The following is a 69692-nucleotide window of genomic DNA, read 5'->3' as shown; positions in this document are numbered from 1 at the left end:
TGGTCATTCTATCACGGATATCTCCAAAAACAACTTTCAACCTCTCGAATTGTTGCTGCATGGCTTTCAAAGTAAAAGTAACATCTTGCTAGCCGGCATTACTTCCATCTCCAGTTGTAGATTCATTGCCTTTTCCTGCGAAGTTCATGTTTGCACTACCAAAAGAAAATTGGTGTTAGGACCTCACAACCACTCGCTCACGTGTTTGCCCTCAAAATTTCGTCACTTAACACTCGTGTTTTGCTCAGTTCAATGGCTTTTTCCCTCTGATACGCTCACCACTCTTGCCTCTTTCCACTCTAATTTCCTCCTCAAAGTTCTTTAAAGAACTCAGCAACTTACAAATCAAAGGCAACTAGCTCGTAATAATTCAAAACAACAATTAATATATTGGCCCTAACTTGGACACAAACTAACAGAAAAATAAATGGTCAAAGGAAAGTTAACAAAGGAAAGATTTTAAGAATGAAGAAAGGAATATATTAGAGTAATATATGGATAGAAAGATATGGAGGATGATATAGGGAAGAAAATATGGAAGATCAGGTATTAGGTAATTATGGGAGCAAAATCAACGTAGACCAACAACAAAGGTAAATAACAACTTTAGAATGATCCGATACAAAGAATTCGGATCAAATTGACACCGACAGCTTCTTTCTTTTCTTTCTATCTTTTTTTTTCAGCTCTAATTTTTTCGGCAGAATTCTTTTTTCTCTCTCTTTTTTTTAAAAGCTGGAACTTGGTTTTTCTTTTCTTTTTCTTTTCCTTTTTTTTGCTACTACTAATCCAAAACGAACAAGTTAAACGGAATGAAATTCAGCAAATTGAAACAAAAAGGATAGGATAAACCTGATTTGGAGCCTGATTCTCTGATACCAAAATGCACTTGTTGGGAGGGAGAATAACCTTTAATGCTCGATCTCCCGACTGAATTAGTCAGATCCTATTGGACTCCTGGATACCAGGGTACTCACCGAAAAAAAAAATACTAGATCATCATGAAGAATGACTATTCATTACCTATTACTTATTCTAAATCCAATCCATAATTAAAATTACGATTATGGACAAAAACAAACAACGTATTTGACACTGCATATGTAATTGATCCGTAATGAAATCCCCATCGTATCCAACGAAACATAACCTTTTTTTTTCTTATCGCCTACTTCATGTAATTTTTACTTGCTTCACCGTTTTTCCCTTGTTTGAGCTTTGGCTCCGATTTTGTTCACCGAAATATATATATATATATATATATATATATATACATATATATTGACTTCAGTGAAGTATATATAGTTAGAAAGCCCCTGTCCACATGTTAAATTTTTGGGATGACCAATACTAACAAGCAAAGAAACAAAAATTTACAGAGAAGGAAAAACTAATCGGTTATGGAGTTACCTTAGGCTGTCCTGGACATTACCATAAATATCTAAGAACTTTTACAATATTCCACAGCTAAATAAGCAAAGAAATGTAGAAATCAGAAATGTAAAAACTACTTATCCATACGGATCAAAGTTTTCAAATCCAGAGTGATCTCTATGGGATCTAGTGAGAATTAATTTTCAAAAGGTTTGAGTGCAAAAAAGGTTCAGTTCCCATCATACACCCTCACAATGTCTGTAGCAAACATCGCATTTTTTATTAGCGGAACCTCGCAGTCTTCACTACTCGAGTCACGCAATATTTTTCCATACCCTTCATCGCCCCACTTTGTTCCCCAAGAGCTCTTGAATCTGAAAAAAATTTTGTCATCATCGGGATTAGTACCGTATCCCGTCAAAACCATTGCATGGTACGAATACTTTCCTTCTATTGGAACAGCCGCTTTGCCGTCCCAAATTCCCTGTTCACACAATTAAATGAAAATTTAACATTTAAGTATACAAGAATCCAAGAACAATTATAAGTTATTCCTTTGTGCTCGAAAGGTTCTTCAATTGACATCATGGAGCACCGGTTAGCTAGCTAGCTTAATCCCTATTCTAAGGCTGGTCACGTGTAGATTGGGGCTGGTAATTTTGAGTTCGAGTGGGGGAAATGGATTTTGTTGGGTGGGAATTTTCCACGTTTTATAATATTCCAAGAACCATATAATAAAATTGAATAAGAGAACCAAATAACCAATCCATCGTAGGTTTTAACCTGCAATTTTTGCTTATTCCCACAAAAAAAAAATTAACAAAATCAAAGTATCTAACATAAAGGCCATCAAAGTCCTGAAAGGGCCTGCATTTTAACAAAAAGAATGACTCAAAGAGGATTAGCTAGGGGCGTAAAGAGACTTACTTATCAAATATGCTTTTATTACCAATATAAGTCAGATAACAAAAATTATGTCACCAAAATATATACATATATATATGTTAAATTAACAAACTCATACTTATAGAAAAAGAAAGGTTAATAAACTCATAGGCCGAGTAAAAATGATTTCAAGCTAAGAAACTCGAACAAGCAACATTATAGAGAGAACCTGCCTATACTATACTAGAATACCAAAAGCTCATGTAGTGAGTCAATTAGGGTATGCTCAAGTTGGTTGGGATTTTGTATGAATTACATTACAGTCTTCGAAGGAAAGAACTTCGAGCGTACCTTTCCAAGATCCTTGATAGATTGGTCAAATATGACACCGGCCGATATAGGACCCTGTGCAACTGCTTTCAGCAAGTCTTGCTCAGTTCTTTTAACGCGCTGATAGCCCCCTATTGTTACGCCTTTCCATCCCTAAAGAGAAGACAAATTAAAAAAAAATAAGTGAAATGGAAAAGTCTTAAATTAAAACGAATGAATCAATTGTAATTTCAAAACATTAAATGAGAGAAGAACTACTTTCTCCTTTGGGACACAATTTTCACGTTCCCCTGTCCAAGGATAACATTGTTCAGTCTGTAGCCCATTTCTTTTAACCCATTCATAACCTTTAACAAGAGGGGCCCGGTAACATCCAAAGACATCGGTTGGAGGTTTTGGATTTGGATTGACGCAATTAATGAGCTCTTGTACAGATAAGTCAATCGACTTCCTCGGATGATGACGTCGATATTGGGCTTCTATTCCATCCACGATGGAGTAGGCCCAACAACAATCTGTGAATAAAAAAAAAACTCATTCAGTTGTTATCTAACTCAAATTTCACATTTATGCAAGTCAAAGCAATTAAACAACCATAAAAACACATAATATTGTTATTTTTTAAATTATCTTGTATTGTTTTCACTGTACATTTATTAAGAACAAGTGGTTTTAATGCTAAACAATTCTCAAGAGAAGTTACTTACGTCGTTTTCCTTGGTCTTTTACTGGAGACATAATGCCCTTCGCCTGCCAATCTATATATGTGGGTAGACCTTCTGGTAATCCCTGCAAGTTATGAAAATCAATTAAGCCGAATACTTGATAGTAGGGGAGTATTAGTATATTCGTAAGAATTATAATGTAATCTGTTGAGTTTTCAAATTTCCCAAGGGCAGTAATTAACTTAAAACCACATTCAAGATTAAATGCAGTAACTTAAAATGACATGATATATATACTGTCAATAATTTCTATTTGGAACAAACAAGGCCTCCTTGATCAATTCCTCACTTCAGCTTCTTCCATTGGATCAACAATTATTATCAGTTTCAGGATTTACAATCGAAGAAAATAAAATTCATGAAGCAGTAAAACATACATATATTATTACTTATAATTTGCATATAGAACTTTTTGCTAGATTGAAAGGACTTACTTTTATCTTTCTCTTGCCACGGCGAGATCCTGAGTCTGATGCCATATCCTACACAGAAAAAAGAAAAAGTTTCTACTTATTATCAAGGAAAACATACAATAATAACACAAATAAACATATAATTATAACTTACTGTTCTGTTGCTGTAAAACAAATGCATGAAAAACATGCAGCTACTGCTCTAAATGAAATGCATTTACCGTGGTTAAGTGAGTTCTCTCAAGGGCTGAAATGAACAAACCTAAGAGTGATCGGTTGAATAAAATTTAATAAAACAAAGCCCTAGCTATCAAAAATAAAAATGCATTTACCGTGGTTAAGTGAGTTCTCTCAAGGGCTGAAATGAACAAACCTAAGAGTGATCGGTTGAATAAAATTTTATAAAATAAAGCCCTAGCTATCAAAAATAAAAGAATTTATGGGCTTCTCCAACTCAATCAAACTTTAAAAATGTAAAACAAAGACCTAGCTTGAATTTTTTCATATTTATTAATTATTATATATTACATACCCCCTCCCAAAATGAGAGAAGCATCTGACCGATCAGAGAGAGAGAGAGAGAGAGAGAGAGAGAGAGAGAGAGAGAGAGAGAGAGAGAGAGAGAGAGAGAGAGAGACTGGAGACATTGCAACAGCAAACAACAAAAGCAGAAGCAACGGAACAAGAAGGCAACAAATATCAAAAGAAGTAAATCCGTACACAAGGAAGAAAGAAAGTGAGAAAATGAAAATTGTCATCAAGTATTTCAATACGCAAGCAATAAATAACGAACTTGCATAAGTGAGAAAAAAATGCATTTGGAATATGTTAGGGATGGGATTGGGGATCAACGGGCAGTTGGAGTTTTTTTTTTTTTGGGGAAAAACCATATAAGTTTCTCTTCATTGGAATCTCAAGATCGATTAGAAATAGAGTCCATCCATTCACCTAACAGAAAAACGTAACAAGTTTCACATGAAAACTAAAGTAATGAAGTTGGACATGGTTTGACAGTGAGTGATTCTAATCGACCTTTTTGAAGAAACCACCTTGACCTGATAAAAAACATTTCTGTCGAAATTAATTATGGAATCACAAAAACCAATGTTCCGATTAGGCTAACCTAACCCACCCTTCATTTCTTCTGAGAATCCTAAGCTGTGCAAAGCGGCGAAAAAAAGTCATGAAAAAAATTACCTTTGTTTCCTTCTCCATGATATCTCTGAAGCCCAAGCTTTTCCTACGTTATCAGTCTGAAACTTCCCAGCAGCTGACTGGAGAAACTCCTCAAGATCCTTCCCTTGCTCAGTTGGGGATTTTCTATATATAAAGAAATTAAGTGTGAGAGTTTATATGCATACATATATATATATATATGTATAGCGAGGTTTCTAAGCTGCAAAGCAATCCTAAGCTGTGCCAAGCGGGGGAAAATTAGTAGGATGGTTTGACAGTGAGTGTCAGTGATTCTTCGACTCTCTTTAAGAAGCAACTTGATAATGAACATTTTAAAATTTTGGAATCACAAGAATCAATGTCCCGAGCAAAAAGGATGCTCTCGTGAACACAAACAACATCAACCAGCTGAGGTAGAGAGGGCTATCAAAGTCCCTCCCCTGTTCATCTAGTTGTTGCATGCCTGCTTGCCCTAATGTGTATCCCCTTATAGAATAGATGAAGAAACAATAAATAGCCACTGTACATATGTGGAAAGCAAAGGAAAAAAAATCAAATTTGCCAAACCGTTGCACTAATTTTATCCCAATATTATTATATTTAATTCGAAAATGATCAAACTTTTCGCATCATTTTACTTCGAGAGCAAAAAGGAGGGAAAAAAAAAAGAGATCTTTTTTTTCCAGTGAAAAAAAATCCTTTTACTTAGCAAAAGTAACAGTTATTTGATCTTGATTTGCCCATTTTGTCATATTCATTCCATAGTTGAGTGTATGCACAATTTGATACTTAAAGCAATAATAAGTACTTCGTTCAAGAGCAAATTCTAATATTTGATACTAGAGTGCATTGCCACATTTCGATATATATTCACGAGATTCATTAATCTGACTTAACAATGATGTTCTCACTTTGTTACACTTTAATTTTCTTTGGTTCGTTTAATAATTATCTTGGTTTAGGATGTAAATGGTTCTTTTTTTCCTCATCCAATCCCCCTTGAATAATAAGGATAGATATGAAGACTTCCCCTAGCAAGAAAGATGAAAAGAAGATGAAGTAAGCTGAGAGAACAAAAAGAACAAAATCAAAAGTGCATATATATAGAAAAAGAAAATGTCAAGAGTACATTTTTTGCTCGTTTCCTACATAAAAGATGAACGCCCTTGCGAAAAAACATACTACTTTAATTTGGTTCAGTGATAATATGATATAATAAGAGGTGCATTAATTAATTGATACGATTCGAGGGAACGGGAGGAAAACAATCTATGTGTGCAATGTTCCTTTGGGGCTTGATGGAAGAGGAAACCGACACTCGAGACATGAATGTAACACGAAATCCTTGGAATAATCAGAAAACAAATTAACCAGCCAAATAATCAGAAGAACGAGGTCATGCAAGAGGAGTAAAAAGAATTTACCCAAAAAAAAAGAGGAATAAAAAGAAAAAATGGGATAAGCAAAAACTAATTCACGGCAAGATGTAGGGACGACATGTACAAGTTCAAGAAGGAAAGATTCAAAAAAAAACAAAGAAAAAAAAGGGGGACGACATGTACATGGTTAGGGAAAACAAATAGTGTACGTGTGTAGCGTTTGGAAAGCTACCTTAGGAGCCTTGGAGCTCGAAGACGAGGCGAGTGAGTACACCGCAGGAAGAAGAAGAAGAGGAGGAGGAGGAGGAGGCGACTGAGTACACCGCAGGAAGAAGAAGACGGAGAAGGAGGAGGAGGGCAAATGAGGAAAAAGGCGACTGAGTACACCGCAGGAAGAAGACGACGGAGGAGGAGGAGGAGGGCAAACGAGGAAAAAGGCGACGGAGTACACCGTAGGAAGAAGAAGACGAAGGAGGAGGAGGTGGGCAAATGAGGAAAAAACAAAATTGGGATTTTTATGCCCCTCTTACCGGGACTGAAAGCTCATGCCATGATATATCATGCCAGATTACTACTTTATGGACTGAAACAATCATACATATCTTTATTTATTTTGCATGGGCTTAATTATCTTTTATATATATATATATATAGCTTCTTTTTTTCTGCTTTTACAATTTCGATTAATCTTGTGTCCTAACTAATCGTTATACATGCATACTTATATTCGACATATTCCCCACCAACATCCAATGTAATATTATACTTATACCTTAGTGTCCATGAAAAATGTAACCAACTAAAAAAATGCAGTACAAAAATATTATTATATAATGATATATATTGAAAAGATATGAAGCTTTTTATTCTCGTCGACATCTGTTCCCGATAACATTTGGAAGGCAAGAATCATTCCGTGCGAAAATTGGCCCATCAAACCTAATGAAATAGATAAAGAACACAATATATATATATATATATATACACACACACACACAGCCATTGATAAATGTGGAAAGCAAAGGACAAAAATCAAATATTATTATATTAAATTTGAAAATTATCAAACTTTTTTGCATAGTTTTACTTCGAGCGCAAAAAAGAGGAAAAAAGAAGAGATATTTTTTCAACTGAAAAAAAAAATCCTTTTACTTAGCAAAGTAACATTTATTTGATCTTTTCTCTTTTTATCAGTTGTTTCATATTCATTCCATAGTTGAGTGCATTTATTCGATAACTAAAGCAATGACTACGTACATAGTTCAAGAGCAAATTCTAATATATTTGATTAGCTGATTGTACATTGCCACATTTCGATATATATATATATATACATACATATACATGGAGTTGGTTAATCTGACTTAACAGTGATGCTCTCACTTTGTTACACTTTCTCTGTTGCCACGTTTGGTGCATATAGGACCAACTGTTTTTTTCCTCATCCAGTCCCTCATGAATGATATTGATATGAAGACTTCCGCCAAGGAAAAGAGATAAAAGGAAGATGGATGATTTCTATATTGCATTCACTTTGCCATTACAATACTTTTTTTCAGTTATGTCATTACAGTACTTTTGAAGTTATGTGTCTAAATTTCGAGTAAGATACTTGCAACACGAGCAAATTATATATTTATACAAAGACTTGACAAGCTCACCTGGATTTGGCGTTAATTATTCAAAACTTTAATAAATTATTGATAATAAACAATATTGAAGTTAAATTGCTTATTTTACGCAAAATATATATGGCACATCTGTGTATGTATTCCAAATATATATATATATGTATATATTGTGCTGTGTTGTGCGATTTCACACGTCTTTCCATATTGATGCACCAAAAGTTTTCAGGCTTTATCGAAGAAGAACCTACTCTACCTTTTCAAGACGTGAGTTCACCAAGCACCCCCATATATACATTTGACCACCCAAAGATATTGCAAACAGGTGGTCCATTCTGATTTGACCATTGGTAATTATATATATATATATATATATCTGTGTAGAATTCACGCAATATACACGATCTCAACTAATTTTCCAACTTGTAAGGATACCTATTATAGATTTTCAGACAACTACCTGGTTAATGCGGAAACGATCTATTATTATATTGATTAGAGATTAATATATATATATATATATATATAGGGTAATGTTATTACTTATTAGGATACGTTCCTCTTATGATGTGTTTTGACCACCAACAACTGATCTTATGTCTTCAAATTAAGAATTGGTGTGGTTTTGAAATATATATGCATGCATGCTTCCCATGCTATGGAGCTATATGTACATTAAAGAGAGAGAGAGAGAGAGAGAGAGAGAGAGAGAGAGAGAGAGAGAGAGAGATACGTACTGTGTTTCTCCTTGATTTTGGTCTGTTTTTTGCTATTCTGGTTACCTGAAATAACATTGCTGAGCCTGAGACTGAGACACAATTTTTTTCTTTTATATGCCACACCCAATTAATTAAACCCCCTTTTGAGGATTCCTCTATATAACTTGTCTGACTCCTTTTTCTTTTAGGTACATATATTCGAAATACTTCCCACCAATGTCCGACGTAATGCATATACGTATTTCTTTTTTTTTTATGAAGTATACGTACGTATACCTTGGTTTCCATGAAAAATGTAACTAATAAATAGATGCAGTATAAAAACATATATATTTGAAAATTAGCAAACTTTCGGCATCATTTTACTTCGAGAGCAAAAAAGAAGGCAAAAAGAAAGATTCCTTTTTGTTTCTCCAACGGAATTAAAAGATCCTTTTACTTAGCAAGAGTAACATGAGTTATCTAATATATTATATGTTTGTCTTGTGTTAAGAAGGTTATGTCGCACTTATTCATTTAATAGTTGAGTGCATTCATAATTCAGTAATTAAAGCAATAACTACTTCGTTCAAGAGCAAATTCTAATATATATTTGATAGTTGAGTGCATTATCACATTTCGATATATACTCAATAGGGTTCGATAATTTGACTTAACAATGATGCTTTTCACTTTGTTACTTCTTTCATTTCTTTGATTTGTTTAATAATCTTGGTGTAGTACGTAAATGTTTCTTCTATTCCTCTTTAGCAAAATTGATTGAAAATAGTCCCGAGATACTATTAAATGATAAAGTTATAGTTGTCTTGAGGGGCAACTATAAAAAAATAAAAATAATAAAGAAATTAAAGAAAAAAAAGTTGTCTTGAGGGGCAAGGGAAATTTCTGTCTGTCTTTCCTCAAAATAAAAAGAAAAAGAATTATACTTTCAAATTTGATAATTATATCTGAACAAAGGCGGACTTTGTCGGACATATGTCCGCATTAAAGTTGGAAGCCATAATGTATTGCTTCAAAATGGGGCCGGTCGACCTAAGCTCTCCCTATTAAAATTGCCCCAGTCATGCGTCCCTCACTGAAACAACTGAAGAACAATTAAATCCTCGAGGACTATTGCATAAAGCAATAAAAAATATTGTCTTTGTTGAGTAATCCCAGGTGACCTTGCCAAGCCTTAGTAATTTGTTTAAAAATCAACGTTATTTACTCGAAGTGTAATTAATTTTACTTAATTATATGTTTTTACTTTCATTTTTTTCCCTTTCACTCTTCTCCCGATTTCGTGGTGTTTATATTCTCATTCATCATACTACCAGAATGTGCCCCCGCACTATAGATGGCATAATACACATAACTATAATCGGCTTATATTGAATGATGAGAGCAAAATTTATGTAAGTACGATAACGTGTACATTAGAATTAGTGCTCATATAAATTATATAGATTCAAGCAAGCAAACTGGGGATTTTCGGTTGCACGGCCCTATATGCTATTGGAGAAACAATGTCTCGTGATATTCTGATCAGTCTATGATGATAATTGATTTCCAAAAAATAGGGGAAAGACCAAAAGAGGAGGAAAAAACATTGGGATTTAAACATTATCATTTTTTTTTGGGGATTTTAGGGTTTGCAGGAGGTCAGAAGGCGAGAAAGCATGCCGTCATTTTCCGTGTTTTCTAGGGGGGAAAAGTCTTGCTTATTATTATTATACATGGGAATTGGTATGGGATTTGGCATGAGGAAAAGCATATGATATAATTAAGTCAAAGGAACGCACCGTAAATAATTATTAGGAACTCTCACTTTTTTTTTGTGGGGGGGGGGAGAGAGGGGATAGATATTAGAAGTTAGAACTCCATCTTGAACGGAGTATTTATTGCGTTAATTTGATTAATAAAGATATATGATTTAAATAATATCTTTGTAATTACGAAGAGTGACACAGTAGGTCAGAGCTGCACACTATAACTGCATACATATGTAAGTTTAAGATTCATTGGATTTACTTGATAAACAATATGATAAACCGACGCTCGCGTGGAATTCCCGACAAATAGATCAATTGACTATACCCCCGAATCTCATATATAGGAGAACCTCGTTAATTAAATTTTATCAGTAGCTTCATATTGTAGTTTTAGGATTTCGAATCATGAATAATATGAGACAACAAATTAATTAAGGACAGATTATTTTTTTCTTTTTATTCTCTCTCAATTTCATCTTGTTAGATTATCGGAATGTGCACCACGAGCACCACAAGTCAAATGTGCCCGAGGGTCCTAGGCTATCTACAAAATCCTTTCCTAGCCCACTAGATTGACGCGGGCAACTTACCTAGTAACATGATATAATCGAAACAAACTATTTTAAACTCGAATTGGGACTTCCGGAATATAATTGGAACCGAAAATTATCGAGTCTTTGCATTCTATTAAGTGAAGAATTGGATGGAAAGAATCCGTGCCCTTTAATTGATGACCAACAGTAATTATATATTCATCCATAATTCGTAAATAAATGTTATCCGCAAGAAGTTTTTTTTTATTTCTTTTGAGATTCAATATCATCGCGATTGTAGTAATAACCACGTGTCTAATTTTTGAAAATGCTACTATTTTGTTTTGACTCCTTTGGTTCGATCTAGGTCAACATAATCCGAATGGATTCTTGCTATTCTTCCAAGGATCTATGGACATGGAAAACGATCAGATGGGGTAAATATAGGCCAATTTTTACTAAAACAGAACATGTATGACTCTTTGGAGGAGATGAACTACTTTCACTTTGCCCAAGACCCCAAAGACAAATATAAAAGATCAGTCCCCCGTTGACACCCCCAAAAATTCAATTCAAAACCAAATTATTTCGTTTCGAAGATGGAACGACAGTGACATCTCATTCCAAAATGGAACAAGCAAAACACCTCCTATTACTGAAACCTGTGATCTCAGTTTCCCCTTATGTGCATATATTTCTTATTTAATTAATTTCTCTCGAAAACACCCATAAAAATGGATTCAAGCTGCTCGGCATTTGTTCCTCTTAGATAATTTTGGATTCAAATATTGTGAATGGAGAAATTTTAAATTGATTAACCATTAATGAGCCGACTCGACTTGAACTATATTAATCGGAATTCATTGTTTCCGAATATCGGAGTACGTATACACCAAAAAAAAAACAAAAAGAAGCCCTCGTGAACACAAACAACATCAACGAGCTGAGCCAGAGGGGGCTATCAAAGTCCCTCCCCTGTTCATCTAGTTGTTGCATGCATGCATGCCCTAATGTGTATGTAAGCTTGGGGTGAGGTGGGTGGGGTGCATTGCAGTTGCATCAATATCAGTATATCTTTGACCTGTGAAATAATATCCGGAAAAGCAAAAATCTTTCTTCTTTTGTGTCAGGATTGAGGATTCGTTCCTAAGTGATACTCAGAGTATTGGCCATGGCACATGCGATGGAAAGAATTTAATGCTCTTGTTGCTGTTGATCCCTCTCAGGCTCTGCGTGATGTGAATTTCAAATCAGACAAAGACGGAGCAAAGCAAAGAGCATGCTAGGAATTGAAAAACATGCGCCGAGTTAGTGTTGTTGTACATGTCGAGAGAATCGGTTATCAATATCTTTTTTTTACCTGAACCGGTGATCTTGAGATAGGATTAATTAATTGCGTAAGATATACAGTATTTGCAGTCAGTATTAATCTAGTTCGAGGTTTGAATTATTACAAAAATAAGCTAATGGTGCGGCCTGTAATCTTTGCTTATAATATGGGTTTCTGTTGATTTTCTGTCAACTTTTATCGGTTCTCTCGGTAGGGACATAACGTTGTATGAATCTAAGTTGTCGAGTCGACTGCCACTGTCTAATTGGATCGATGGCAAGATTCCTACAGATTTTTTACCTCAATGGTGACCCTGAAAGAAGCCAAGGGTGCCAACTGTGAATCAAGCTAACGGAAGATTTGAATCCGACTACAAATTTGAGTCTTTTTACATGATCAAACCTATCGAAGATGGGCATAATATGGAGCAGAAAATTCGTCAGTGACCATTTAGCAAAGACAAAGTATGTAGAAGTTATTTAAACTTTTAAACATAAGACATAACATGAGCCCGATTTTTAATTTCCTCATCAACTCTAATTGATCGATCTTGATATTCATAGATAGCAGTGATATTAGTTCTTGCTGTACTTATCATAAATAAAAATTCAGAAATTAAAATCATAGCACACCATATATAGCATACGCTACAATTACATCCCAAAAAAAGACCTTTTTTTTAATCTTTTTTACTTATATATTTATCTACTGTGAATATACATATATTTGCTTTGGATTGTGAATACATATAGTTTGATAAAGAATGGTGGAGATACTGTAGTACCTTTCTGTAGGGTCTAATTGGGTGGGGGTTTGAAGATATTATATATGTGTCCGGGGGATACGCCAAATTGCCAACTCCCCTCTTCCCCCTTGGTCTGCTTCCTTTGCCTTTTTACTCATAAATCCACAGGCTATAACCCCATTCGCCTCCTTCTTCTTTTTATTTTTATTTTTAAAATTTACCTTTATTATATTTCTTTATTTATTTGCGGTGTTGCTATTTTTACTCCTCCGCTTCAACTAATCCACCCCTTTTATTAATTATAGGATTGAAAATTCGAAATGTCCCTAATAATATATTAATGACTCTAATTAATTTGCGTCAACCCTCGTATTACTCTATCAAGCTCATCTATTTTTTACTCAAAAAAAAAAAAGTTCATCTATCTTTTATCAACAACGATTCGAAATTCAAGTGGTTCGGCAGTTATCCCTTATCTTATAAGATCTTGGGTTCAAGTATTGTGAATAAAAAAAATTCTTAATCGGAAGAGTTTTATTTTTTAACGAGCCAACCATGCTCGAAATGGATTAGTTGGGAAATGTACTTTACTTATCTAGGCCTCTATTAATATTTTGTCAACTGTTAATTTTTTGTCAATGACATGGCTGCCATAAGTCCAGCGTCTTTGACACGTAGGAGTTAACGTATAATTACATTTTAAATCAGCCCCCGGATTTTCTATTTTGGCATATTTAATTACCACGCTCACCTCTTCATTGTTCATTCATTAAAGTCTTAACAAGTAACAAAGAAAACCTCCACTTCTTCGAATGAAGCTGGGATTTCTATAGTACTAGTAATTATCCGGCGCGTATTGCTGCGGATCAAAGAAATGAATGAGATCCACGACCTTCACAAGTCAAATGTGCCCAAAGAATCTTCAAGGGCATCTATAAAGGGAGGACCGGGAAATGTCCGTTCAGATGGGGTGCATATAGGCATCAATATATGATAAGTTTATCAACTGTAAACATGATTCTTTCCATTTAATTTTTTTTTTTTTAGATTACTAGTACGTACTTACTACTATTTATACTGTTTAATGGATTGCATAGGATTGGTCATTGACTGTCCAATGAAATCTTGGGAGTAGTATTAGATGGAATCTGGACTGGCATTTACATAATTTAATCGGTTGCATAGGACTTTGATGTTTAAGATGTACAAGAGACTAGTGGTGCATTGTAACTGGTAGCCAGATCGAGGGAATCACAAATAGTACTAAAGCAAGACTATGATGTTGATGGACTCAAATCACTGTGTTGCTTGCCATAAGAAAAGTTCTTCAACTATCTGCTTCTAATGCCTCGCATATTGGCTCCTGCCGCTCCTATCTAACGGTTCTGCAAGTTTCATCTCTTGGATGAATCATCTCGTCCGTCATGGAAACATCAAAGTCTTCTCGTTGACATTCAACTCTCTCCCTCTATTTTGCACAACTTCGTTACCATCATTCTCTTAATTAGAGAGTCCAATGCCTTTGTGGACAGTTCGGCTAAATCAGGAGTTAGTAGAGCTGCAGACTTTGTTGCGTGGCTGTGATGTTTCACCTCTGCTTACTAGCGTTTGTTTCTTCTTTCCCATTGTCCTCATGTTGTTTCCTTTCCATGGTGATGTTTTGTCCATTGGGATCTAATGATCTCTGCATTGTACCTTAAAAACTCTTCCTTAATGATATTTCTTATGAGTTATCCAAAAAAAAAAAAAGGTCAGGATCATATAACAAATTCTTTAGGAAGGAAATTTTAAGTTAGTTTTAAGTTGACTATAGTAGTTTTCTTATGAAACGTATAATTAAGCAAGTTAGTTATCTCCTTCCAAAGGTTGATATCAATTTTTGCCCCCCATGAAATTCAAGTTCCTTCAATTTTTGCCCCAGAAACTTTAACTACTTCAGATTTCGCCCATATAAAATTAGTACTTTGTCCCTGCTGAAAAAAATATTTATGTATTATCTATATCGATTCATATTTTTGCCCACGCTAGATGAAAATCTTGGCTCCGTCCCTGCTTGCTAGGGATCTTCAAAGTTGAGGGAAGCAAGAATGGAATCCAAGGCTCAATTGGGATTGATAATGATACGCATTTTGGTTGTTAGTAGGCCTTCATACTTGAAAGGATCGATGATCGTTATGGATTAGTACTTATTTAATTTTGTCCTGTTGGTAATTGGTACTGTTGATTTCCTACTCGAACTATTTGATATTTTGTTAAAGTTGCAAGAATTGATGAACTTTTTTTTATATTTTATCTGGACTCTCGAAAAAACTGTTTTGTAGATTCATAGGACTCAAATACCATGTTGAATTGTTCACCCAAAGAAAACATTTTTAATTAATGCAATGGTATGAGTTATGAATTAAATTTGAAGCTCAAGAGAGTTAGACCTACATATACATACTGGAAATAATCCTAGCCAATGTCCCAACGTGATTGATACCCTTGGTGTCCATGAAAAAAAAATAACTAAACTAAAGTGGTACAAAAATATAAAATAATATATTGAAAAATATATCTGAGTTATCTTCTGTCGAAGAATAACATTTCCCCCCCTCATTTTTTCGGTGGAAAAAAATCCTTCTACGTATCAAGAGTAACCGTTGTTTATGCTTTGCTTAGTTTGTCTGAAGTAGATGATATCGGTTGTCTCATATTCATTTGAAACCCTAAAATTACTGGGCGATTAAAATTTAATTAATGAGGTTCTGCGATGAAGTTCTGGCATATGATCTCGAGCTATTTTGTTAAGAATAATTTCCAATCGGGCATCTGTTCCCTTATGGTCAATTTCCCATCTCAATTCCCATGAATGATATATAAAGAAAAACTTTTTCACCCGAAAAACACAGAAAAAGACGTCAGGCTTTTTTGGCCACCTGAACTCCTCAATGTCTTTTTCTCTTTCTTTTGGTTTTTTTTTTTTTGGGAAAACCAATGCTCATCATAATTAAAGTAATCAGAATTATATATCTGGAGAGAGTATCTCCAATCGCATACTGCAACTGAAAGATCGCCAGTTTGCTTGATTTTAATTCGTGTGAGCACTAATCATAATGTATTCATTATCATACATGCTTACATGATGTATCCGTTATCATTCCTACTTACATAAATTTTATTCCCATAATTCGATAGTTGGTTTTATAGTTATCTATTTTATGCCATCCGTAGTGCGGGTTCACTTTCTGGTAGTGTACATATATATATATATATATGATGGTGGAGAATATATACAGCACGAAATTGGGAGAATGAAAAGAAAAAAAAAAGTAAAAAGGCAAAAAGAAATTGTCAAGAGTATGCTTTGCTCTGTCTAGACAAATGTACGCCGTTCTGAAAAGACAGAGATTTCGGTATAGTGATCTGATACCCATTAATTGATCTGATCGATTCCTGGTAATGGGAGGAGAATAAATGGATGCATGGATGTGAAATTTTGAGTGCTTCCTTCCCGGGGAATCCCTTAATTGATTTTTACTTGATTTTTACACAACAGGTGATTCTATGATACATTTTTTAAGGGCATTTCCTCTCTTTTTTCTTTCAAAATTAAAAGAAAAAACAATTGCAATTTCAAATTTGATAATTATATGCGACCAAAGAAGGACTTTGCCGGAAATACGTCCGCGTTAAAGTTGGCTAGCCAAAATGTAATATATAAAATGGGGCCAAAATTGCCCCCAATTATCTCTCACTGAAGGAACCGATCGAAGAGCAATCAAAACCCCGAGGACAATTGCGGAAAGCGATACAAAATTAATTTGGTCAGCCAACTGTATAATTTGATCCATCATTCGTTATAAAGAAACTATCGGGTTACGTGATAACATATTAGGGTCGGATTTAAAAATATTAAAAATAAAGGAGAAACTTTGGAATTTTTTTTTGAAAATTTAAAAGTAAAAAAGTATATATTTTTTTAAAAATAAGTGATACAACTATAACGATAGGATCATTTATTATTAAAAAAAAATCGATCGATTTACATGATATCGTATTTGGGTCGGATTTGAAAATATTAAAAAAATGAGAAATTAAAAAAAATGTTTTGAATTATTTATTTCTACAAAAACATATGTTTCCCACTCCCCTCTTTTTTCACTTTTCAATTTTCAATTTTTTTTAATTTCTCCTTTCTTTTTATATTTTTGAAATCCGATCTAAATATGATATCAGGTAAATCGATCGATTTCTTATGAAAAATGACCCGATTGTTATTGTTGGATAACTTATTTCTACAAAAGCATATGCTTTTTTTTTACTTTTAAATTTCCAATATTTCTAAAATTTCTCTCACTTTTCTATTTTTTAAAATCAGACTCAAATAAATTATCAGATAAGATGGTCGAACCGTTATGCCAAATGATTCGATCGTTATAGTGACCACTTATTTCCAAACATATATTTTCCTAATTTTTTTCGAAAAATTGATTGAAATTTCATATTAAAAGTACAATATATACATGCAATATTTTTTCCCAAATTTTAGGCAGCGAGTATGGAACATTTTTCCTCTGCTGGGTGTCTTTTTTGTTTTAATTTCCTTCTTTTGTTTAGTGTTTTAAATCCGGATCGGCAAGGTAACGATGTAATCCGGTTGATCAGTCAAGTCAAATGATCCGATCAATTATATTTAAAAGAAAAATTATGGAAGAAAACCTCTAGCATTTATAAGTAAAATATAACATCACGTTTTTCGCCTATATGGTGATAAGCTTTTCTCTTCTTCTTTTTTTGATCACTATAGGATTTTGCATCATGTGACCTGAATAAGTTATTAGGTTATTAGGTCGGCCTTTTAAGCTGAATAACCCGATCGTATAGTCAGACCACTTATTTCAGAAAAAATATCCCCCAACTTTTATTTAGAAAATTCAAAAGAAATTCCACATTAGAAATATTTGATATAAAAATTAAGATATATGCAATATATTTTTTCAAATTTTAGGATGCAAGTGGGGAACTATTTCTCCTTCCTAGATGTCTCCTCCTTTTTGTTTTAATTTCCTTTTTTATTCAATATTTTTTGACCCGGTCTAACAAGGTAGCAGTGTAACCCGATTAACCCATCAAGTCAAATGATTTGATCATTATGATAGAACTAGTTATTTCTAAAAAATTATTTTTTACCTTTTTTATCTAAATTTATCCCTATGACATGCAAGTTCTTGCCTTCATTTTTACGAGTACCATATATAAAAATAATGTCGCCTATGGAAGCGAATATTAGCGTTCACAAGTAAATATAACGTCACATTTTTCGCCCATGTGGTTATCAGCTTTTCTATTTTTTCGGCCATGTGGTTTCCAGCTTCTCTGAGGAGTTATAAGTATATCCTATATATTTTTTAACAAATTTTCATTCATGGACACAAACTTCTTTCTCTATATTGTATCTTTCATACAGAAGTATATACCTTGTGAATTACAAGTAATAGTTTTTTCCCTTTATCCATACGGGAAGAACCATATCTATTATTTTAAGATGTTATAATCATATATAAATAAACGGGTATAAAAATATTAATTTCTTGATATTATATCTATCTAACAAATTATTTTGAGAATTCTTGTACCCGCGGAGAAGCGCAAGTACATTCTCTAGTTTTAATTAAACTAGAACTGGAACGTCTGGAATAGGATTGGGACCAGAATTTATCAGCTCTTTAGTATACGATTAAGTGAGAATCGGATGGCAAGAATTCGTACCCTTTAATCATTTATTCATGACAAACACTATGTTCATCCACAATCGTAGATATTGTCCATACGACTGAAGTATTTCATTTGTTTTCTTTGGGATTCAAGATCATCACGATGTAATTTTGGTCATAGATATTGTAGATATTCTCCTTTGCTCCATCAATAATTTTGGTCTATCTTTTGCTATTTCGGTTACCTGATCGCAGACACAACATAACATTACTTACTTTTTTAAAAATATATATTTTATAGTGTGTCACGCCCACGTGAAGTCACAAACCACATCTTTTCGATTACAAATGAAGCAGAACGTCATAGACCACCTTTTTTTTTTTTAGGATCCCTTTATTTTTTTTGGCTCCTTTGACTCCCAAGTCAACATAATCAGATCAAAGAGAGTAACTATATTCTTCCAATGATGTTCGACTTGGAAGAACGAGGAGCTTAATTGTCCTTGCAGTTGATAAAAAAAACGAATGATGGATCGAGACCCATGACCTCCACAAATCAAATGTGCCCGACCGGTGAGCGTCCAAGGCTATCTAGCTAGCTACGATATACAATGAGAGGACCGGGAAAATGTCCTCGAATGGCCATGGCATCCATATGAACATCTGATTTCTTTCGTCTTTTAGATGATTATTAGTATAGTATTGCACAGGGTTCTTTATATCGGCTGTCCAATGAAAAACTTGGGAGTAGTGTCAGATCATGGGATTGAAACTGTACGTATATTATTATTATATAAATAAATATGTCTCTCTTTTTTTCTTTTTGCTGAATTAGTGTGTAGTATATTGTCGTTAGATATTTCGTACTTGTATAACTGATGTTTAAGACGTGCAAGATTAGTACCACTTCCTAACCAGTACCCGGACGAAGGGAATCACAGATGGTGTTAGAGCAAGACAATTAACGATGTCTGATGGAAATATTAAGGGACCATACAAATTTTGGTGCAAGGAAATTTAAGTTATCTTTTAAGTTTGCTATGATAGTTTTCTTCTGAAACGTAGGGTTATAGATTTATTTGAGTTCATGAAAGAGGACTTCTATTCTACAACTAATTATTAGTCTAATATCTCTTCCTTTTTCTTATGAATAAAATGAAACAAATAATTTGTTTAATTAATAGCTTCGTCTAAAGGTTGATATCTTGCTGGGGATCTCAAGAATTGATGAAACATGGAGATCAAGGCTCCTGATCGATAAAGAATACTCAATTTGGTTGTTAGTAGTCTTTCGTACTTGAAACATTGATGTTCATTTTGGATTAATACTTATTCGGGCTTGTTCGTACTTATAATTCGGACATTTATTTTGATTTCGTATTTGAACTATTTGATGTTTTATTTAAGTTGCATGTATGATGAACATTTGTAATGTTATATGTTTGGACTATGGACAAGAATGTTTTGTCGATTTTCAGGTCTCAAATATGTTAAATAAATAAAAATTGAATGTTGCATCACGTACGAGGTGTTTCAATCATTCTGCATAATGAAATGGGCCGTCTTGCTGGGTGAGATTGTTGCTGTAATGGGCCACAGGAAGAAGCCCAAACCGACTTAACAGAACCGAAACTGGTTATTTACTAAAAATTGGGATTCAGTCCTCTAACTTAAATGGGATGACATTTTCGTCCTCTAAATAACAAATTATGATAGTTCTGCGCGAATATATTGATTATATTGCAAATGGAGGGACAAAAGTATCGGACCATAAAACATCCTGAGAATACTGCTGTATAGGGATCATAATTCGAAAATGCTAGGCATATATGTATATGTATGCGTGAAAATTTGGTACATAGACAATCACCAAGAGTAATATTTCAATAATTATAACCCCTTCCAAGTTTAACAATCCCAAGTCATTCAAGAGACTCCTTGATTCCGTAAGTTCTGCTTCTGTATTGTAAAGATAGAGATTAAATTTGAGGTGAATTTACAAGATAAAGAAATATTTATATGTCTTATCGAAAAATAAGATAGGACTTTGAGCATGATCAGTGCATACAGAAGCCCTCTGTTGCACGTAAGATCGACTAAAAGTAATCCCGAGATATTCGAAACGGTAAAACCAAAATTGTAAATTTTTTGTCCGAGATTCCTGGATCTCCATTTCTTTTAAAGGAGGAAATTGTACTATCGAAGTGATAAAAACATATGCTGTCTGATCAAACGAAGAGTTTGGACATTTGCTCAAACCAACCAAAGTTGGCAGCCGAGAGGTCAGCATTGCTTGAAAATGGGGCATTGGACTTAAATTTGTGGCTAAGCAAATCCCTCAATTAGTTATATGCCAAAATTGCCCCGATAATCCCCTGTGGAAGAGCTTTTAAGGATACATTCATTCCCCAAGGGCAATTCCGTAAAGGACAATAAGTCTGGTCAACCAAGAAATAGAGCTGGGAACTACCCACACCCACCAATTCCATTCTATCATTGGAAGCCATCACTTCCCTCTTGTTGTCCTATGATTGGATAAAAAAACAAATATTGGGATTTACAAGTGCCAAATCTAAGTATTCAATTAAGTGCCGATATACGTGTAAGACTCCGCACATATTTTTTCCCCCTTATAAAATCACGATAAGTCCTTAACTTTTTAATTAATATTAATTTTTATACGTGATTTGGGCTTATCATAACCGCAAGAAAAATATCGAACTTTTCGTGATTAAAATGCGTGCCATTTAATCCATTATAAAGTACAATTATTAATTTAGATTTTTTTATTTTATTGATTTTAACAAATAAAATATATTTTCGATGACGGATTACATGATTTTGGGTTATTTAATTCTATCTTTTGTTTATTTTTCTTTGGATTCAGAAAAAAAATTCCAAATGAATAATTCCCCAAATTTTAAAGGGAAGATAAGGAGAGAGAAAAAAGAAAAATCACACGAAGCTTCAGATGAAAGTAATTATGGGAGAGGATCCATCCTACCGTAACTTTATGGTCGTCTTCCTCATTCATTCATTCATTCAACGACCCCTCTCGCTGCTACCTGTCACCTCTCAGCTGCTAAATCATTCTTCTTCTTCCTCCTCTTCTTCTGTGCGTTAATGGCGATCTTCTGATCTGCGCGAATCTTCTAGCTTTGCCTTCCATATCTGAAGATGGAGGATTGATTTACCTTCACTCCCCAGTAGTCCATCTTCTCTTCCTGTCTCTGCTCTGATTCGTGTGATGCTCAATTTGGCTCCAGATCGCTCGACCGTGCGATCTTCCGAGCTACTGAAGCTCAGTGGAGCTTCTGATTGGAAATCCATGCACGGAGATCCCCTCCCCTGCATCCGTCGGCAGGATTCAGATGGTACCACCTACTAGGTTGGCACTCTTGTTCGCCCAGTTGTTCCGTTTCAACTAATTTTCCGACATATCGGGGTATCAGTGAATTGATTTCCGGACTGCTGCTCTCACTGCCTGCTGTGGAGATGTTATATTACAGTGATAATTCAGATGTGGTTTTGATTGCTTAGGATACATTTCTCTAGTCTGATATGTTCCTGCTTGGATTACTGAGTATATGGCTGTATTGGAATGGAATGTATTGAGACAATCAACTGAATATGTGTTTTCAGAGGAACCCTTCCGGTCTGAAAGACTATAGCATGTTGCTTCGAGCAATCTCGTATCGATTTTCACTTGGATCTGTTCCAATCAGAATGCCCGAGATGTGTTTCTCTTGTTCTCCCTTTACTTTGGTTGGTCGACCATGCTTAAACTTTTCAGTCATAAAACTTAAAAAGAACTCCTTTGTGTATTATTGAGGGAACCTGGCATTTAACTTGAAGAAATATATAACCCTCTGCAATTTGGGCTCTTTGACCAATTATATGATTTAGGTGGAACCTCCTAGAAGAAGCCATCGACCATTGAACTTGCAATCAAGACGTTACTTCCTTACGAATTGTCTTGCTTGTTACGCTGATTCGTTATGAAGCTTTTTCATTGTTATTGGGTTTATCTCTTCAAGCAAAGAGTGCACTATTCAATCACTCATGTATAATTGAGTTCACTTTCTTCGTGCTTCGTAGAGCGCACTTCCTTAGTTGCCGCATTATCTTTAAGATAAAGAGGAGGAGAAAATGAGGGCGAGGAGCAAACACAGAAAGTCAACCACTTGGGGCTGCAATGCTTGGAGCAGAGTATCTATGTCTACTGTGGTGTGGAGCTTAATAGGTTGCCTGCTTATGCTTCACCTATACTCCATTGTTCGCCAACGAGATACAATAGGAGGGATCCGGTTGCACACGAGTCACCACATATTATTGCGTGAACTCGAGGCGGTTGAGGAGGAGGATATCCAAATTCCTCCTCCTAAGGGTAAGCGATCCCCACATGCTGCAAAGAGGAGACCTAAGCGGAAAACCACACTTATTGATGAATTTCTCGATGAGAATTCCCAACTGAGGAATGTCTTCTTCCCTGATGAAAAAACCGCTATAGACCCAATGAAGGATGTTGGGGATGACAGCTTTTACTACTTCCCTGCGAGAATTTGGCTGGACACTGAAGGCAATCCTATTCAAGCACATGGAGGCGGTATCCTATATGATGACAGATCGGACATGTATTATTGGTATGGAGAATACAAAGATGGCCCTACCTACCAGGCTCACAAAGATGGACCAGCACGAGTAAGTTTCTTAGACAAACTCGATCTTTTCATAAAGGTACTTTGAACTTCGACAAAAGAACCTAGATTTTGGGACATTACTTTAGTATGTCGGATTGACATTTTTCATGTAAGCCAGCCTTAACAGTTATACGTACTCATGCTTCGATTGTGAAAGAGTACTGATTATGATTTTCCTGGATTAAGCATGTTCCTTGTCATGTTGCTGGCCTGCAATCTGAAATGATAAAATTTGTTCAAAGAAACAGAGATAGCTTCTGAATGTAGAAACTACTGAACAATTTGATCCTCATGCTTGGATTTGAACTCTAAGCGAAACTGGTTGTCAACTTTGAGCGTAATTTTAATCTTTGGTCTGAGTTTTACTGTTTCTGTTACCTGTTATTCATTTGACATTTCTGAGCTGAGATATGATCTACTGTCGTTTTCTATGCCACAGTCAGTCGTAGACCACCTCATTTGAGAATCCTTTTATTGTGTTTGAATCCAGGTCGACATAATTGGAGTGGGCTGCTATTCTTCCAAGGACCTGTGGACATGGAAGAATGAGGGGCTTGTCCTTGCAGCTGAAGAAAAAAATGAGACCCACGACCTCCACAAGTCCAATGTGCTTGAGCGACCCAAGGTAATCTACAATGAGCGGACAGGGAAATACGTGATGTGGATGCACATAGATGATGCCAACTACACCAAAGCCTCAGTTGGGATTGCCATCAGTGACTATCCAACTGGCCCCTTCGACTACCTGTACAGTAAGCGGCCTCACGGGTTCGAGAGCAGGGACATGACAATCTTCAGGGACGATGATGGAGTGGCCTATCTCATTTATTCCTCAGAGGACAATAGCGAGCTTCACATAGGACCGCTCACAGATGATTATCTCGATGTTACAAATGTGATGAGACAGATTCTCATTAAACAGCACAGGGAAGCCCCAGCTCTGTTCAAGCACGAGGGAACTTACTACATGGTAACCTCGGGCTGCACAGGCTGGGCCCCCAATGAGGCCATGGTCCACGCCGCTGACTCGATAATGGGCCCATGGGAGACCATGGGGAACCCGTGCATAGGCGGGAATAAAATGTTTCGGCTGACAACTTTCTTCGCCCAGAGTACATTTGTTGTCCCTTTACCCGGGCTTCCGGGTTTTTTCATTTTTATGGCCGACAGGTGGAACCCTCCCGACCTGAGGGACTCACGGTATGTTTGGCTGCCTCTGGTGGTAGGAGGGGCCGCTGATCTGCCGTTCGAGTACAGTTTTGGGTTCCCACTGTGGTCAAGAGTGTCAATCTATTGGCATAGGAAGTGGAAACTTCCAGATGTCTGGAAGGGTTAGTAGAGTAACTAGCTACGGGATTCCTTTTGTACAATCTCATTTTCTATCATAATGGAGGAAGCCAGTTTGATAGTTTACATCATCTTCTGCTTGCTGGCTTTTATGATGTCTCGACACTTGGAACTGTAAGATCCCGGGCTCTGCATAATGCATACATCAGAAAATTGAGAAATGTCTGTGCCATAAGGTAAGGTCATGTCAGACTAGCTATTCGCAGTTTTTTGAAATTTTCAGTTAGATACTTAGCATGCGATGATCGGGATTGAGTTCCTAGACTTGTCTCTGGTCTGAGCTTAGTCTCTTGCTAGTTCAGAATGTCTGTGTTTCTGCAGCAAAATAGTTTTGAGTTGGATTTGTGACTCTTCCTATTTGCCCATTGTTAGCATTGAACACCCTGGTCGGCGGTATGATTTACTACCGCATTATGCCGTCGTTATAGAAACTTTTTGTGTTCGTGCCTTCATAAGAGGCCAAATAGAAAGAGCCTTCTCGACCACGTAAAGGGCGGTGAACAAAAAATTTAGCTGTGTTGGAAGAAAAGTCTGCTGGTGAGGGACGGGTATGATGGGACCTCGACCCATATGAAGATGGTCTACTGGCGGATGAGGGGAATGATGGGCCTCGGCCCAAATGAAGACTTGGGTTGGGCCTTCAAGTGACAGCTACTATGTTTCCACGAACCAATTGGTGTATTGGGCTTCGACCATTCAAGGAAAAAAAATCTATAAAGAAAATTTAACGGCATATATTCTGCAGTTTATCAAAAATATAATGCTCCGTTTAGTTTTGTAATTAGATTTTAAAATTTTAACTCTAACTTTAACTTTATTCACTACACAATAAAAATTAACTCTTCAAAGTAAAAAAGATGGGCCTTATATAAAAACTCACATACAACTCTATTATACTCAATTCAATTTTTAATACTAAATTCTCTCAATTATTCATTACTTTTTCACACTTTTTTTTATAATTCAACAATACAATCATTACAACCTAATTAAAATTAAAATTCAACTCAACTCAACTTTAAAACCAAACACACTATAATAGTCGATTACTCACTTTTTCAATAGACTCTGAGATTGTTTTAGCTCATATTAACACTCAGAAGTTCTCTTTGCTCTGATCAATGTAACCATGGTAGGAAAACATATATGTTAAGCTTTACTCGGTGAGGGTTCATCCAGATGACGTGTGGGGTCCCCTATTCTTTAAAACAGGGAAAAAAAAAACAGAACGTGTGGGGTCCTCTGAAGGATTCATAGACATTCTTAAGACCAGAAAAAGACAACTTACCGAAAAAAATAAAAATAAATAAATAAAAGACCAGAAGATGACATTCTTAATTAGTTCAATAAATTGATTAATTTAATCAATGTTTGAAGGCTACTATCATTGGGAATATTACCGAGGATATTTCTTGGGAACCGAATGATTCAAACTGCCGTTTCCCGACCAGTCCACGGAATGTTAGTGCTTCTTTTATCTGAAAGAATATAATTCCCTCAAAAATACAAATTCTCCCTAATATATATAAGCTTAATAATCTTTACGATACTCCTATATATATATATATACATTAAATAATTTTTAAATATTAATTATACATATTATTGTGAATGAAACTTATGATCCAAAAAGATAAGTGAATGAATAAATAAAGTTCTACTAATTTCTTTCCCTAGTCAATATGTTCCCGCTTCCATTTACCTTGGCTTGCTCTTGACCTGGACGTTGTCCACGTGGCCTGCATAATGACTTCTTATATATATAGATATGCAACTCTAGCAAGAAAACTAGAGCCAAATGAACAGTCATCGTGATTCCTATTATACTGCTACGTATAATCCCGATTTAATTTAACAGTTATGGCGCACTGCTGACATTCATAGCGCCCGCAGTATTTCGGAGGTTCACGCGTAAACTTTAAAGCATTACTTCGGCATCTCACCTTACTAATACAACGTACTATGTACATAAGAATCATCTCGAACCCATATTGACAAAGCGGATGAATAATAGGACCACACTTTATGAGCAAAGAATTGTTCAAGTGGGATGAGTGAGCAAGTTCTAAGATTTCAAATGTCAAGGTCACCAGCCTATATATACATATCTATGAAAGTGGGCGGCCCATTGCTCCATAGCTCGTATTGCCTTTTTGACTGATATTATTGGATGGCTAAAGTATATATAATAATAATTTACATATAAAATTATACAAGTCTGAAGTCTCTGTCTCTGCTACATACATATAATAGAGAGAGAGGGGGGGGAGAAAAGCAGGAACAGGATAAAGCAAGGCATGCATTGCTCCATAGGATTTTGGGAAAGGTTGTCCATTTTGGTATTAGAATACAAAGGTAGAGAAGACATATATACTTCTTTTTTGTTGGAATTCATGTACATAATATATGTATTAGGATATACATTTATATGTTTGTATTGTATTGTATTGTATTGATGTGGAGAGTTATATATATTAGTATGGGGAAAGGGGGTAAGAAAGCTTTTTTTTTTTTTTTGGGGGGGGGGGGGGGGGGGGGGGGTGGCAGAGCTTGGAGAGTATTTAGGGGGCAAAGGAATGTGCGAAAATTTGCACTTTTGATGGTGGGTTTGATAATGATGATGCACGCCGGCTCAGCTTTTTACTTCTCTCATATTCCCTCTCTCTCTTACATTTTACATCCAAAATTTTGCACGCCTGTTCCCACTCACGCCTTCCCCCCATAAATTCTTTCACTATTACTATTACCCGATCCATGACTGCGATCTATTGTATATAATTTATACGCGCTACATGAATAAAGTGTCCGATGCTACGTATGAAATCTCGGTCGTATTGTCAATTTGAATAAGTGTTGACGTGCCTTGTTTCTGTGTTCTTTTGATGATTCTAGCTATCTCTAGCTCATCATATCGTCGTACTTTCCAACGTCTTAATTGAGCTCCTCGTCATGGATTTGACGAGTTTGATGGTTCGTATTGTCTTGACACTCTCGATGAGATCTTTAGATAATTTATTGGGTCGATGGGTCACTAAGTGAACGATATTGTTAGCTACATAAATAGAAAACCGACATATATTTAGTGACATTGTGTTTTTTCTACGACGAGTCCTTTTAAGTTTGATAGATGTGTTTTATATATATGAGTAAATTCTTACGGTACATTTTGGTAGTCCTAGGAAACATAGGAGAACTATTGAATTAATGTTGTCGATTGTCATATCGGATTTTATCCATCAAATTGCAAGATGTCACGCATGGCTCCCATAAACACCACGAAATTCTATGTTATATGCATGTAAAACATACCCCATAGATGTGTAGTAGGGTCCATAAGCGGCACTCACCTTGTCTCTTGGGAAAAAAATCTAATGATACATTGTGAACGTATATTTTAGTATAGATGGAAATATATATATATATATATTGCAAAGGTGGGGACACATAATAATCTATTTCCTCTCACGTTACTTTTCTTTTTTTCATATAGCATATACATATGTATATGAATAATCTTTCTTTCTTTCCCTCTCACTTTCTCTACTTTAAAGTGAAAAGCTAATCCACCACCACCACCAAAGCCCATATGATGATCTCGACCTTGTCATCTTTTCCACCTTTTTGTCAGACAAAGAAATTCTATTTCTAATGGCATAGCCATCTCCATCTCCATCTCTCCCTTCCAAGAAATTAACCCCCCAAACAAGCCCTATTTTTTGCCCTACTTTTCATTTCTTTCAATTTCAATTTCATTCATCAATCTCTTCTTTTTCCAAATTTAAAAATTTGAAAACCAATCCAACCCAAAAGCATATTATGCTTAGAAAAGGAAACTCTCCCCCAATTCCCATCCTCCCTCTCAATCCCATATATTCTTTCCTCATCGATTCCACCAAAAAATTTCACCCTCTTTAGATTAGATTCCTCCCACTCCTCTCCCTAACGTACCCCTTTCTTTGAGCTTAAAGAGCTAAAATCCAACTCCAAGATCCCTTCTCTTTAATCCAATTCTTTTAATGCTCTCTCCATTTCCATTAACTACACCACAATAAGCCCACATCCATCCCACCTCTCCCCCTCTCTCTCCCACCCCCATTGAGGAGATATACTAATAGAGAGAAATTGAGGGAGTACACTTCATCAATGATAAGGTTTAGTTTATGTGTGGGTCACTTGCTATAGTATTTGTGGGTTAAATGGATACCTTGTTTAGATTGGTTAGCCTTCATCCCCAACAACACCACCAACACCAACAACAACAACAACAATCCAGCAATCAATCCTCCTTCAACTCCACCAGCAGAACCTCAAGCAGCTCAAGATCCTCCAAGCAGACCTATTCCCAACCTGGCCATAATTACTACAATAGTTACTATCCCTACAATAATATTCATCACCATCATCAAGAAGATCAAGAAGTAGAAGGAGGAGAAGAATGCTTCAATTTTTTCATGGATGAAGATGACTTCTCCTCCTCTTCCTCCAAGCACTACTTCCCTACTAATTACCCTCCCACCAACACTAGCACCCCGACTACGACCACCACCACAACCGCCGGCGGCCACCACTCCTACGACCCGGCCACGACCACGACTGCTGGCACCGGCGACTTCTCCAGCTTCTCTCCCGCTCGGGACCCGCTCAGCTTCGACCTCTCGGGCCACAGGTGGGCCTCCGAGATCCTCCTCGAGACGGCACGAGCCATCGCCGACAAGAACAGCGGCCGCGTCCAGCACCTCATGTGGATGCTCAATGAGCTTGGTTCGCCCTACGGGGACATCGACCAGAAGTTGGCGTCATACTTCCTGCAGGCCCTTTTCAGCCGGATGACCGACTCCGGAGAGCGGAGCCACCGGGCCCTCATGGCCGCGTCCGACAAGACGTGCTCGTTCGAGTCAACGAGGAAGATGGTGCTCAAGTTCCAGGAGGTGAGCCCTTGGACCACGTTTGGGCACGTCTCTTGCAATGGCGCCATCATGGAAGCCCTAGAAGGCGAGCCCAAGCTTCACATCATTGACATTAGCAATACCTTTTGCACCCAGTGGCCCACCTTGCTCGAGGCCCTTGCCACCCGCACCGACGAGACCCCTCACCTCCGCCTCACCACCGTGGTGGTGGCCGCCGCTTCCAGGGCCAACGGTGGCACTGCCGGTGTGCAGAAGGTGATGAAGGAGATCGGGAATCGGATGGAGAAGTTCGCGAGGCTCATGGGGGTGCCCTTCAAATTCAACGTCGTGCACCATGCGGGCGACCTTTCCGAGCTAAACCTATCGGAGCTCGACATAAGGGACGATGAGGCCTTGGCAATCAACTGTGTGGGATCGATGCACTCGATAACTCCCATGAGTAACCGCCGGGACCACGTGATCGCGTCCTTCCGGCAGCTGAACCCAAGGATCGTGACGGTGGTCGAGGAGGAGGCCGACCTCGACTTGGGGGTCGACGGGCCAGAGTTCGTGCGGGGGTTCGGGGAGTGCCTTAGGTGGTTTAGGGTTTACTTCGAGGCGCTGGAGGAAAGCTTCCCGAGTACGAGCAACGAGCGGCTGATGCTTGAGAGGGCAGGCGGGAGGGCTATCGTGGACCTTGTGGCGTGCCCGCTGGGGGTATCGGGTGAGAGGAGGGAGCTGGCGGGGCGGTGGTCAAGGAGGCTGAGGGCGGGAGGGTTTGGGCCGAGCTCGTATAGCGACGAGCTGTGCGACGACATGAGGGCGCTGCTGAGGAGGTACAAGGAAGGCTGGGCAATGGCACAGTGCCCTGACTCCGCCGGAATGTTTCTCACCTGGAAGGACCAGCCGGTGGTGTGGGCCAGTGCATGGAGGCCCACGGCCAACTGATCCATGATTAGGGACCAAAAAGAAAAAAACAAATGCAAATTAATATGATCAGATTATTAATTAATTAGAGATTAGTTGTTAATCAAAAAGGTTGATGTTCATGACAGGAGGGGGTTTGAAGTTTCGTTTCACACGTGTTTGCTTGATTTATGGCACGTGCGAGGGGGTGGTGTTGTTGGAATTTAAATGAACATTAGGGTTCTTTTGGTTTTTTTTCTTTTTTTCTTTTCCTTTTCATTTTCTCTTTTGGGTTGAGAGACAATTGATGTTAGATAGCGGAAGGAAATTTGGGTTTGATTTGAGTGAAAATGAAATGAAATGATTCAATTTTCGGTGCCCGGCGCTCATTATATTGATCTTTTTTACCCTTCTCTTCTAACATTTTCTTCCGTTTTTCTTGAAATATTGGAAATTAAGATATATATATGTTCGATAATATAATTTCTTTGAAATGTCTATACGGAAGTTCGTATATGTTTAAATTTCTTTGTTTTTTAAAGCCTCTTTTATAATAAAAAATTGTTAGGAACTCATTGCAATTCACAATCTATATTGTGTCTCATTAATTAATTAATATATCATTATTATTGTTCTTATTACATGCAATAAAATATAATATCCAGTCATAAGGCGAGTTTATAATTGATTTAATAAATTGCTCATTCTGCCTTTCTACAAATCGTGCTTAAATTGACTTTTAAAAATCAAGGCCCCAACCACCTCTAATTTTCTATTCTCTTTATTAATGCGTAGTTTAGAATAATTTTAATCGGCCATTGTTGATTAGACTTCTAGCTATATAATATTTTGTTCAAATAAATAATGCTATGAATTATATAATATATCCAAATGGAGTTGGTATATATTTGGTGCAATAAGATGATATCAGCTTCTTGGTATACAACTTGTTATAATAATTATCATTATTAATTATATTTATTAGTTTTAATTCTTAGTTAATGTCTTAGAATTGAATTGTTAATACAAAAGAGAGGGTCGTTATCAAGAGAGGGTTGGGGGGAAATACATATATTAGAATCTTAGGACGGCCAACAGAGCTGGGGAATCTCTTGGAAAGGTATTCAATTTAGTGGCCTGCACGCTTGGTCGTCTGATGTGGTCTTCTCTGCAAATTTTTTTTTTTTAAATAAGTCTCTCGCCATCTTCTCAGAAAATGCATATTAACCATCGAGAAATTTGTTATGTATGTATAAGTATAAAAACTATTGTTATGCATCTACTTGGAAAACAGTCGATTCCGAATTTATGAAAACGAACATTTTGTATGTCTAGAGTTTGATCAATATCCAAGGGATGACTTCTCCTGCTCATTGATTTACCGAAGAAAATAAACTGATAAAACCTTATGTTGAATATTATGAAATCCATTACATAAAACTTTTTTTTTAAAAAAATTACAACAAAGAGTCCTTTTTTTTTTGTGGGGGGGGGGGGGGGTTGATTTTTTAGAATCTTTTTAAGTTCCACTCATCCAGTAACACATTGCACAAAAGTTGCCCCCAGCATATGCTCTCAGGCTTTACGCTTTTGAATTGGGCCCCCTTTAATTTCATGTAAGGAGGCCGCAGGAGAATCTGATGGCAAAAAGCTTCCCAAAGCTTCGCACCATTTTAAATCTCGATTAGATAGTATAAAAAAATATCTCTTTAGATAAATTTGTCAAATAATTAATTATTTTACTTTCCATATATGTTCATCATGACATATCGGAGCTAATCACAATACGAGAGATTAACACGCACAGGTTCGAGCTTACGTACTCTACTTTTTAATTATAATATTTGAAATTAAAATGCTAATTTTCTTTATAGTGTGGATAATATTTGATTAAGTACAACTATTCTGTTAAACTATGATCTTCTTTTTCCTGGAGATATTGAAAGAGCCGTTTCCAATTTAGCCTCTCCCACCAACTCCATCAAAGACCCAAAGAAAGGAAGTCTTTCTTCCTTTTCGACATATGGGTCTCTACTTCCTGTAACAAAGGGCTTAATTGAAAGAGAAAGTCATGTTTGTGGGCACTCTTTGCCCCATGAAAAGGGCCAAATATATATATATATATATATATATACATATATCATGAGGTGTGATACGGTGAGTTTTGCTTTGCCAGCGAGAGGACTTTATCTCATGAATAAGGATTCGAATCTACGAGATGCATTTCAATGCTAAATCAAGTTAATGCCTGGGCAACAATTAGTCTCCTCTTATTAATTAAGGCTTGAGACCCATAATCAAATCAAAGAAATAAATTTGAAAAAAAATTAAAAAAGAAATAAACGAAAATAAAAGAAAAGAAAAGAAAAAAGGAAGTATATAATGTATAGTGGGAGCTTCTTTTTAGGGTTTACATTACATATCTTCATCTTTTGAATCTTGATGGACTTGCCTCCTCTCCCATTCCCCACGTTAACGCCCATTAACCAATCACACCTTTTTTTTCTTTTTTCTGTTCTTTTCTTGTTCTTTAACAGATTATACATATATATATATATATATACACACACACACTCACACACATACTTTTTGAGTGTATTTTTAATTCTTAACGTGTGGACTCATTTGATCTTTTTTAATGGTTTGTTGTTGGCCCAATGCCTCCTTCTTGCTTTGCGACCAATTGGTTTTTCTTTCTCGAAAGCGACTGCATGCCCCATGTTTCTTTTTATCACACTTACATATATATATATCGGATGACCCACGCAAAGAGCTCATATAATTTCTCGACACACTTCAAGAGCTTCCTTTTCACGGGAAGCTTTCAAAGAAAAGTCATAATACACGCTTCAACCCGATTATCATTTATATGTGTCTTTTTACGATTCTATTTAATTAGAATATTTTCGAATTTTAGGATGTCAAAGAAGCCGTTTTCTTTATTTGAAGATTGAATTAATGTCACTTCTATCATATATAATCATCTAAGAAACTGAAAGTCGAAGTGTGTGATGATCGAATATGTGATATGTGATGTGTGATATGTGATGCTTGTTAAGTGTATATATCATGCTGTGGAGAATTAGACATTGACCGACTTTTGCTCAGATATTTGTCATCATAAAAAGTGATTTTCAACATCAGTGTTTGAAAAGTAAATCAACTAAAACTCGTAATTATTAAATTATAAAAATATATGTTGTTGTCATCGATCATATTCTTATAGTTATAGTACTTACATGAGATACTGACAGGCACTCGCTAGAATATACAAGATGGCCGGGGCTCTATATATCTGATAAGGAAATAGATAAAATCGATCTCTACTCTCTCCAATCGATTAATTCACAACGAATCATCTGAAGAACTACGTTGAAGAAAAACAAGGATCTTATGTGTAAAGAACATGAATATATAGGTATATACGACATCACATAAAGTATCAAACTCTGGATGTATGTATATATATTCAACAAGAAGTACGGGATGTGAATTTCTACATCAGCTCGTGTGCAATAGAAGTGAAGGTGAGAAAATGATTTAAGTTGAGGGAAACAGGACTGTCTATAGGCTATAACATAGATGCATACATACACGTAATGCATGCAGTTTTTGTGTTTTAGAAGGAATTGCCATCCAGTATTCTTTTATAGTGGGCGTTCCTGAAATGTCCTGATGAGTGGGACCCGGGGGGACCAAATTTGGTAAGAAAAATTATCATAATACCCTAACATGGTATAGTATTGGTCCCAAAGCAATTGTTGGTGGATATATTACATATATATGATGTCATGTGCTTCCACCAGCATTTGTATGAAACTTATAGACCAAAAAAAGAAAGAAAGAAGAAAAGAAATTCACTGGCAAAAATTAGAAATTGAAAATGATTAGCTTGCTCAGCAATTGCTACAAGGCTATGCATGTAGTATGTACCCCAGTAATCGGACACCTTATCCGATGAACTATATGTGGAGCTAATACGAACTGGTTATTTCTAATGGCCACGAGATTTGGCACGTACAATCGGGGAAGCATTGACATGAAGGCCCACCCAACCGAGCATTCCCATCATGGGTCCTGGCCCATCAAACCACTCATCCACCACTATTCTCAAATATGGCTCCATGCAAGTATCCCTGAGAAGTGACTATCGTTTCTTGTCAGGACTGAGATGGCACGTATCTGTCCTAACTTGGGTCTTATGGAATTGTTCTCCCTTGGCTCTCCAGTGGCTCTGGAAGCTAGTGGATGGCAATGGCCCACTCGATCTTCAGGAACGGAGTTTCTGACGGGCTCGGGAAAAGCTTCTTGATCGGACTAATTTGACAAGGTGTTTTCCTGATGCTTGGATAATAAATCCAGCTCCGTGGAGAAACCACCCTTCCGCCGTAACACAGAAGAGGTAACAGTCAGGGGGAGACTCAGGCGGATTACGGGTGAAGCTTTGCGAAAGGAAACCCCGGTTTCGTGGAATAGGGTAGAGTATTTTGTGACGGCATTGGCCCGTCGTGTTGGGCATGGAAATGAAGGATGCAGAAGGGTTATTGGAGGTCGGCTTTCGGTCAATTTGTCGAGGCTCTGATGTAGGAGGATGTTTATTGGATGTCCCGTATAGCCAGGAAAAGTAGAAAACAAGCAAACGCGAAATAGGAGTTGCTCATCTTAAAAGAAGAGGAGACAGCCTGAACTTGGAACTGTCTCCATAGTGGTCAGAAACTGAAACCTCACATTGCATATTCAGCAACCTTTCTTTTACAAGACAAACTTCTCAGGTCTCACTTCGCTTTTGAAGTATCTTCTGCCTCCCCCGTATCACCTTTTTATAAAGCTTAGCTAAGATAGAATCTACAAAGCTGACCTCTCATTTCATCAATTTTTTTCTCGCCGACACGAAGGGCCCAACATGTCGAATTCATAGACCATTTGCATGTCATTTGACGAATAATATATATATAGACCGGTAAAAGAACAACCAATACGAGGGCAGGATGTTCCGAAAAAAAAAAAAAAGGTTTTACATCATTCTTTTTGTTCTTACATGTTAGTTACAGCACATTACTTGCTAGTCGGTTAAAAGAGCTTCATGGTACAAAAGATCGGGAAGCTCTCACCATGAAGAGAAGTTCCCGTAATCTCCTGTTGAGGCTCCTACTTTCCTTTTCTTTGTTACAGCTGAACCATTTTCAGCATCCGCACCGGAACCACCTTTAGCATTCCTTGCTTTAAGGTACTTCCCCACACCTCCACTCCCCACTGCTCCTGGTTCGGCTGTTCCTGCACCGGGGTTGCTAAACCACGACCCGACCTTATCCTGTATATGAGGTTAACAAGCCCATTGTAAATCAAAAGCTTACACCACCGACAGAAGGGTATTTAAGTTGAGCATGGGATAGGATACAAAATTCACCTTATCTTCATCGTCAACTGTCTTCTCAGTTTTGGCCTTCTCTTCTCCTTCCTCCTCATCCAGCTCAGAGTAAGGATTCACGAAGACTGTCACGTTAATTATCTTAATTTCTTCCTGCATCATTTCATAACATTCAGAAACAAACAGCTAAGAATATATGGTCACATAGATGACAACATCAGAAAATAGTTCCTCTCCTAAAATGAGACTCAGGTAAAACAGTTTATTCTAGCGGTCTTGGTGCATAGGAAAATATGCGATTTCATCAAATAGCTTTCTTTTACTGCATGAAACATGAACAGCCAGTAATCTCAAAGTTAGTTAGTGCAAAAAACAAATGGGGTTCCAAATTTAGCCATTGAAAATAAAGAGTTCGTCAAGAGTTACGAGAGACTAAATACTCATGTTAGGGAACTCACCAGAGGACGATCATTATCATCAACAGGAACCTTCTCCATCACTGATAACGTGGTCAATCCACCTACTACCCCTCCAAAAACTGTATGCTTGAAGTTCAAATGATTGGCGGACTTGTAAAGGATGAAAAACTGAGACCCATTTGTGTGCGGACCACTGTTCGCCATACTTACAACACCCCTCCCAGAGTGAAGCAACTTGGAGTTCAACTCATCCTTGAACGGCTTCCCCCATATTGACTCACCTCCTGTCCCAGTCCCAGTAGGGTCACCCCCTTGAATCATAAAATTCCTACATGAACCGAAATATCAGTGAGATCGTCATTCACTCTTTATCCAAAGCAGACCAGGCTGCCCAATTCCATCAGAATCCTTAGCCTGTCTGTCTGGTACAAAGCATATAAAACATTAAAGGGCAAGACTCAGGAGAACCGGGACCAGTTTTCCTAAAGATAGCAAGTTTTGTGAGGTCACTACATGACTGGAAGTAATTAGAAGAATCTGGAGATTAACATGATTTGTAAAAGGAATCCTAAAAAACGAAGAAAGAAGTTAACCGAATTTTTGGCTTGCTGCAACAATTGGAAGTTTGTTGGACTGGATGGACCATGAACCAAGCTGTCCAAGTGACCGTTTCAATGACTTGCCCACGTATATAGAGCTATGATGACCATATATAAAATACAAATCAACTTGTGCTATGGCAGTACCTTATATTTCTATGAAAAGGTACGCCGTTGTAATATCCCTGCTCACAGAGCATGATGAAGTTCTCGCAAGTCCTGGGAGTGATGTCGCAGTGCAGCTCTATGTTCAAATCACCATGTGTTGTGTGCAGCTGAACATATCCTTTCTTCTTAGGATTTTTCTCAACTTTGACATACTCATATTCATTCTTGGTCACTGGGTCGTACGATGTTGAAGTAAAAGATCGCGAGGCTGCACCAGTCGTATAGCGGCTTTTCACCTGAAATGATTTTATGTCAATACTAAAATTGTTTAACTTGATCATATACAATCATGAAATTACTTTGTATAAAGAGTTATTCAATAACAAAGAAGATGAGACCAATATTCTAATTAATACGAACTGATTTGTATCTCTTTTTTTCAGGGTGAAAGATCCTTCTTCATGTTCATAAAGATTTTCTTTTCCTTTTTCAATTTTACTTTCGGTCAACCAACAGAACAACACTTCTTTATGGCTAGATTACTGCAGAAATTTTTAAGTGTTTAGACATTGTACAACAGAAATTAGGGATGACCATCCTCAGTATTATCACCCTATGATTAGGAGTTTGCATTCTGATCTAATTATCCAATAAATTCCTAGTACCCAATTAAAATAAGGCTTCTTAGTCCCTTTTTTCTTTATCTAACACGCTTGGGTTAAGCGGAAGTGAGAATGACAGCTTGAGTTTTGGCCGTTCTACATAAGCTAAAAATGCATTGACACTACTTTACTTATCTAATTAGGGTTCTCTGCCTGTGACTACACGAAGATCTGATTGGGTATTCTTCTCAAGCTCAATGATCACAATTTTCCAGGTGATTGGCCATTGAAAAATTCTTCGTGCAGCAAGCTTGAAGAGGACTCTCTCTGTTACCGTTGAGAGGCTGGTTTAGACAAACTAGGTTTACAGTCTGAGGAAAGAGATGAACGACAGGATCTTCAAGTCAGAAGTTCCAATGCCAGAAGCTTTTGCCAAGTCGATTTTTCTTACTTTTTTGAGATAGAGTTGCTCCTCGTCCAAACCATGAAGCAAAGTTCAGCTCTGGGTGTTTGGCTTCATGTTTGACTTAGGTGATTTTGGTTCATTAATGTTTTTGTCTTCTCAGGCTTTTCATTTCTTCCGGAGTTTTGGACAGTCAAGGGTAAATCTATATATATATAAATTAGGGACGGGCACCCACTATATCCCATCATTTATTCTAAAGTAAGCCCGCAGCTTCATTCACTGACCCTTCATATGACTAAATCTAATAAATATCCCCTATTGGCATTAATGAAACATTTTATTTATTACATGTTTAACAATCCACGACATTAGTTAACCTATGAAGAATTCCAAAAGAAAAAGGAAAAACTTAAAATTAATTTAACTCGTGCGCAATCCAATTGAGTTATTATCTAATAAATATATACATATATATGCGTATAATTTAATATAAATTAGTCGAAGCATTCACTACAATCTATCTATTTGCTTAAAAATTATAATCAAGGCTTTCATTCAATAACTTTTTCATCACAAAATTTAATTAGGAAAATTAATCATAAGTATATACAATAAATGGTTGATATTATGTTCCAAGCAAAAAAGATAAAGAAAAAGGTTGATATACGTATTTGACATCATAGTTCACTTGCCATATATACATACTTTGTCATCCCCAAAACGCGATCCAAAGACGCATAACCCATTTCTCTAATCCATCCCAAAAATAAAATTTAAGATCTTATTCAAATGAAACTCAATGACTCCATCTCTGCAACGTATATCATTAGATAATTTAGATTCATCGACATCATAATCTGTTTTATTCCAAAAAAACTTTATCACTTGGTTGTCAAATTTTTTGAAACATATATCACCCAATGAATTGTTCTTGTTTCATATTAGTGCTAGTCAGAAAGAACAGTCCCAACAGGTCATATAGACGCACATAGCCAAATGACCAGTATTTCCAAAAAGTCAAAACCTAAATGATAAAGATTTTCTGAATATGATCAGCTGAATCTAAAGGACGTCACGTTATAATATATGTTGTTGAGTCGACCGTCTAATTCATTGGGTTTTGTTAAGATAAGAACTTGAGTTTTGTTTTCAAGATAGAGTACAGAAATGGGCTATACATATTTGGATCGTGATTGAAGACGACAATTATGTAATATAGCAAGTGAAATGTGATGCAAAATACGTATATCAAACATCATTATATTTTTTGCTTGGAACATAATATGAACCATTCACTATATATACTTATTCTTAATTCTTCTAATTAGAAATTTGTGATAGAAAGTCAATGAATGAGTAGTCGGAGTATAATTTTCAAGCAAATAGGCATATTGTAGTGAATGTTTCGACTATTTTATGTATAATAAATACATATATATATTTATATACATTTATTAGATAAATAATTTTATTGGGTTATGCAAGGGTTAAATTAATATTATGAATTAATATTTTTTTGGAATTATATACATGGGTTAATTAATGTTAAACGAGTAATGAATAGAATGTATAATTAATGCTTACACAGGGTATTTAGTAGTTTTAAGTACATGAAAGTTCATTGGATGAGGAGTTTCGAGTTTATGTTTTTAGCACAAATGGCGGGATAAGATATGGTGGGTAATCCTGCCATTATATAATATATATATATATATATATGTATGTATGTATATTTTTCTTTTCACTGGTAAGATTATCGAAGAGTAAGTTTTATAATGATATATAAACCACATATTCTTAAGACCAAACTAAATAATAAGATATAATAATTTTTATCAAGAAAATTTTGGAGCAATGCGCGGTTGAAATGGCTAGTATCCATTGAAACTTTTGTTCATATTCGATTGCAAATATCGTGCATTTATCAATATAGAAAACAATACCAATAAAAAAGCATTGCCTGATGCTATCTATATTTTGTTTATCGTGACCTAACAAACGTGAACCAAATATGGATATATGTTTCATAGAACCTTAAGTGTGCATCTGTCTTCAATTTATAGTCATCCAGAACTTATGAAATTTATAATCAAGCCTAGGTAGCTACTAACAATGTCACCGCATTCAATAGAGATATCTCAAAATCAAATTTAGAAACTACTCACCAACTTTGCGTTGACGGGAGCTCTCTCGCCAGACATATGCATAGCTATTCGAGCAGCAGTTTTATCACTTGAGGAGGCCTTAGCTGCTGCAGCACTTCTTCCATGAACTGCAGCAGAGGCAGCATCTACTATGCTAAATGACTGGGTTGCTTTAGCCTCTCCCTTGGATTTTGAATTCTCCTCCTCTTGCAAACGGGATCTTGCAGCCAGAATAGCAGCAAGTGCAGCGGCCCTTTCCTTCTGGGCCTTGCTACCACCTCCACCTAATAAGGCTGCTTCCTTGCCCTTTTCAGTCCCAAGCTCCTTAAGCATTTGCTTGATATCCCCCGAGACATTAATGTTATAGGTTGGATCTGAGTTCATTTTCTTTAATTCTGTGCGAGGGAAAAATGCAATGTCACATATATGTACATAATTTTCCAGATATATTATCTCATATGATCTCGGAGAATGTCACAGGAAAAATTCTTACCTTCATCATCAACTTTCAGGCTATTCTTGACATGATCAAAGTCCACCAAAACCTTGCTATCAAGTGCATTAGGATTCTGCAGAATAGCACTGACAAACATGAGATCTAACGATTAGCAGAAGAAATACCACTCATGGATTTTCTCATCTAAGTTAGCAAGCAAAACCACTCATCATTTTTCTCATTTAAGTTGAAAAGAAAAAATCATGATTTACCTGAATCGTTATGAGGTCATCTCGACTGAATGGCTCGTCAGTTAAGAGTTCTTTCCAGTTCTTAGTCTTGATGTTTAATTCTTTGATTGCCTGCAGAAAGGAATCAATCAGTGTGACGCATATTCACAGCATATCCATATTATGATGGGAATAGCACTGCCATGGATAATTAGGACACCTCATAACAGAAAACATTTCCTGTAGTCTTCACAGCAACAATGTGTGTGAACTCGGTGAAAACTTTGTGCAGCACGGGACAGTGAAATTCTCCTACATTATGGCAAAAAGAAGAAAGAGAGAGTGTTAGCGAATCAAGCAAAGAAAACAACATATCCTATATATATATCACACAGGACATTATTAGCAAAATAATTGCAGGAGATCATTTCCATGTAAAGTGATGAAAAGAAGATAGAGCTTGCATCAGCATAACGTGCAATATATAGACCAGGTACATCCCAAAGAGAGCAATAAAGGATTAATAAAAACTTTCAATGACTAGACAAGATCACAAAAATAGTTATAAACGATAAGCATATTTGCCCTCCATTCACCACCCAAATGCACCAGATTGAAATATAAACATAGCCAAACCTTCCAATAAATGGTCAGACTATCACTCTTTCTTTTTCATATATGATTGATAGCATAAAATGACCAAAGGGTTTGCAAATCTTTACAATATAGGAAAGATGATCATTGTTAGAACATCGGCCAGATTCACATTTTACAGCCAGTCACAACATACATACTCACTGATGAATGAATCACTTAAATGAGGTGTAGATCATATTAGGACAAAATTTGGAAATTTTTCAAAAGAATCAAGTGCCCTAATTTGGACAGTTCTAATACCACTATCAAACACATTCAGTAGATGAACTAAGCAAATTTGTTCATTTTTGGTCCTTCAATCAAGCCCATGCAACTTTGAGTCGATGCTAATCAGCACAACTCAATTTAACTCAAAGGATACTAATATACTATGCGCACAAAAACTGTCAAAAATAGCCAAAAGTTTCAAAAGGAACAAAAGTTTACCGTCAGGATTCTTGTGAAAAGTGAGGGGGATAAGATCCTCTTGCTTGAGAGGAGCACCAGTAACAGGATGCTTGCCATACTTTCTGATATAAGGAATTATATGCCTGCAACCAATTGTTAAACTACCAGAACAACATGACCAAGACAATCCCCAAATAACAAGCAAAATCGTATGAAACTTAAAGCACATGCATGTCAAAGAGCCACAGCATCAGCCCTTTATCTGCCACCTTCTGATTATCCGACAAATACAGACAGCTGAAACCCATCTAATTCAAACTCTTCTATATGTTCGGTTCATATTGCACATCAATTAGCCATAAGCCAGGAAACTTAATTCATAAACATCATACACCTTTAGCAATTGTTGTTTAAATTTACCGAATCGTGGTGTCCAAGAACCAAGTTTACAGATTGAACTTGGTAAACACCTTCATATATATGATAATAATTCCATTCGATGCGGCCGAAACTATGCAGGGAAGCGATATGCAATAAATGAAACACAGCACATCCAACTTCAGTTGCAAAGCTTTCACATTGGTACACAAGTGAATTCAACGACAACTTCAGCAGCACAAAAAGCTAAATCATATGAATGATTATAACGGTGCGATATACAGTAAACACTCACATGATGTCAAAGACGCTGCCATCAGCCGTGCACACCGGGTCCTCGAACGGCGTAAAAGTGAGGCTGCAATGACAAACCAATTAATGCCAGCACTTATACCATCACCACTACCATAAGACATACAAGCTCCGCAACGAACTAAGAAGCGAGAGGAAGAGAGAAGAGGAGAGACGGGAAGGTGCAGCTTACGAGCAGCAGTAGAAGGAGAGGCGCTTGAAGTGTGCCCCCGTCTCCTTGGATTTGGCGCCGCCCCACTCGGTGGCCCACTCCGTATTCGTTATGAACATCCGGTCCTTGCTGTGCTGCTTCTTCCCCATCGCTGACCCTCAGCTCCCAATACAACCGGTGGCTTCTTGCTGTAAACTGGCTCACCCTTATCTGAATCCTCCCGCCTCGCGCTCAAGCAAGGGCTTCGATCCTATGCCCAGGGCTCTGACACACACACACACAGAGGGAGAGAGAGAGAGAGGATCGACGACGAGGAGGAAAGTAGATCGCCGCCGCCTTCTCACCTTGTCGGCTCAGGCGGGCACTGATACAATTGGGCAGGCGAGGGCCAATGATCATTGGGCGGGGCTTGACCGGTCCAATGTGGTCCGGTTCGAGTGGACCGGTCTGAAGACAGCCGGTTCAGAGGAATCCTTCTCTTCTTCACTGTGAGCAGAGGACTGCGGGGGGAGCTGAAATGAAACGTCCGACCAGCAGCAGCAGCAGCGGAGAAGAAGACGGCGATGAGGAGTGGAAGGCCGCCATAAGTTCCGTCGCCGCGTCCGCCGACCCTTTTGCCGCCACCGGGACATCAACCACCTCATCCTCCGCCGCCGCCAACACCATTTCCAACGGCTGCGCACTCGCAAGTGTTCCTGACCGCTCAATCCCCAGAGACGAAGACGACGACCCAAACCACCACAGGATTAAAGCCCGACTCCCAAAGCATTATCTAATTAAGGTTTTCTTCACACCTCTCTGTTGATTGCTCGCCTCTGGCACTTCGTTTGAGCTTGATCATCCCCTTTTGTTCCATGAACGAGGCCGATATCTGGTTTCATCTAGATGAATTTACAGAAATAATTAGCCAATGCGGAGGAAATGGAGCAAATGTTGCATTAGAGGCTAACCTGCATTGATGTTAGGGGATAGTCACGGAATTATGTTGTTGTTGCATTTTTTCCCGCATCGATTCCATTGTACCAAGGATGTCCGCCGCATACAATCTCCTCATTGACGTGGTTGTTGACAGGCACAGAAGCTTTTGGATGAGATAGTGGAGAAGAACATAGAGATGGTGAGAGCTCCCGTTGATATTCCTGATAATGATGATGCAGTGCCAGATGAAGGTGGAATTCGGCTGTTCAAAAACGCTCCCTTTGGGATTGTGTTCGATCATATTGGTAAGCAAATGTCTTCATTTGTTTCATCATTAGTTGCAATGATTGTAAATTTAGCTCCTTGATGGCCCATTTGGTGTCCTATAATCGCTTGGAAAGAAATAAAATAACATATAGTTTCTGCTCTTGAGCATGATCTGCATGGCCGATTGCAGTTCACTTGTGTGTACTTAACAGGGTATTTTGTTGCCTCAGATGAGCTCAAGGGACCGAGGAAGAAACCAAGAATTCTTCCTGGGGAAAAGATCGACGAGAAGTCTAAGAAGGTTCGGATAACCAACCTTGTTCATTCTCAATTTTTATGTTCACTGTTGAATTTGAGATTGTTTCTTTTTGTGCTTTAGCATATAAAATATCACCAACCTCGTAAAATCAAAAATTGCCCTTCCCATGAGTGACCTTCTGCATCATACAGATGGTCTTAGTCTTATCATGAAATTAACGAACCATTGAACCTGCATTGGAGCCATCTACTATTGGCTGAACAACTTTATTATGAACTGAGAAGATGGAAAGAATTTAGAGAATTGGGGAAGGGCGGGTCACGCCACCTCACTTCATAATTCATATAATCCGATTCTTCGTGTATTTATCACTGTTGGTTTTTCCTTCTCCTTTTCATCCTGAATGTTAAAAGTCCTTCCCTCAGCCCACTCGGAAATGATCTTGCTAGTGCAGAATCCTATTCGAGTCCCCTGGACAGGCTTTTTGCTTATATTACTATTTTGATGCCTTGCAGTTCAAAAGGCAAGTCGAATCTGTTGTGGTTGATGGGTTCGATGTAATTTCTATTGCAAAAGCTGCAAGAGAAAGGTCATTAGCTCGATTAGAAGCCAAAGATGCGCGGGCAAAAGCAGCTGCAAGAAGGGAGGAAGAAAGGGTTGCGGAACTTAAGAAAATTCGGGGTGAGAGATGGCTCCCTTCGATGGCCAAGGAAATGCAACCGAAGCCTCAAAGAAAATGAAGATTAAATTAGAAACGTTGTTAGCTGCATAACCAGGCATCTCCCGAAAAATTTTGCTTCTAATTATTCGTTCTCTGAGTTTTTGACGATTCACTTGGTTAAATGAAAACTGAAATTAGAGCCTCGATCAGATTGTAACCATCCTTCATGTAATTATTGGATACTTAGTTGTTCATGATCGGACTTGAGAAACCTTGGGCTACACAGTCTGTGAATGCAGAAAATCTATGAATGAAAATGAAATTGAACAGATACAGGAGCTGGAAAAGAATGCAGATTCTGAGATGACGGGAAGCTGTGGTCTGGGTTTCTGAACTGGAACCGGAATCACAAGCCAAGCTGGCCCTAGGTTTCTTGTTCATGTCCGCAAGTAGCCTTTCTCCTCCAGATAAGACCGGACGATTTCAGCCATTTCGCTTGGAGAAGTGCAGCCCTGTTCCTTCAATTGAAGCACTATCTGCAACATATAGATTTGCATCTTAGTTTCTACCTGAACTCTATCTAGGAAGGCAAAGGCTCGAGTTGAGTAAAGTTCATTCAAGTAAGATTTGGGTGGAACTGAAGTGTGTACCTCGCAATCTGCCGGTGGTTCATAGGGATCATCAATGCCCGTAAAACCTGCAGTCGAGTTTAGTTCCAGCATAAATCGCGAGTGAGTGAACATGAAGGCACAAAAATGAACGCAGAGGAACAGAAAATGCGCACTTTTTATCTTTCCCGCTCGGGCAAGCTTATACAGCCCTTTCGGGTCTCTTGCCTCACATACTTCGACCGGCACATCCATGAACACCTGTGAGGCTGCGCAGGCTGTCAATGATTCGAACGCCAAGCAATTGAAGAGAAGAGAGCGCTAACTTTCACGAAAGATTTCTGGACCTCAGTTGAAAAAGGAAAATGAAAAGGCCAGATCGATCTAGGAGTCGCGAGTTAGTTCAAGATGTTCCTTTGATAAGAAGCAGGCGTACCTCAATGAAATCCCCTTCAGGCAGCAGTGCACGGCATGCGGCACGGTCCTTCCTGAAGGGGGATATAAGGCTTGCAATACAGATCAATCCCGCATCAGCAAAAAGCTTAGCTACTTCACCTAGAAATATCGCTAATTAATGAGCGGGATATTGCCAGACGATATATCAACTCAGATAGCAGATGGAAGCAAGGCAATCAAACCTATTCTCCTTATGTTCTCAGCTCGATCCTCTGGGTTAAAGCTAAGGTCCCGATTCAAGCCATGCCGGACATTGTCCCCATCAAGGACGTATGTCAGTTTCCCCCTTGAATGCAGGCTTCGACTCAGGGCACATGCCAAAGTGCTCTTTCCTGAAATTCACAGCTCCAACCATGAGGTTGATGAATTTCCAAGAACGATGGTCAAGACCCATCGTTTTCGAGTCTCAACATGATTCCATGTAGACAAGAACTATCGAGAAGAACCTGAACCGCTAAGACCAGTGATCCAAATAACACAACCTTTCTGTTGAAGTAGCTCCTGCCTGTCTACTTTTCTAACCGGACAGTCATGCCACCTGATGTTTGTCGAGTTCCCGATATTAGACAAATCGCGCACACTTTTACCTGCACAAAGAAGTAGCTGATGTAATCATGTAACAAGTATTCGTCGGACCAATACCTCTTTTTTGAGGAAGAAATGGAAAATCCGGAAAACAATGCAACGCACATACAAAACATAAAAACTGCAGTCGGTTTAATTAGGCTGCTCCTTATTCTTGAGCTGAACACAATATGAACACGGCGATTGAACCACGATATATACCTGCACCAGTTTCAGTGTGTCCATTGACAAGAGAGATTCTTGCATCCTCTGGCATCGCTGCCTTGACCCGGACAGAAAATCTCGGTATGTCATGATAACCACCCCGCAACCTCGTAGAATTGCCCAACCAGCCTCCGCCTGAGAATTTGATGGACCGGACCTTCCGGAGGGATGTTCTGAAGCTGAGACAGGTGGGAAGACTGATTGGCTCGTAAGCTCCTTGAATGGCGTCCATGGTCAAGAATCAAGATCAAGGAAAATAATTTCAGAATATGGAAGCCGAGGGTGCCAAAGTTTTTGTATCGGGTGGAATTGGAACGGATGAAGAAATAGAATTGAGTTTCTTGTTTCTGGCAAGGCTTCGGGTTTGTGCATGGAGATAGTAACGTAATTGGTCACTCTATCTGGCTTAATTTTTTTTTAATTCCATTACCGAATAAACTAAATCGAGACCTACCGAATAATAAACTAAATCGAGATCCTTTGTCGTAGGATAAGCTCGACATCAGTCTACTTGTAGGATACCCTTACGAACGAGTGAGAAATAAACATAATACACTGTGTATCCGGTAATATATTTTTTTATTATTAACCACAAAATCTAAGAAAATGTTACATGATTGGCATCTAATTATATGGATATGGATTAACTAAAGAGCCTAGAGCCTGCTCAAAAGGGGTTATCTTGATTTTAGGTCTAAATATCTAATATCGTATCATGAGGAAACGACCAATATATGACAAGGTATTAATTTTTTTCTTTTAAGGTATTCATTGATTAATATAGCAAGCGACAAACAAAAGCTGAAGGCGTAAATATTGACAATTTAATTAACAAATCAAGAAATATGATGCAACACAAAGATGAATATTGCAACAGATTAATTATATTAGGATAAAATGCACTAACCTCCCTTAAGATTTGAAAAAAATAGTCCTCAACCCCATTTATTAAAGAAACATGCACTTAATTCCATTTGACCTTTTTTTTTATCAAACCATCACTTTTTAAGGAAAATACCAATTCAGGCCATAAGTTTTGATTTTTTTTCTTCTTAAGATCATATATTTACTTTTTAGTGAATAAGGCCACCAAATTCACATAAAGCTATTCTTATATTTAAAGTTATTTTATTTAAATTTTAAATAAAAATTAAAAGAACTGATTGAAGAAAGAAGGGAAATGTCTCCAATTATGTTACTTGGAGCAGTGTTCACCAGTGATGGGTCACTGTCGCCCCATAACCATTTGATGTGGTTACACGATTCAAAAAGTGAAACTGTTATCTGCATATACAATTTTTTCATTGTGTTGTTGCCCTCCCTGGTGTCTCGCCTCCAGCCACTTATTGCCCCGGGTGAGGTCTTCGGCATCCTACGAAGATGTCTCTTAGGCAGTAGTGGTGACCTACCACCAGCCTTTCCTCTCTTTATTTCTCACTCTATTCAAAACTTTCACTATTTTTTAGTCATTTTTATTTATTTATTTTAAAAATTAAAAATATTTTAAAAAATAAGTTTGGCATTACATAAACAATTTATGTAATGTGGGCCTTATTTGATAAAAAAAATAAATGAATGTCTAAAAAGCAAAAACTCAAAAGTTATAGCCTCAATTGGAATTTTTGCCCAAAAAAAATTGACAAGGTCTTGGTTGGTCCTACTTCACCAAGACAAATTTGCATTTGGTAGGGAAATACCACTGAAAGTTTGCCAAATCAAATTAAAGACCAATTGCTTTTTCTTCAGTAAACTCCCGTCATAACTTTATTTATATGTATTATGTGCAAAAAGAAAATCACAAATCTCTCTACTTATCAAAAAAAAAACACCATCTCTCTTCCCTCCTATGTGGCCTTTCTGTTCGAGCAAAATTGTTCTCTTTGTCTTCTCTTACTCTCTCCTTCATCCTCTCTTCTCTACAAACTCCAGCCAAACCCCACTTCTCATGACTGGTCTCCAACTCTCTCTCTCTCTCTCTCTCTCTCTCTCTCTCTCTCTCTCTCGGTGAAAAGATTGAGAAGCAAGGTCTCAAGCTCAGCAATTGGACAACTTTCACTATGCTTACCTAAATAATTGAAAGCTGAAAAATAAGAAACTATGCAAGTGGAACACAAATCTATGATGAACATGGTGAAATATAGATTTTTTTCACGTGTCTTTTCATTGACCTATCTTCAATGGCAATTAGAAATTCAAGGTAATAAAAACACAGTGAAACAAGATCGATAATTCGTCATCTAGTGGAGATTACATATGGACTTAAATAGTTCAAATAGCCCCAAAAAATAAAGTAGTAGCAGGAGTATGTTGAAAAATTAGAATAATCACAAGAGATAATAAAAAATCTTGGCTCAATGGGAGAGCCTATTTTATTACCCAAAAAAAGTATGACATACGATAAGTAAAGGGTAACTAAAAAAATCACACAAATATTGACATGTTAAAAACCAATAAATTAGAATGTGATGGATATTTTATAAGTGAGATTGCGTACCATTTGGTGTTTTAGGAATATGACCAATGAGATTTTTGAATAACAAGACTGAAAATTTCTAGAGACTTTTCGTTAAACTTATTAAAGGAAAGAATTTTAGAGGGAGAAAAGGAAATTTGAATGGTTTTTCATATATCTTCTGGAAAACTGGAGGTATATATAGCAGTAGTAAATACACCTTTTCGAATAGTCTTGTCCGCTTAAAGCACAATCATATCATTTCACCGATCAATCACATTTCTTCATATATGAAATATTAAATTATGTTTTTCTTTTATTCTGACATTATGATGATTAATTATACTTTTAATCGTTATATTTGTTTGTCTAACTCCATTGTAGTTTATGCTAACAAATTCAAATAAAAAAGGTGAAACGTGAATTTCATTTCTCCATAAGCGGTACAAGGCATCTTAAGAGATAATATACTTTTAGAGTTAAGAGAAATCAACCAATAGCCAAAAATATGATGATTCAATGAGTTATTGAATTGGTTATGTTAATGATGTACATGGGTAAAATTCTAATATCACTATTCAAGTGAGGGTAAAATGCGAAGAAAAGTTGGAGAAACATTTTAAGAGGGGTGATACTTTTGCATATAGTACACATATATATATATATATATATATTTATAGAACTATGTTATGGTTATTTTTTCTGAAAGGACGTGTTCATTAACGTGAAAATGCACATAAGTTTGAGGGCCTCATAAATAGTTACTTTCATTTGTATTGTTTGGGTGAAAGGACACTAACAAAAAGATATGATAATTATAAAACTTGATTATGAAAGTAATAGAATTATAATGTTATTATTTAAGTGAGGGTAAAATGGAAAGAAAAGTTGGAGAAACACCTCGTGCCTATATATATATATATATAGACATTGATATAGGTATAGATATAGATGTAAAGATTATTTGATTTGGCCGAGTTATAACAAACCTACTCAAAGAGGTGGCGCAAAACACGTCTGAAAAATCGGATTCTACTTTTCACATGACTAGGTACATAATCGACATTAATAATAATTATCATTTTCAAACTGTTATGTAGCTAGTATTTAATGTGATTTTTTTTTTGTGTGAACCATGGTATTTGGAACCCCAATTGAGTGCCGACTAATTTAGTCTAGCCGAGTTGGTCCATTAAAGGGTAAAACTCTTCCAACGTGAATTTTCTCTATATTCACAAGATTCAAACTTGAGATATTGTTTAAGAAAAATAATTGTCGAACCGCTTGAATCAATCCATGTTAGTAGTATTTTAATGTGATTTCACATAGGGGTGGATGCTACCTAGGTAACTCGTCCAATGGGAACTCAATTTTTGTATACTGGATAACCATCTGGGCTAACCTACCATTAGGGCCGGCAATAATTTGACACGATACGATTACACGACACGGATACGACACGGAGTTAAACGGGTTGAACCCATATAACCCTATTATACACGATTAAACCTGTTTATTTAGACGTGTTCAATTGTGTTATTTAATCGTGTAACCTGTTAACCCGTTTATCTAACTGAATTTACCAAAATATCCTTATAGTAACCCTAACCTAATTTTGAAATTTCCTCTTTCGGTCTTTCTCTTCCAAACTTCCAGTTGCAGACTTGCAGTTACTGCTTCAGCCAGCCGCGGCGTTTAGAACTAGGAGTCTTCAATTCGGTCTTCCTAATCCTGCTTCAGAAGATCATATTCATCTTCAGTCTTCACCATCACCGGATTCAAAATTTCCATATTCATCTTCAGTCTTCATCTTTCGGCTTCCTACTTCCGGCTTCCACTCGATCCAGATCCAACATCCACTTGAGTCGAAGACGACCTCGACTGTCCTCTCAGAGTAAGCCTCCACCTGAATCCTTCCGCCGTTCCGGTCGACAGTACCCAGACGAAACCTCGACCGCACGACCTCGACCTCGACTCGACCTCGCGACCTCGGCCCCGCGACCACAACCCCTCAACCGCGACTGCCATCCCACGACCCTCGAGCCCTCTACCGTTGAGCCCTCGACCTCGAGCCCTCTCTCCAGCGAGTCCGACCTCAGACGAAGACGACGTTAGGTCGACCTCCACCCTGACTTGACCATGCGACCTCGACATTGGGTATCCCCTGCTCTGCAGACCGCAAAGCACTCCCCTTCCCCCGACTTTGATGCTTGTTCAGTTGTTCTGTCTATCTCCGTATGCTTAGGCACCTGTTATGCTTTCTATTGAAGATTGAAGATGAATATTGTGTTGGAATTTCTGCTGGCACCTCTAATATTGTGTTTCCTATATTTGTTGGTTTCCTGATTGTTGTTGGAGGCTATAAACATTACGTTGTTCTTAACTACTAACTCCAGTTTACTTATTTTGATAGTGTAAACGTGTACGGGTAAATGTGTCCGGATAAATGGATCATGTAAACGTGTTCGGATAAACGGGTTGATCGGATAAACATGTCGTGTTAACGTGTCCAGGTACCGGTTATAATCGTGTCGTGTATACGTGTACCTATTATGACACGTTTCAATAAACGGGTTTAAACGTGTCGTGTACGGGTTGACACGGATATAACCGTGTCGTGTACATACCGACCCGTTTATTAATCGTGTCGTGTACGGGTTATAACTTCGATTACACGAATTCATTTAGACATGACACGTATAAATACGACACAATACGAATTGTCTCCCCACCGGAGAAGCTTGCATAAGGTTGGGAGAGCTTATTATATGAGCTATCTGCGTCCAATTTCCACAACACACTCATAAAAGTGCTCAACTCAGATATCTCTACGGGGATATCGATGCGTTTCTAAACCCAGCATGCAGTTCAGTTGAGGGGGAGACGGGAATTAAAAAGCTAAGAACTAAAAACGCAAAATTTTTTACATTCTTGCACATATATATAAATTGATTGGTCGATTTTCTGCTACTTGAAGTGACTCGTGTGGCATGCAATGCAATGAGGTCCCGCGTGATGAAACTAGATAATATAATTAAGCACTTCCCTTGGATATATATTATTTTATTGAGACGGAATTAGGTCGATGTAAAAGCAAGGGAAACGGATGGGATTAGCTTTTAAATGTAGCCATGCAAAGACATCATCAAAGCAAAAGTGAATTATCAAGAGATGAAATAGAACAGTGATGCACCTCTCGTATGGTGATTAAAAGGTCTCATGTTCGATATTCAGTAGGACTACTCATACCCCTTTATTAGATATTTATGATTTTTATTTTAATTTACTAAGTTTATGGGCCTATCTTGTAATGAAAAAAAAAAAGCAAAAGTGAATTGGCTTTGCCTCGTGGCCATTAACTCATGCAGGACAAATAGAACCACCGGCCATATCTTCATCTTTACAAGAATTTTAATGGAATTCGAAATGTTTTGATAAAGCTAAACCACTCGAGCTTTGTGGAGGGCGAGGTTGCCCGAGCTCGGGGAGAGGCCTACAAAGACCTCTCCTAAGCTCCGGCAACGTCACCCTAAGCTCACTAGCACAGGCCCACAGGGTAAGACTTGCCTTTTGCAAGGCTTGGTGGCTGAGGTTTCTCCACGACTCGTGACTGATAGATATCGCCAACGATGTGAATTTGACCTCGAGGTGTTGAATCTGGCCAGAAAGGGTCGATCGGAACTTTGGAAGGCAAATTGAGTATATACATATGATTGCTGATTGAGCGCATTTTACATTTTTCTGTATATTGGGCTTATCGGATTTGTAAGTATGAGGCAAGGGCCAGGAATTGTCCTCGTCTATATGTCCGGATTTGGGCCGGGAAACAGAATTCCGATTCTGGGCTACGACAGAAAATCTAAATTCCAAGTAGCCCCACCAGACACCCCTTATGAGTTAGATTCATCATTTCATGACTCAAAGTAGCACTGAATATGTTATCTCATTAGCTTGGTCATTTCAAGCCCGCGACTTTATTTCATTATGTACTTGGGTACCCGTTGAGATAACTCTAATGTCCATGACTTGAGCTATTTTGATTTCTTGTTCAATTTTTCACAAATACGTACTTTTAAGTGATATTCGAAACTGAATGTAATTTCACTTTGACAATAATAAATCTATTTATTTTTTTTTAAAAAAAGCATCGCCTATTTCAAGAAAATTAATTTCTAAGTGTCACTAATCACACATGATCAAGCATTTTCCAATAATTAGAAAAAGGAAAAGAAAATGATACGCTTGAACTCATCATTTACACATAAGTCTCTCTACATCGAATGAAGCGTGAAATCTCCCTTTTCCGACATTCTTAAAAATCGAATTACACACAATCCTAAAGTTAAGAGCCTACTTGTGGCGAAAATGCATTCCCATGTCGTGCATGGACATTCCTAGCCCCTGTGGGAAGATTACCGCCCTTCGACCCTCCTTTAGACGCCAAATCATTCGACGATCCGAATGCGGACTTCAGCCCATTGATCAGCCTCTGCCGTATACTCTTCCTGCTACGCGGACTGCCCATGCCACTTCCCGGATCCTTTGCCGCCACCTCTCCTCCTTCATCACCACCTCTGATGAATCTCAAGCTTAACGACGACACCGATCCCCCTTCCCCTCTCTCGATCTTGTTGCTCTCCTGGGGCGCACCATAGTGGCCAAAGCTTTGGCTGCGGCCCGAGTTCAACAAACTCTTCAACCCCGTCGGGACATTCTCCCTATTGGTCGTGTCTAGGGCGGTCATCTCGTTCATGAGCCGGAGCTTCATGGTGCTGAGCTCCTCCTCTAGGTTCAGTATTCGGGACCTGGTGGCAGCCATGGCCGCCCTCAGCTGGGCTGACTGTCGGAGGGCTGCGTCCCGGTTAAGGATGGCCCCGAGGGTGGTGGCAGCTGGGGGTGCCTCGGCGGCTGAGACGGCCTTGGTTGGTGGCTTGCGGCGGCGGTCACCGGGGTCGGATGATGAGGAGTTGGGGGCAGCGGCTGGGGCAGCGTGGAGGAAGGAGTGGCGGGTGCGAAGCTGCTCCACCAGCATGGCGCGGATGATGAAGCGGAGGGGCATCTTGGGATTCTGGACGGCGTGGACGAGGAGGTCCGGCGACAGCTTGGTGCAGTCCACCGACTGGCAGATCTGCGCCTTGCGGTCTTCCGTCATCTTCCCGCCATGTTCCTGCCAAGTAAAAAATTTAAAAAAAAAAAGGGAAAACAATTACATTTTTCTTTTCCCGGACAAAATCACGATGAGCCTTCAGTCGATATGCTAAGAGTAATTTTTCATCCCGAAATCAGATTTACTTTAGCTCGAATATATCAATTACATTTTCTATAATTAATAAAAAAACGACGTGTTACCATTAGCAATTCTAAAACATACTGGTCTCAGACATCCTAAGATTTTAATTAGTTAACATAATAGTTATTACCTTGAAGTAGACATTGACCATTTGGTAGAGAACATCGTGATTGCTTAGCTGACCACCCATCGAATCCGTCATTACCTCAAACTCCTTGATCCCCACCGCCACGATGCCGTCGAAGAAAGTAACGGAGCCATCACCACCGCCGTCCGCCCGGCTCTCAACCTTTTCCATCTCGCCATAGGCCTCGATGCACCTGCTCACCAGGGACGCCATTGTCTCTGCCTCTGGCAACAGATCCAGGCAAGAACGGAACAGGATCACGATGTACTCCTTGTTCACGGCCGCAAACCGCCGGAAAGAGGTCTCTGTCACGAGCCTCAGGTCGTCCCCTCCGTCTCCATTTCCGTCAGTCATCTCCAGCAGCTCGGCTGCCGTCCTGAGGGCAGCAACATTGAACGGCGTTACGACAATGTGGGCGCCATAGCAGAAGTCCGCCACGAGGCCGAATGTGTCCGCCTTTATTTTTAATGGTGGGGCGAGGGTCAGTTCCAACCGCGACGTGAGGCGCCGTCTGAGGTAGCTGCTCCGTGACGTGAGCGGATCCTATGTAAACAGAGGGATAAAATGTCATAAACAATTATCAAGAGAGGGTATAGTACGACGGCGCACCTCTAGTCCAATGACTAAGATTCGATGCCTAATAGGATTAAGACTTCTATTTTAATGTATTAGGCTCATTAGCCTCATTGGAACCGAGAAAATGTCGTAAACAATTCCTTTTCATTATCTTCGGAAAGAATGTCTCGAATTTTTACTTTTGACAGGAATAATATCTCCTATTCATAGGCTTACATGTTGACTGTGGTTTAAATTTCAATCGTCTTAATGACGTCCTATGCTTGACTTATTGTTATTTCTGCAGTCAATATCAATAAATAAATTAATAACCTAATGAATTAAAATGAACTAAATGATGTCCATTTCAAGGGGGAAAAAGAGAGAGGCTAAATTGACCCGCTAGTGAACACAAATATACATATATATACACTCATGTAATTAGACATACACATGAACGGCAGAAGGCAGGAAATTACTTGGAACATTATCAACCACCCATATGTGTTAGCATTGGTTCATATTTCCGATCATCAAAAAGGAAAGTATAAGTCCATTCAGTTCAGATCATAAGATATACAGATAGATCGAGGATGAAAAGAATAAACCTTGTGTAAACGAAAACTTGTCCCTCGGACCCAAATCAACACGTTCGGCTCGCACCCCTTTGCCACCGACCTGAACCGAACCAAAATAAATTAGTTAAATATCAGGAAACAAATAGAAAATGTTGCACTAACTTTCATACTCTTACAAAACCAAGAATTAGAAAAATGAACAAAAAAGTTTAAATGATCACCATGCTTCCACTCTTGAGTGAAGAGAAGTAGTGTCGGGAGAGGAGAGATCCGAATGGGAGGCCATGGAAGAGTTCAAAGACTCTTCTTCTTCTTCTTCTTCTTCTTCTTCTTCTTCTTCTTCATACTCTCCTTCATCGTCGTCGTCTTCTTCCTCGTATATTGTCTCTACAACTCCCAAATGACTCCAACCCTTCATGGCTCCTTCGCAAAATGCCTTTCTTTCTTCTTCTTTGAAACCCTTTCTATCAGTGCTGATCTGATGTATTATGATTCTTTCATCGAGGGTTTATGTGGGGAGGTGAGGGGGAGGAGAGATATAGTGAAAATCCAAATTAAATTCCCTTTTTGAAGGATTTGGGTGGGGGAATTTATTGCATTGCATGTGGTGAGTGATGTCCACATTGAATGCTTGGTGTATTAAAGTTCCCTTTCCATTTAATGTCCCTTTCTTGATTCAAAATTAAATAGTGGGATTCTGACCCGATAATTCCTTTGCTGGAAATATGGAAAATCACAATTGAGACAAGATGAAGTTAATCAAGATATTTAGCCTTACTTGATACATAAGTTGGTCTTTTGCTTATTTTGATAGTGATTACTAATCTACTATGTATAGAAAAAATCTGGAATGTACCAACAAGATTGGTTCAAAACAAAAAAGAGTTTGGGATGCATTATTGAAAAATATACATATGATTGAAAAAATTGGAAGTAGAATTATCAATCATTAATTTGGATCGAAGAAAATATTAAGAAAATTTTGGAAAGGGATAAAAGGCTAGGTCTATATACGTTACATGCAATTTATTCATGTGTTTAATTGTAGGTAATAATCATATTAATTAGTTAGGATCACTAGGGATGCAATAGTAAGGTAGAACGCATTTAGAAAGGGGGTGGGGGAAAATGATAAATAGATTGACATATATAGAGATGCTACTCCTAATGATTAATGGCCTTTTCATATACCGAGAAAAGTATGTCCTCGTGCCTTTTAATCATATTCCGTTGCTTCAAGCATTTTATGAGATAGTGAGGTATGACTTACAATCTCATAACGATCGCGAAGTTGTTGATCTTGACAAGTCCGTGCACAACTAATAAGCCATTGACAATCCGCAGCGTTCCAACACATCCTCCTATTACTTTTGGTGGGAGAGATTAGTGAAACCTTCTAACGTCAAACGATATCGTAAATCTCCAAAGTCCCACATCTTTATAAGCATAATTTAAAGATTATAATCCACTGAAAACGGGGACTTAGTATAATAACACAAATCACCACCCAAAATCAAGAGATCTCGATCACCGCCAACAATAGCCCCTTTATTTCTTTTTGGTATCATTATAATTTTTTTTTCGAGGTCAATTATAGTATCCGAAAGCCTAATGAACTCCGACTAATTCAGTCGAGTGGGATCGGCCCACTAAATGATAAAGTTCTCATAACGTGAATTTTCCCCATTCATAATATTCGAATTTGAGAATTTGCTTAAGACTTGGACGATCTTTTTCCCAAGCCCAATTTTCAAGCCCAAGAAAAACAGCCCGGTCATGCCCGTGCAAGCAAAACCGCCCATGCCCAGCCCATCTAAAAACGCCGTCGTTGCCTTCTTTCCATTGTATATATTGGTGAGAAACCCTAGCTGTGGACTCGTTCCAACCCTACTTGCAAAGATGAAGTATAATCCAAGGGTGAGCAGCTCCCGCCGGAAGAACCGGAAGGCCCATTTCACGGCGCCGTCCAGCCTCCGGCGGATCCTAATGAGCGCCCCGTTGAGCACCGACCTCCGGTCCAAGTACAACGTCCGGTCGATGCCCGTGCGCAAGGACGATGAGGTCCAGGTCGTCAGGGGCACCTACAAGGGCCGCGAGGGCAAGGTAGTGCAGGTCTACCGCAAGAAGTGGGTGATCCACATCGAGCGGATAACCAGGGAGAAGGTTAACGGGGCGACCGTTAACGTCGGAATCGACCCCTCTAAGGTGTTGATCACGAAGCTCCGTCTCGACAAGGATAGGAAGTCGCTCCTCGACCGGAAGGCGAAGGGCCGCGCCGCCGCAGACAAGGACAAGGGGACTAAATTCACCGCTGAGGATATAATGCAGAATGTGGATTAAGCATAATACCATATGGAGAGTGAGAGGAAGTTCCTTTTTTTTGGATTTTACATTTTGCTCTTACGATGAAACTGTTAGCTGCTGTTACTGTGTCATGTTTTGGTAGTTAAATCTTTGCCATGTTTCCTTATTATGCTAGTTGGATCTGGAAGAGACCTTGTTTCGTTTCTCGGATGATGCTTCAATGGAGTTTGTTGCGGTCTGTTCTTCCAATTTTGATCCTTTACTGTTCATCTTAGTTGCTTATTTGCATTCATGCGATTTTTCTTCTGTTTGCTATCATTGTTACCGAAAATTTCTGGTTATTCGCCTAACAGACTTAGAAAAGGCTCATTTTTGGATACTTAAGCTGCTTCATTACAACTGATTTCGAGTTAGGCTTTGGAGGGTTGTCAAACAATTAGAATGAGAAAGGAGCTTTGTCTTTATTGTGTCTGTGCCCTATTAGAATGAGTTGTAACTGTGAGGCCTTGTTCGGTTGCTCCCGGCTATTAGTTGCGATATACGCCAGAGTGATTGGTTATGCCTGGTTCGGTTGAACACCTGATCTGGGATAAGGGTTTACTGGAATCTGTGTTTGTGAAGTTGGTAAACATTTCTGAAAGAGATGGCAATGATTTAAACCGTGCCCATCGATCTCTGAGGATTGAGTAGTTATTCTCCATTGTCAAAATAGGGTCAGTCCTTTTATAAAGTTCTAGTCCATTACCACTTTTGACGGGCGTTCTGTGAGTATACGGTGGCCGGAGATCCTTCCTGTAGAGCCACCTCTGTTCTGTTTTCGGGCCAGTGAGCTTTTTTCTAGACATGAATGAATCAAATCTTTAATCCTCTGTTGCTTGTGCAACTGGTAATTGTCGTTGCCTCTACTCTCTTCCGCCATTGCTGTGTCCTGTGTCATAGTCCACGCTCTTCATGGAATATAAAACGCTTGTGTTTTATTCCGTGATGTATAAACAATCGAAGGGCGAAACCCTTCATGGATATGTGGCGATTATGGCTTCTTATAGTGTCAGAATTGGGCAGATGACAGAAGCATGAACGCCCTGCAACTGCCCAACAGTCACTCAGAATAGAGCCCATTCCTAGACTGTCTCTGCTTATGTTGAACAGATTATAAGATGCTGTTATAGCATAACATTCCGGTTTGAGAAGCCGTGACTTTCACTTGTGTAAATTATACAGAATGGGCTGAATCATATCAAACAAGTCTGAACTCTGGAGTCTCCATTACGAATATCATAAGATTTCGATTTGCATGAATGTTACCGGGGAAAAGAATTACATGTTTACCGGAAATCAAGCCAATCCAGCCGCTGTTGACGGTTACCTAACAACTTTTTGCCGGTTCAACTACTTTATTAAGGGCTCATTCTCACGCCCTTGAACATTAAGAATGGGCTGGATAGAAGGAAGATGAGGTATCGAAGTAGAAAATGGGCATCATTGGAAGGAAGAAACGAGTCATGGGACCAGCGCGATTGAGAGACCGAACTTGGGAGTCCTCTCAAGAGCCTTGGTGTTAACCTCAGTAGAAATAGTGAGCAGCGATTTTGGTATGATCTCGTGCTGCAGAACGGCCCCAAGCGTCCCGTAGTTGTTGAGCTTCCCTTTGACTACTGTCAGGGGGTCGATAGTGTACTGTCCTCCAACAGTGACGATGTTCTCGTTTGTTGAGAACTTCCTCATGACCTCTCCCGCAGCGGCACTCTTCTTCAGCTTATCAACATGGTGCACATAAGATGCCCTTATGGAGTCCCCTTTGTCACCCCTAAGAAATCAAAGAACCGAAAAATGGCCTATGTCATGTAGATCGTACAATGATAATATGAACATTGCTCTTTTAATAACTTATACGCAGGCCGACTTACAGAATTATCGAAGCATAAGCATCTGACTTCTGCGCACTCACACCCGCGCTATACTTTGTAAGAGTGCCAGAATTGGTATCATACCCAACCTCTGCACCAAAGGCCATGCTTGGGGTGCCGACAGTAGCGGAGATGTTGATGAGGGGAGATTGTCTCAACGCCACGGATGTCGTAAATGTTGCATGATCATGGAAATATTGGACCTCCATCTGCATGACACGTAATGGCAGCGACCCACAAAAGAACGATTTCAAACAAACTAAGCAGTTTTTAGCAATTCAGAGCCTCAGGAGACGTGGAATTTGCATGTACCTTGCCGGAGCTGCAGTCGGGAAACTTAAACGAGGCAATGCCTTTGGTTGATGGGAAGATCTCCGTGAGAGTCACAGTGGTTAAAACCTGCCAGGACATCAAGATCCGTCTAAGATGCAGATTCAATTAGTTGTACTTTGCAAAACCGATATGTGCCGAGGCATCTCACGTTCGACTCCGTATCGACCATGACATCGATCAGGGAATTCTTGTAAATGTACTTTGCAGCCACAGCAGCAGTTGAAAGTCCTCCACTCTTCAGCGCAGTTGATGTGAGTACCTGTTGACAAGTTGAACAGGATCTTATGATCGTGATCGCGATCATAACTTTAACTCCAGATCCGAATCGAAGTAGGGGCACAGGAATGCGTTCCGTGGGAATTGGATCCCAACCTCATAATCGCATTCATGGATGTTAATCACAAAGAATGATAGAGATTCAAAGATCGGGGATGTACCACTCCATTGTCGACACTGCAAGTGTTAACGGAGAACTTCTTATCGGTCGTGTAGTTTGCAGTCAAAAGATCTGCAGGATCAAACAATCACGTGATTAGGAGACGAAGAACCAATTAATGGCTAATTCTAAGGACAGGTCGAATGGGTTGAAGTCGAATGCAGATGGAGATCAACCCCTCGCTTTCTTCCCGACGTCGGAGAAGAGTCCTGGTCCTGTGTTCATCGTTCGCAAACTGAGAGAGATCAGAGAGAGGGGAGGAGAGGAGGAGCAGTGAAGAGGAGAGGGAGAGAGTGGCGGGGGAAATGAATGAAGCGGAAGTTGCTCGTCAGTTAGTTCTTTCTTCTATTGGAAAGTGGGGACCACAAGAATTTTCCCGGGTGCCGCGAAAGTGTTCTCCGCACCCAGCAGTGATGGCTTCTCATGTGACGGGCGAATCTGAGCCGTTGATTTTCCCCCCTTTTTTTGTTGAATTTCCATTTAGATAAAATAAATAAATTACCATGAAATTATATTTTTCTTTTTTTCTTTTTTGTTAAGCTGGTCATGTGATACATGCCTTCCGAACGAGGACTATTGATTCTCAGCTCCATGCGTCAGTTTCCACGCACAAGTATCTCATTGCAATCGCCTCAAGCTATGTCGTCGAACGTTGTTTATACTCCTCATAATCATCGGTAGCTACAATTGTTGCAATATGACAAATCATACTATTATTGCACTTAACTTGGAACATTTCATGTCACCGGCTCTCACCACAGTCGGCTCCCACAAGGAAAATCTAAGGCTATTGACGATAAAAATAACAGTGGATGCATTGAATGAAAATTGTCACTTTTCTGATAAATTCTATCACATAACTGCACACTTTCAAGATATTTTGCTTTTCGCAACAATAATATTTGGCATACGTGAGGATACCGTTAGTTCGTTCGAGGTGGATCTATAAAATTAGTTAAACAAATTAAACTTGTTGTAAACTGTAATTTGTAATATGAACACGGTCCTGCACATGAATATGGATATAAAAAAGGATATATTGCACCATATAGTCTAACATTGACATATATTCTTAGATCTATCTCAACGTCGATTTTTTACTTGAGATATTCCAACGTTGCTAATTTGATGTCACTATCTAGCCCAATAGAATAGTTGGTGAAATAAAAATAGCAATATTGGGATATCTCAAGGAAAAAAAAATGATGTTAGATAGATTTAAGAATATCTGTCAACGTTAGGTTATATGGTGTAATAAATTTTTTTAAAAAAAAACACAAGGAAAAAAAGACAAAAATTGGCCAAAAAATAGAATATAAAAAAATTCAAATCATAGCAAAGGGAAAAGGGGAAAAAAAGAAAAAAAACTAAAAACCTGCAATTTTGACTGGCTCATATGCAAAGGAAAAGAATTTGGCTTCCAAAAAATTAGGAAAGAAACGAAGAGCCGAAAATAGCTCTTCCATAATGGAAGTCTCCAACAATTTTCGGATCTTCATCTTCCTCCTTTTCTTCTTCTTCTTCCTCCTCTTCCTGCTTCCTTTCCTCCCTCCTTCCTTCATTCCCTCCTTCCTCGCAGTGTCCACATCCTCTCGACATTGTCGGTCACTGCAGAGAGAGAGAGGGAGAGAGAGAAATTACCCTTGCAATTTCCCCTCTCCTTCTTCAGCTCCTTTCTCACTTTTTTCACTCACCACGTCGGTTTCCACTCGGGAGAGAAACTGCAGAAGTTCCTTGGCTGCGAAGGCGCGTTGGAGTGGGGAGGAGTTTCCCATTATTTAATGTCTTGGATTGGCCGGTTCCGTGTTTGAGAGGTGAGGCGCCGTGAGTGAGGGGGGGAGGAGGAGGAGGAGGAGGAGTAGCGATCATGGAGAGCTACTTGAACGAGAACTTTGATGTGAAGGCGAAGCACTCGTCGGAGGAGGTGCTCGAGAGGTGGAGGAAGCTCTGCGGTGTGGTGAAGAACCCCAAGCGCAGGTTCCGCTTCACCGCCAACCTCTCCAAGCGCTATGAGGCCGCTGCTATGCGCCGCACCAATCAGGTCTTTCTCTTTTGGCTTGGTAGTTTTAGTTAAAGGTGTTTCCTTTCATCTGTTTCCGTGGAGGATCATCATCATCATCATTCCGAGCTTACGATTGAATACTGCCGCGCACTTGGAAAATTTGAATTTTTAGGATCAGATTGGAGAAGGCAAGTGAGAGGGAGACTCGGCTTGAGACCTTAACATGCTGCAATGGCAAGATATATGAACCCATGAACTTCGATGAATATGACCATTGTTTAGGTATTATCCATTACACAATAATATGAACGCCCGGAACTCGAGCTAAATAAGGAGGAAAAATGAGAGTATGGAGATTTATGCCATTTTTTGTTTATTGCTTGGCATAGGCAGTGCTGCTCTGTTCCCCGATTATTTTGTTGCTGAGATGAATTGACGAGAAGGAATTGAGGTGACCTGAAAAAGTGCATCTATGATCTATTGCTCTCCATGTTCACATTTACTTCTTCGGATTTGATCGGAGAGGATGATTTCCCTTATAATTTACCTCAAACCTTTCTTTCCGAATTCCCAGCTCTATTATTGCAAGAATATTTGTTTACATTTGGAAATATTATATTTGGATTTCAAGATGTCACCTTTTCTTCGTATTTTGGATCTAACTTACAGCTGACTATATGCCTCACCACGCATGTGAGGCTTTCTGATTGAGCAGAAAAGATGACATTTCAAGTTTTTTTTTTTTTTAAAACATAGGTCGAAGCTCCATCACTAAGATCTTGAAAACTCATGCTTCTTTTTTTCCGTTAATCTATAGGATCATAAAGAGTCGCTCAATCTTCATGCAACATCTCAATAATGAAAAGCTTCCTTATTATTTTGTTTGAACATTGTTTTCGTTAAGAAATAGATTCTCTCACTATAACTTGCTTGCATCCATCTTTTCCGCAGTAGCTATATGGCATGATCAGAAAAATCAGCCATGACCTTAATGTCCAATGTCTTCAAAATAGTTTTAAATGGTTGAAGGTCAGAGTGTTGGGTACCATGCTTATTAGTTTCTCATTTAATTATCACAGGAGAAGTTGAGGATTGCAGTGCTGGTCTCGAAGGCTGCATTCCAATTCATCCAAGGTGAGTCAAATTACAACCGAGCTGAATAATAATGCCGATCTTCCATGGAGGAAAATCATGAACCACTCCTGATATATTTTGAATGCAGGGGTTCAACCAAGTGACTACACTGTTCCTGAGGAAGTCAAAGCGTCAGGTTTTCAAATTTGTGCTGAAGAGCTGGGATCAATTGTTGAGGGTCATGATATAAAGAAGCTGAAGTTTCATGGTGGAATAGAAGGTATTGCAGAAAAGCTTTCCACATCAACCACAAATGGGCTCACTACTGGTGCTGAGCTTATGGACCGTAGGCAAGAGATTTTCGGCATAAACAAATTTGCTGAGAGCGAGCCTCGAAGCTTCTGGATATTTGTATGGGAAGCATTACAAGACATGACCCTCATGATCCTTGCAGCATGTGCATTTGTCTCCTTGATAGTTGGCATTGCAATGGAAGGATGGCCCCACGGTGCCCATGATGGCCTTGGAATCGTCGCAAGTATCTTGTTGGTCGTCGTTGTAACAGCGACAAGTGATTATCGCCAGTCCTTGCAGTTCAAAGACTTGGACAATGAGAAAAAGAAGATAGCCATTCAAGTGACGAGAAATGGATACAGGCAGAAACTCTCGATATATGAGTTACTTCCTGGTGATATCGTGCACCTCTCTATTGGAGATCAAGTTCCTGCAGATGGGCTTTTCATCTCTGGGTTTTCTGTATCGATTGATGAATCAAGTCTAACTGGGGAAAGCGAACCAGTAATGGCAAGCGCTGAAAACCCGTTTATGCTGTCTGGAACAAAAGTCCGCGATGGGTCATGCAAGATGCTGGTGACCACTGTTGGGATGAGAACACAATGGGGCAAATTAATGGCGACTCTCAGCGAGGGAGGCGACGATGAAACTCCATTACAGGTTAAGTTGAATGGAGTGGCTACGATCATTGGCAAGATAGGCCTTTTCTTTGCAGTAGTGACTTTTGCCGTCCTAGTGCAAGGATTAGTAAGCCGGAAATGGCACGAGGGGAGTTACTTAAGCTGGTCGGGAGATGATGCATTAGAAATGTTGGAATACTTTGCTGTTGCAGTCACTATTGTTGTGGTTGCCGTTCCTGAGGGATTACCTTTAGCTGTGACCTTAAGTCTTGCTTTTGCCATGAAGAAGATGATGAACGATAAAGCCCTTGTTCGCCATTTGGCGGCTTGTGAGACTATGGGGTCTGCCACAAGCATTTGCAGTGACAAGACTGGCACACTGACCACTAACCGCATGACCGTTGTGAAATCGTGTATGTGCCTGAATGTGGAGGAAGTGGTCAATGGCAAGAACCTATCCTCTGAAATTCCTGATTCGGCGTTGAAGATTCTCCTCCAGTCTATATTCACTAACACGGGAGGAGAAGTTGTCGTGAACAAGAAAGGGAAGCGCGAGATCCTGGGGACGCCGACAGAGACGGCCATATTAGAGTTTGGTCTGTCACTCAGGGGAGACTTTCAAACCGAGCGGCAAAAAATAAACCTTGTGAAGGTTGAACCTTTCAACTCAACCAAGAAGAGGATGGGGGTTGTGGTCGAGCTTCCAGGAGGAGGTTTTCGGGCCCATACCAAGGGTGCTTCAGAAATAGTTCTCGCTGCATGTGATAAGTTCATCAATTCAAGTGGCGAAGTTGTCCCGCTGGACGAAGTAGCAAATAACCACCTAAAGGCCACAATTGATCAGTTTGCCAGCGAGGCCCTGAGGACTCTGTGTCTTACTTACAAGGAACTGGGAAGTGAACTCTCTGCTGAGAGTCCTATTCCCGAGTCAGGGTACACTTGCATCGGGATTGTTGGTATTAAGGATCCTGTTCGTCCTGGGGTAAAGGAGTCTGTGGCAGTTTGTCGCTCTGCTGGTATTACTGTGAGGATGGTTACTGGAGATAATATAAACACTGCTAAGGCAATTGCCAGGGAGTGCGGGATCCTTACCGACGATGGTATAGCTATTGAAGGCCCAGATTTCCGAGAGAAGAGCGTGGAGGAGTTGCTCTCACTAATCCCGAAAATTCAGGTACTATATTTTGCAATCCTATATATAATATTGATTTAACAAACCACTTCTCTGTACTTGATCAGATCTTTGAATCAAAATTTTGCATGTAATATTCAGGTGATGGCTCGGTCCTCGCCGCTAGACAAGCACACACTGGTTAGGCACTTGCGTACTACTTTTGATGAAGTTGTGGCAGTGACTGGAGATGGTACAAATGATGCCCCAGCACTTCATGAGGCAGATATTGGACTGGCAATGGGCATAGCAGGAACCGAGGTCTGTTCACCTTTCTAATTAAGCATAACCCCTGCATATGGTTATTTTAGATACTAAGATTAGGAAGCCTACTTTTTTACTTCTAGACTGCGAGAAATCGGAAATTCGATCTTCAATGATCAAATCACTTTACTGAGATTCTGCAGCCACTCTTTTTTCAAGTGCCCATATTTTTTGAATTAGCTGCAACATCTGTTACTTGTGCAATTAAAGGGTATTTTCTTCATTTTAGGTTGCTAAAGAGAGTGCAGATGTTATTATCTTGGACGACAATTTCTCCACCATTGTGACAGTGGGCAAATGGGGACGTTCCGTGTACATTAACATTCAGAAGTTTGTGCAATTCCAGCTGACTGTTAATGTGGTGGCACTGATTGTCAATTTCTCTTCTGCCTGCTTGACTGGTAAAAAAACTAATACGCCATTTCCGTACAAGTAACTATCAAATTCAGTGACTTATGCTGATAGCTCTTGAACGAATCTTGTTTCAGGGTCTGCTCCCCTCACAGCAGTTCAGCTTCTCTGGGTCAACATGATAATGGATACATTGGGAGCACTTGCACTTGCGACTGAGCCGCCCAATGACGAGCTGATGAAGCGCCCTCCGGTTGGAAGGAGAGGGAACTTCATTAGCAATGTCATGTGGAGGAACATCTTGGGGCAGTCCCTATACCAGTTTCTGGTGATATGGTTTCTTCAGGCCAAAGGGAAAGCACTTTTCGGGCTTGAGGGTCCTGGCTCAGATCTTACCTTGAACACCCTCATCTTCAATTCGTTCGTCTTCTGCCAGGTGAGTTTCTTCTGAACACTGTCACTGGTGCTATTAATTCAGCAATTTATGCAGGGGCTGATGGAGTGAGATTTTATTGGCTTGATCACTAATTTAAGAGTAAAAAGGAATTGATTCGGTTTCACAAGTTAAAAACGAATATGACGTTGGTTCGATTAAATTCTTTCTGCAGGTCTTCAACGAGATAAACTCTCGTGAGATGGAGGAGATAGATGTCTTGAAGGGCATACTCGACAACTATATCTTTGTAGGAGTCCTGAGCTGCACTGCATTCTTCCAGATCATAATCGTCGAGTACTTGGGAACCTTTGCAAACACCACACCTCTCTCCTTTGGGCAGTGGTTCCTCAGCATCTTCTTTGGGTTCTTAGGAATGCCTGTTTCTGCCGGTCTAAAGAAGATCCCGGTGTGAAGGGGAATGAACTCACTCCTCATCGCTGACTCTTATCCGTAAAATCACTTGAAAAGACATTATGTTCTGGGTTCGGAGTCTTTCTTAGGTGGAGTATCGATCGGAGATGTTCGAGCTCAGTTATTTTTTTCCACACAAAGGCTGGGGGAAAATTTTCGACTTGGACCGTGTGTACATTTTTTTGCAAATTAATCTCGACCGTGCAGGACCACGGTGTTCTCTAGATGATGCAGAAACCAATTAAATTGAGCAATGGGCAATAAAGCCCGAGAAAAAAAAAGGAAAAAAAAAAGGACATTTTCCGTGTTCCATTTTATATTCCATTTTTGTTCTCCGGTTTGGAGTTAAATTCTTTCTGCACATTATATTAATGTTTTGTCATAGCGATGATTTTCTCTAACACACACATTTTAATTCTTCCTTTTCTTTTTGCTTATTTACTCCTAACTTTTGCTCACGAACCTGGGATTCATTCAGAGGTTTATCTGGTAGTGGAGGCAAATGTTATCAGCAAGTTCTTTCTTCTCTTTAACCGACGTTGTAGACCATAGCTCCATCAAATCGACCAGACCAGATTAGGCCCTGGAGAATGGCTAATTGTTTTACGCGTTAACTTTATGATATCAGCGCCGTCGAGTTTTCTTATTTCCTTAATGGGAAAGGGAGGAGATTTTGAGGATTTGTTTTTACTGTGTAAAACTAAAAACTTCTTCCTTAGTAAATCTCAAGATTGCATTACGAAAATGCCTGGTATTGATCTAATTTCTAGCTACCACCCTCTTGGACGGGTTCAGATACTTTACGAGAGATCGAGGATGAATTTGAATAAAAGTAAAGGTCGAGGACGAAAACTGAAAAACAGCTAAACGTTCGGAGTGCTGTCGCGCTTACTCTGATCCGGCCATCCTTCTGGGCATGTAGGATACATTACAAAACGATTCGTTCCGATAGGCCCATAACATATAATTGGCCCAAACTGATCAATCTTGTTTACCGACATTGCAATATTATAGACCATGGAGAAGGACGTTAGGTTTGGTTTTGCATCTTGAGACAAGCAATCCGTAGAAAAAATTATTGATTAACCCACGTTGGGAGAACTTTATTTCTTAGTGAGCTGACTCAATTCGAATTAGATTTTTCGGGGTTCATTGGACTTCTGAATGTACACGCCGAAAAAAAATTATCGATTAACTATAAAAAAAAACCTAATGAATCACTCTCATGTTCAGGAATAATCTCCGAAACACTCTAATCCCTTTTTTTCGGGATTAACGTGCATCCCGTGTATGATGCAATTGAAGTATATTACATGATCGTTCTTTGCTGGATATGTATATTACATAGTCAGAAGGTCTTAATAATTGGAACCGTATGGTGATGTACAGTTCTAGTAGTTGTTTAGGTTAATAGCAAAGAACTCTACTGCTTCTTTCTCATCGAGCAATTATAATGACGGAGGAAATATATATTGGATACAAAAACCTCCCTATACAATATGCATTTCCTCCTATATGATACTTTTGGAAGCGAAAAATACTCGATTCCTGCATCTGTAATGCCAAAAACTGAGCAGAGTAAGGAGGGGAATTTTTATTTTTTTTATTTTTTAATTTTTATATATAGGATGACATAGATACAAAATAATGCTTCTTTTAGGCTGATCAGATTTACTTGAAAGGAGGAGAAAAGAAAAAAGATTTTTTTTATTCACTATTTAATGTTATGTGCATGGCGGGCTTACTGTGGCCTCTTCTGCTGTTGCTGCTGTGTTGTTGATCCTTCTGGTTCAACTTGCAAACAGCTCAGCATAGAGTATCTCGTTCCACGCATCGGGCACTCCAGGGAGGCACAGTGGCTACAGTGTTTTCAATGAGCTCTAAACTCACATACTACTAATATTGCATAGTGACTGCAGTGTTTTACAACGGAGTCGTCAAGTTGTGCAAACTCGAATTTTATTTCGTCGGGACCTGCATGCGTGAGCACGATCGCATGGCTTGGGAGTGTCCATTTTTCCGGAGGACGCGTGATGGACACGCGTGAGAAGGAGTCGTCACTACCTGTTTACGACTTGGAGGTCGAGGTTCGGTGAGTTGCCCGGTTCTAGAGGTAATAGATACACCTAATTGCTAAGACATATGGTCTACGGTACCGAGGGTTCTATTATGTGCGGTTTTATATCCCGCACATCCTATCGGTACTTTGATTTGTCTAGGATTTGCCTTTTTAGTTTATTTATTGCTTGATTATGTTTCGCTCATCTCGCTCTGTTTGATACCGTAAATTCGTGAAAACAATTGATTCAGGTTAAGAGACCGAAAGAGGATTGGATCCTCAGCTTAGGGGATTAGTCCACCATCCTCGCGTTCGGCTAACCGGACCGTTATGGCCGATTTACCACATAG

At 38.6% G+C, this 69692-nt stretch overlaps 9 protein-coding genes across 13 annotated transcripts; 5 read left to right on the top strand and 4 right to left on the bottom strand.

Moving 5' to 3' along the window:
- Positions 1-21661: 21661 nt before the first annotated feature.
- On the top strand, positions 21662-24802 carry LOC116208497. Its single transcript, XM_031541982.1, has 3 exons — positions 21662-22072; positions 22783-23385; positions 23875-24802. Exons 2-3 carry the CDS (start codon positions 22834-22836, stop codon positions 24718-24720), a joined length of 1398 nt encoding a protein of 465 aa, XP_031397842.1. The 5' UTR covers positions 21662-22072; positions 22783-22833; the 3' UTR covers positions 24721-24802.
- A 3629-nt stretch (positions 24803-28431) lies between these two features.
- LOC116208829 (protein SHORT-ROOT) lies at positions 28432-30915 on the top strand. Its single transcript, XM_031542392.1, has one exon. It carries the CDS (start codon positions 28928-28930, stop codon positions 30563-30565), a length of 1638 nt encoding a protein of 545 aa, XP_031398252.1. The 5' UTR covers positions 28432-28927; the 3' UTR covers positions 30566-30915.
- A 4536-nt stretch (positions 30916-35451) lies between these two features.
- LOC116207640 (peptidyl-prolyl cis-trans isomerase CYP65) lies at positions 35452-42904 on the bottom strand. Of its 2 annotated transcripts, none has more exons than XM_031540676.1 (11): positions 42742-42904; positions 42553-42615; positions 41919-42040; positions 41056-41147; positions 40878-40967; positions 40663-40738; positions 40191-40564; positions 37057-37313; positions 36350-36638; positions 35931-36044; positions 35452-35834 (listed from the first exon to the last, which is right to left on the bottom strand). In XM_031540676.1, the coding sequence occupies exons 1-11, from the start codon at positions 42867-42869 to the stop codon at positions 35631-35633; spliced, it is 1809 nt and encodes a 602-aa protein (XP_031396536.1). In that variant the 5' UTR covers positions 42870-42904; the 3' UTR covers positions 35452-35630. The 2 variants fall into 2 exon arrangements, with proteins under 2 accessions (XP_031396536.1, XP_031396537.1); XM_031540677.1 differs by having other exon boundaries at positions 41919-42022.
- A 305-nt stretch (positions 42905-43209) lies between these two features.
- On the top strand, positions 43210-45096 carry LOC116207642. Its single transcript, XM_031540681.1, has 4 exons — positions 43210-43501; positions 43793-43943; positions 44136-44206; positions 44680-45096. Exons 1-4 carry the CDS (start codon positions 43238-43240, stop codon positions 44902-44904), a joined length of 711 nt encoding a protein of 236 aa, XP_031396541.1. The 5' UTR covers positions 43210-43237; the 3' UTR covers positions 44905-45096.
- LOC116207641 (adenylyl-sulfate kinase 3-like) lies at positions 45035-47106 on the bottom strand. 4 transcript variants are annotated; one of them, XR_004156953.1, is made up of 7 exons: positions 46676-47099; positions 46336-46476; positions 46072-46221; positions 45870-45988; positions 45610-45702; positions 45476-45522; positions 45035-45361 (listed from the first exon to the last, which is right to left on the bottom strand). XR_004156953.1 is itself a non-coding variant. In XM_031540679.1 (7 exons), exons 1-7 carry the CDS (start codon positions 46908-46910, stop codon positions 45263-45265), a joined length of 840 nt encoding a protein of 279 aa, XP_031396539.1. In that variant the 5' UTR covers positions 46911-47088; the 3' UTR covers positions 45035-45262. The 4 variants fall into 4 exon arrangements, 3 of the variants coding, with proteins under 3 accessions (XP_031396539.1, XP_031396538.1, XP_031396540.1); XM_031540679.1 differs by having other exon boundaries at positions 45610-45694; positions 46372-46476; positions 46676-47088; XM_031540678.1 differs by having other exon boundaries at positions 45610-45694; positions 46676-47087.
- A 6217-nt stretch (positions 47107-53323) lies between these two features.
- On the bottom strand, positions 53324-56218 carry LOC116206811 (BTB/POZ domain-containing protein At3g49900). The gene is made up of 4 exons (XM_031539617.1): positions 55902-56218; positions 55711-55780; positions 54551-55090; positions 53324-54297 (listed from the first exon to the last, which is right to left on the bottom strand). Exons 1-4 carry the CDS (start codon positions 56096-56098, stop codon positions 53473-53475), a joined length of 1632 nt encoding a protein of 543 aa, XP_031395477.1. The 5' UTR covers positions 56099-56218; the 3' UTR covers positions 53324-53472.
- Positions 56219-57544: 1326 nt separating this feature from the next.
- On the top strand, positions 57545-58239 carry LOC116206670 (60S ribosomal protein L26-1). Its single transcript, XM_031539467.1, has one exon. It carries the CDS (start codon positions 57580-57582, stop codon positions 58018-58020), a length of 441 nt encoding a protein of 146 aa, XP_031395327.1. The 5' UTR covers positions 57545-57579; the 3' UTR covers positions 58021-58239.
- Positions 58240-59246: 1007 nt separating this feature from the next.
- On the bottom strand, positions 59247-60989 carry LOC116207326 (mitochondrial outer membrane protein porin 2-like). Its single transcript, XM_031540231.1, has 6 exons — positions 60837-60989; positions 60662-60732; positions 60373-60483; positions 60204-60290; positions 59892-60100; positions 59247-59791 (listed from the first exon to the last, which is right to left on the bottom strand). The coding sequence occupies exons 1-6, from the start codon at positions 60883-60885 to the stop codon at positions 59485-59487; spliced, it is 834 nt and encodes a 277-aa protein (XP_031396091.1). The 5' UTR covers positions 60886-60989; the 3' UTR covers positions 59247-59484.
- Positions 60990-62147: 1158 nt separating this feature from the next.
- On the top strand, positions 62148-67686 carry LOC116208609 (calcium-transporting ATPase 2, plasma membrane-type-like). The gene is made up of 7 exons (XM_031542140.1): positions 62148-62701; positions 63742-63796; positions 63885-65824; positions 65924-66082; positions 66315-66486; positions 66574-66872; positions 67045-67686. The coding sequence occupies exons 1-7, from the start codon at positions 62528-62530 to the stop codon at positions 67282-67284; spliced, it is 3039 nt and encodes a 1012-aa protein (XP_031398000.1). The 5' UTR covers positions 62148-62527; the 3' UTR covers positions 67285-67686.
- Positions 67687-69692: the final 2006 nt, after the last annotated feature.

This window comes from Punica granatum, chromosome 5 (genome assembly GCF_007655135.1).
Source record: "Punica granatum isolate Tunisia-2019 chromosome 5, ASM765513v2, whole genome shotgun sequence".
NCBI classification, from domain to species: domain Eukaryota; kingdom Viridiplantae; phylum Streptophyta; class Magnoliopsida; order Myrtales; family Lythraceae; genus Punica; species Punica granatum.
Note: the sequence above shows the minus strand (reverse complement) of the source record. Positions and strands in the feature narration are given on the sequence as shown.

Bases quoted from the DNA above. Each gene is read 5' to 3' on its own strand.
- LOC116208497 (XM_031541982.1), top strand. From the start codon at position 22,834: ATGAGGGCGAGGAGCAAACACAGAAAGTCAACCACTTGGGGCTGCAAT. The intron at 23,386-23,874 runs GTAAGTTTCTTA...GTTTGAATCCAG, and splicing joins ACAAAGATGGACCAGCACGA to GTCGACATAATTGGAGTGGG.
- LOC116208829 (XM_031542392.1), top strand. From the start codon at position 28,928: ATGGATACCTTGTTTAGATTGGTTAGCCTTCATCCCCAACAACACCAC.
- LOC116207640 (XM_031540676.1), bottom strand. From the start codon at position 42,869: ATGGGGAAGAAGCAGCACAGCAAGGACCGGATGTTCATAACGAATACG. The intron at 42,041-42,552 runs GTGAGTGTTTAC...TTGTTCTGGTAG, and splicing joins GGCAGCGTCTTTGACATCAT to TTTAACAATTGGTTGCAGGC. The intron at 36,045-36,349 runs GTGAGTTCCCTA...GAAATGATGCAG, and splicing joins ATGATAATGATCGTCCTCTG to GAAGAAATTAAGATAATTAA.
- LOC116207642 (XM_031540681.1), top strand. From the start codon at position 43,238: ATGAAACGTCCGACCAGCAGCAGCAGCAGCGGAGAAGAAGACGGCGAT. The intron at 43,944-44,135 runs GTAAGCAAATGT...TTGTTGCCTCAG, and splicing joins GATTGTGTTCGATCATATTG to ATGAGCTCAAGGGACCGAGG. The intron at 44,207-44,679 runs GTTCGGATAACC...GATGCCTTGCAG, and splicing joins TCGACGAGAAGTCTAAGAAG to TTCAAAAGGCAAGTCGAATC.
- LOC116207641 (XM_031540678.1), bottom strand. From the start codon at position 46,910: ATGGACGCCATTCAAGGAGCTTACGAGCCAATCAGTCTTCCCACCTGT. The intron at 45,523-45,609 runs GTGCGCATTTTC...ACTCGACTGCAG, and splicing joins CCGAGCGGGAAAGATAAAAA to GTTTTACGGGCATTGATGAT. The intron at 45,362-45,475 runs GTACACACTTCA...TATATGTTGCAG, and splicing joins AACCACCGGCAGATTGCGAG to ATAGTGCTTCAATTGAAGGA.
- LOC116206811 (XM_031539617.1), bottom strand. From the start codon at position 56,098: ATGAAGGGTTGGAGTCATTTGGGAGTTGTAGAGACAATATACGAGGAA. The intron at 55,091-55,710 runs GTTTATTCTTTT...CTGTTTACATAG, and splicing joins CAAGTTTTCGTTTACACAAG to GATCCGCTCACGTCACGGAG. The intron at 54,298-54,550 runs GTAATAACTATT...TTTACTTGGCAG, and splicing joins TGGTCAATGTCTACTTCAAG to GAACATGGCGGGAAGATGAC.
- LOC116206670 (XM_031539467.1), top strand. From the start codon at position 57,580: ATGAAGTATAATCCAAGGGTGAGCAGCTCCCGCCGGAAGAACCGGAAG.
- LOC116207326 (XM_031540231.1), bottom strand. From the start codon at position 60,885: ATGAACACAGGACCAGGACTCTTCTCCGACGTCGGGAAGAAAGCGAGG. The intron at 60,733-60,836 runs GTTGATCTCCAT...TTGATCCTGCAG, and splicing joins CGTCGGGAAGAAAGCGAGGG to ATCTTTTGACTGCAAACTAC. The intron at 59,792-59,891 runs GTAAGTCGGCCT...TTGATTTCTTAG, and splicing joins GCTTATGCTTCGATAATTCT to GGGTGACAAAGGGGACTCCA.
- LOC116208609 (XM_031542140.1), top strand. From the start codon at position 62,528: ATGGAGAGCTACTTGAACGAGAACTTTGATGTGAAGGCGAAGCACTCG. The intron at 63,797-63,884 runs GTGAGTCAAATT...TTTTGAATGCAG, and splicing joins TGCATTCCAATTCATCCAAG to GGGTTCAACCAAGTGACTAC. The intron at 66,873-67,044 runs GTGAGTTTCTTC...TTCTTTCTGCAG, and splicing joins ATTCGTTCGTCTTCTGCCAG to GTCTTCAACGAGATAAACTC.